The sequence below is a fragment of the Camellia sinensis genome, chromosome 13 (genome assembly GCF_055761805.1).
Source record: "Camellia sinensis isolate YWXY chromosome 13, ASM5576180v1, whole genome shotgun sequence".
In the NCBI taxonomy this organism is placed as follows: Eukaryota; Viridiplantae; Streptophyta; class Magnoliopsida; order Ericales; family Theaceae; genus Camellia; species Camellia sinensis.
In genome coordinates, this window is record NC_138973.1 from 137,181,822 (window position 1) to 137,253,910 (window position 72,089).

A 72,089-nucleotide genomic window follows, 5' to 3' on the forward strand; every position below is an offset into this window, starting at 1 on the left:
TTTCTATTTTTTGTTCAGTGTTTACACTTTTTTTTACTGCCTTTTATATTTTGATATGCAATATAACTTTAAATCTTAAATGTTTGTTTCTTAATTTGCATTAAGATTAGGGAGAGTTGTCATTTTATTTGAGTTTTGTAGAGCGTGTAATACAAGCAAAATTGTTGTAAGTTCTTTAAGAAGAAAAATATTTCAATATATTTTTTCAGTATCTTTATCAAAAAATGACATAAACTTTATAAATTTCAACATAATACGTATAAATTATAACTGCATTTTAATTTTAAAATTATTTACACCGTGCCTTTAGACACGGGCATACGCTAGTCTACAATATTTTAGAATATATTTTGTACAAAACATATGAAAATCCCCTAGGTCAATGGATCGTATTCTTGACGGTACCTAGAGAGGGTTCTTGACCTTTGGGAATAAGTATCATGAAATCAAGGAAAAAGTAAATTAAGGACCCTAAATCATGGAAATATGTCTTGTACCTATCCATCAATCTAGTTCCATTCCAACCAAATAAGGGTTAAACCATATTTAAACCTCATAATCAATATCCATTTCATTTCATTCCAACCAAATCCAAATTTATTCCACTCAATTCCAACCAAGGGCAATTACGAGCTTTCACCATGTTTTGCCTATAAATAGAACCATCCCTCAAGCTTTTGTTCACACTTCAAAAACACACCACCACACCCCAAGGTTTTGAGAGGGAAGGGGGAAGAGGGAGAGTAAGAGTGAGCAATTTAAGAGGATTTTTAAATGAAAAATCCTCGTAGTTTTGATCAATAAGTGGAGCAATTTTCAGCACTTGAACTTATTAAAGGAATTTCTAACTTGAGCTTGAAGGGCAATGAAACCTAGTTTTTGCAAAATTGAACTTCAAAAGCAATTCTCGAATCATAAATAAGCATAAGGAAAGTTAGGAACATAATTAATGATCATTCATTTTGAGTTGTGTCTCTTTTCTTTGGCATTTGGTTTAGTTGCTAGTTGGGTCGTTTCGTATCGTAGGGGTGGTGTCTTGTTGTGGGTGCATCGTTTTATTGTTTCATGTCGTGGGCACGTCTCCATCTTGTTGCTTTGTATCATGGGTGTATCATCTTGTTGTCTCGCATCATGGGCATGTTGTGGTTTACATTCTCTTTAATTGCCTACATCGAGTCTTTGTTGTGTCTCTCAAACTGCACTTAGTTTCAACCCTCAAAAGATGACCAACATGGCCAGAGAATCTTTCATCTGAAGATTACATAACTTGTCATTTGTTGTGATGCCAAACATTTGCAAAATTCCTACCGTTACTATATCCTTTTGGAAATTATTTGTCCAATACAATGTAAAACCCCAAAATGTGGGTATGTGTGCAAAAGAAAAGAGAGATAAAAGAAAAGAGAGGTGTGAGGCAAGTGAAAAGTGAGAAAATTGCATCAAACCAAAAAGAGAGTAGAAGTGAAGTCAAATAATGTAAAAGTACCACATTACAAGATCACCGGGGTGATCACCATTTTGAAGGCACGATGTCAGCAAGTGCAACTTGTCTGAAAGATGAAGTAGAACAGCACATGTAGATTTACAGTGGAGGTCATCTATTTTATAGAATGTTAGAGATTGCTTTATGCAGTTTGAGGTCTATTGAGTAATTTTTCTCTATAGGGCCATTTTTCTCAGTTAAGTCATTTTTCTCTGCAGTTTACCAAAAAATTGGATTGTCTGGTCTTGTGAATGAATGATGCCACTTCATGATTTTGTCTATTCAACAGTTTAGATTGTATTGAAGAAAAAAGGTAATGGTTTTGTCTCTCGTAAGCATCATGTTTGGTGATGTCCCTTCCTGTCGTTACCCTTTCTTCCCTTCTCCATGGCTAGCTCAACCTTGTTCCTTGCCATACACCTATCCCTCACCCATTTCACCACATATAAATAAATAAATAAATAAATAAATACATTTTTTGAATATGAAGAGAGAAAATAATTAAAGGTATGAATGGTTGCACGAGTGCATGGGTTACAAAGTAGTTGGTGATGGTTTAGTTAATACTTGATAAGATTAGCTAGAATATGGTGGTCATGACATGCATCAGAAGTTGCTGAAGGAAATTGCATCAATTGGTTGCCTCTGACAATGGTCGGAGTTTAGATCTCAAGTGAAGGTGAGATGTCTTGAAGGATTGCGATAGGTGGAGACGACACAATTGTAAGTGAGCGGAGAGAAAATTGTGCAAGAGATGAAGGTGATTTATCAAAGGTGAGGGGTTGTCATGAGGTTCAAAGGTGATGGTATCAACATCGTCATTTGATTCGAGAGTTGTTACGGCAAGTACCACATCGCCACCAACAAGCAGTATCTCCTCAGCGTGACTGGTTAAAGAGTTTCTCAAATGCTTCCCAAAAAATTGGATTCGAGATGGGTTTTATGTTTTTTCTGAAACCACGGTACAGTAACTACCTTTGCGAAAAACATTCATTTATTCAAAAAGTGAGTGAGAAATTAGACTTCCAAATTTAATCATTTACAAATGTATAATTTATTTTATAATCATATTGAAATTCAAAATTTGAATTTATTTACAGTTACCAAAAATTGAAAGTTTCTTTTTCTTCTATTTATTTATTATATTTATTATTATTTTAATTTCTATTTTTTTTTAAAGTTAGTTTGTTGGAATTTGAAACTAAATAGTGTTTGGTTAATATATTATTTTCAATTGAATATGTCTCTGTTTATATCTCTTATCAAATTGACCAAAAAAAATATGTTCACCATTTATATATAAATAATAATATAATCTAAAACGGTTTAAATTTAGACTCAAACCAGTGCACAGGTTTTAAATTACAATCATCATGCTTTTATTTATGCCCCCTCCCCCACAAAAAAAAAAAAAAAGGGCATGCAGAGTTTGATATATAAACAGACTCTACCTTCAAGACAAATTCTTTTCATTCTCTTTCTATGGTTCGATACAGTTACATAAAACATTATTATTATTTTTCTATTCAGATATGCATATTACTCACAATAATAAAAGGGAAAAATCAAATGATGGTCAAACATCATGATCAAAACTTAATTGTGCAAAAGTAAGTCCATTACATTAATTCTTTGATAAATTTTAACATATAATTATTTATAATTCGTACAAATTTTTTTTGATAATATAAATTGGCAATAAAGTTGAATACACTCATAATAATAGGCCTATAAACATTAAGAAATTACTTATGCAATTTTTATATGGATCGAAACATTAAGGTAAAATTTATTTTCTTATAAAATAAATTTCGTACATTTTCTACATGAACCATGAATGATTTTTATGAATAATGTTATCTTTCCCATTATGTAGGATGTTCACTATATTGGAAACCATTCCCAAAAACTCTTTATTCGGTTTTTTTTTTTTTGGTAATATTATGTATTTAAGAACTTTTTTATTGTATTTTTAAAGTTTATATATATTATATTTTGTTCGCGATTTTGTTAAATTGTCTATACAATAATATACTTACAAAGGAGTGCATTGTTTAGTATGCTAATTCTATTCTAAAGTTAATATTAAGGACAACTATAAATAATAAGAACTTTTAAAAACTAATTGTATTATTAGATGTAAACCATGTGCGTGCACCCCACTTGTTTAATTAAGAGTTTCTGATCATTGTTCCTACATTGATTGTCATCATCCATCAATTATAAAAGTGAAAAATTAAAAATTGTCAAATTACAACCCTGAAATAAACTTAAAACTTTGTCTTAGTACATCCATAATAAGAAAAATAATTGAAACTAAATAACTCGGAAAAAGTTCATGGGACTTGAGCACACTTTAGGTTAGCCAAGGCTAGTCATTGGCTTCATAGGTCTCGATGTTTCTTTCGATTTCTTTCGTACCTGACATAACACGCCAGGGCAATCCAAAGAAAGCCATGAGCTGTGCAGCCCAATAGGATATTACAACCCGAAACTACCCATCCCGATAATAATACTCATAGATAATGTATATAGTGTAACAACAAAATAGTAAGCAACATTTAGTAAGATAGATAGAATAAAAATACTAACAAGAAAATAAGTAAATAAAAACTAAGATATGCGGAAGCAATTAATCATTATAGAAAAATACCAAACTTTTCTTTTGAATTCTCATACGGTTAGTTGATCATGTATATCTAGGTCACTCCTTGCGAAGCACCATTACTACCCAACCACTAAGTAATGTCCATGGGCAATTTTGACTCTTTATTGGTTATAATTAAAAACGTTACCGTAGTAACTACCAATGATGCCCACGCACCAGGGTTATGTACCCGAGCAGTGGCGTAGCCAGAAATTCAATGAAGAAGGGGCACAAATTAATGATAACATTAAATTTTTTTTTTCATAATAAATAACAATGAGATATTACTAAACTTAAATAATAAGAGTTCATTTGGATAAATGTGAATTTTAAATTAAATAATTTGATATTAAATTTTATACAAATATTGGGGAGTAACTATTTTATAGGTGGATTGAAAAATTAAAAAAGAAGATAAGTTGAGATAGAATATATATTTTAGTAGAGAAATTCTATAAAATATACCACAAAAAAAGTGTCTATCATATGTCGCAATTATGATCTTCGTGGTCTTTAGTTATAACACATTATAGTGTTAGATATAATTTAGTTATAACTTCTTGTGGTTGTTATTTTGGTTATGACTATATATCAAGTAATAATTAGTCATGATTCATTATGATATTAGTTATGATCTATTGTAATTTTTATTTTTATTTTTTATAATTGAAGATGTGCTGCTTGATTATAATTTATATAGTCGTCATTTTAGTTATGAATGGAAAGAAACACATGGAGGATAAACTCCACATGAAGGATAGATTTCACATGTCAAATGTAACTAACAATTTAATAAATTCTATATCTTTATTGAAATTAATTATGTTTGTATGTCAATAATGATAGACATCACTATTATATTGAAATTTTCATAGATAATAATATGAGTTATCATAATCTCTTTATTTTTCAATCAAAATAACCATTATTGTTCTCATAATTTTAAAAATGTCATAGACATTTCACTTTAAATAATGTTTTTATAAATTTTTTTATTTAAAATAGTTTCTTTATGTTAAAAAAAAAAAAAAATCTCACAACCCAGGGAGGGCACATGACCCCCTGGCCCCTACATAGCTATGCCCCTGTACCCGAGTCGTGATATCACAATTTGCCTCATGGGAACGGTCTGCCAATACCTTGAAGTGTCACCTACACACCAAGCCTTATATCCCAATACCGATAAGAGCCAAAATATTTTCCCGTGCCATGTTAGGGGTTCGAAACACATTGTGCAAGACTCTAAACCGGGCTCACCCAACACAACTCATCACCTTTAACTTTTAATGCACTGCTTTTAAACATGTTATCAAAATTTCCATTCACAACCCAATTTCATGGCCGTCACATTAGTACATAAAACACCCGGGTTCAAATTCATGTCTACTTTACTTAGTCAAATTCATATTATGATCTATGAATGAGCTTTATTGAGAAATCACAATGACATATGTTTATATAGCATAAAATAACCATTTATGTCAGCCAAAATAAATACCACGAGTCATCACATTACTACTTAGATTTTTCACAATTAAGATCATCAGCGTTGAACCACTTGTATAAAAATTATGAAACCCACAGCAAACGAAGCTCAATGATCACAATATTTTAACCGGTGTTAGTTCATTACATTAGGAAAATATTCCGAGAGAACTCCATGGCTAAAAACAATTTTACGATTGAGAATTTAATTTTGGAATAGAACTGGTATTTCAAACATTGAATTTCAACAAGTTCCAGCACAGGTAGTCTTGGTTTGAAAAATGGAAAGAGGCATCAAACGATGTCAAAAAGAGGTGAGGTCAGAATATTTTGTTATATATTTAAGTTAAGAATACTGTTATAGAATAACTTGAAGGCTGAAAACCCCCGTAAGATGAACAAATAATTTTTCTAAGAAAATCAAACAGAATCTGTTGCGCTTTCGTAAAACAGTAATTTCTCCTCTAATACTTATCCTTTTTTAGTAATTTAGTGGAAAATGAAAAATAACTCATATAGCTAACTATCCCAAGTGGTCTTGTAGAAAAATACATTTTGTGGAGAAAATGGCACCTGTTTGAAATCACTGTTTCTGCTGTGTTATAAGCAGTACTTAGGAAAAATGTTTATTTTGCTAAGGAAATGGAGTCCAATGATTTTATAAAAATTTACACATATATAGAACACTTATATCTACTCCCAGTACAAACAGATTTATAACAGAAATTATTTTCAATTTATTAGAGCATTTTTTCAACCAATAAAAAACTGAAACGGTGCAGAAAATGAGTTTCAAGTAAAAATAATTACCCCATTTCACCCTCGTGCAAGATTTTTTCAAAACAATGGAGAATATTTAAACATATAAGAAAACAAAATCAGAAGCTAAACCATTTAAACTATGCATGCAACATTTATATAATGCTCATAAAGACATGCAAGCTAAAAAGGTAACATATATTTATATTCTAGTTCTAAGGAAATTTTTATCATGCGATAATGCACTATTCTTAATCAATCATACAATATCAAATTTATAATGAATATATCTAAGAGAGGTTATAGGTGAAGCATTCCTACCTCAAGAGCTTTTACTAACTATCCTCAATATTAGCTTTAAAATTGTGACCACTAAGCACTGTAACGCCCCGAAAAATAATGGCAACAGATACGTTCATAAGTCTCAACAGATATGCAGAAGCTTGTTAGCCTAAATCATTCAATATGGAAAGCATGCCCAGAAACCCATCATTCATATATTGATTTCCTTGAAATATTACAAAAGACGTCACATGCATTGATACATTCATTAATCCTAGATTATAAATCTATAGCATGTGACAGATATACAAAGAAACAAAAAGAAATAAAGATAAGTTTATGTCCTAATGGCTACAAGTTTCCAAGACATTGCTTGGTAACAAAAGTGGGTCAAACCCAATACAAGAAAAAGTCCTGGGCTTGTGCAAAACATATTTACAAAACAAAAGAAAACAATACAAGCTTTCAGCTCCATAATCCTCCCAAGCTATTCCCTTGGTGGAGGCATACTATAACAACCCTCACCTTACTCTTGCCATACTTGCATACATTCTTGCATGATCTTGCTAGTTATGTTAATTTAAAGGTTTTATCTTGCCTTGGTTCGCTTAAGTTGCTTGCATGACTTTTTTATCTTTGCTTGGTGTGTGTGCGTAGCCGAGATCGCCTTGAACATAGTCCGCCCTCGAACCTCTGTGCTTAGACTTGTTTTGAGATCTTGTCCAACCCCATCTTCACCACGGACATTCTTTGCCGAGGTGTTTTACACTTGAACCTTGTCCGCAGGCAGGTATGGCCTAGGCCGAGATGTGGCACACCCCGGCCAAGGTGTGGCACAGCTTAGTCAAGTGTCGTCCTCCCTAGCCGATGTTTTGTCATCCTGTTGCCCGATTCTTGTTTTGAGCCGATGTCATCTCTTTGCCGATGTGTCTTACCCGAGCTTGCTGCATAAGCTTTGTCAGAGACTTGTCTTGTCTATCAATCACCTTTTTGGAGCTGAACCAACCCGATGATGCCACGTGTCCGAGCTGTTTGTTAAGGCAGCCGACAGACCTTGAAACAAATCATTTCTTGTCTCAAATCTTTGTTTTAGAGAGAGAAGCTCTAGAAAGGAGGAAGAAGAGTTCTTGAGTGAGAGTAGTCTTCCAAGCTTGATCTTTGTGGTTTGAACCGTTGGATCCGAGTTTTGAGGTTAGAATCTTGATCTCCTTTGGTTGTTCTTGCTGATCATCTAGTTACATTGCATGATTGTTTTGCATGTCATGCATCGTTTTGAAGTTGGTTTGGAAAGAGAAAATGGTTTTTCATGTGTTCTTGAACAAAGTCTCATTTTGATCAAAGAGTTTGGAACGAAAACCATGTTTTTGTGTTTGTTCTTGCATGACTTTCTTGAATGGGTACTCAGGTCCATATTTTGAACTCTTGGCATGAAAACTCAGATTTTGTAACAAGTTGTGAACTTGCATCCATCTTTCAAATGATCATGTTCTTCATATTCTCCAAAGGAAAACCCAGGTTTTTCCTGACTTTGTTTAACGGGACCTCGGCTTAGTCCTGAGTGGTACCCAGTGTGTTTTCGAGAAACGGGAGCAGTGTTTAAGCTCCCAGCTTGTTTTGTTTTGTCTTTGACTTGGATCTGGCAAGAATGCCGAGATCATTTGCATGTATAAATAGAGCTTGTTTTGAGGATGTGGTTTGCCATGTGATTTGTAGGACCTTGATCTTTGCTTTGAGCCTACACCTGAAGAACTAGGTGAGTGGTATTTCTAATAAAGCTATGTTACACTTGCTTTTGATAAATCTTGTTTTGTTTGTTTTGACGTGGTATTTGCTAAGCATGAATAAATGGCCTTGTTTGATTGTTATCCTCGGAAAGTCCCTTGTGCTGGAGGACTCTAAACTTTCGCAGTACTATGTGTAAAGGATACGGTCCTTGTTAAATCGGGCTACGGGCCTAAGTAACACAAGTCCCTTGTGCTGGAGGACTCTAAACTTTCGCAGTACTATGTGTAAAGGATACGGTCCTTGTTAAATCGGGCTACGGGCCTAAGTAACACAAGTCCCTTGTATTGGAGGACTTTAAACTTTCGCAATACTTTTGACCAAACGATTACGGATCGTACAGCTTATGATACTTGAATGATGAATACGGTTCATCCCTCGCTTCGCCGATGTTATGATATTTGACTGATGAATACGGTTCATCCCTCGCTTCGCCGATGTTATGATACTTGAATGATGAATACGGTTCATCCCTCGCTTCGCCGATGTTATGATATTTGAATGATGAATACGGTTCATCCCTTGTTTTGCCTATGTCAGTAAACACTTTGGATACTTGTAACATTTGATTGATGAATACGGTTCATCCCTTGCTTTGCTAAGTTTTGGTGTGTTTCGTTTTGAAGGACCTCGGCTATATTCATGCAAAACCTTTATTTTTAGTATCATTCACTGAGTTTTGTACTCACCCCTCTATATATATGTAGGTGATGAGCAGGACGGCGGCGACGCCTAGATCGTTTGGATGTTTGTTTTGGATTTGTACTTATGTCGGCTTGCTTTTGCATTTACGTCGGCGATGCCCTGTTTTGCATGTCGGCAAATCTTGAAAATCATGCTTCTTGACTTGTAATTGCTGTATTTTGTATATGTCGGCTCGAGAAGCCTTTTGATCAAGATGTAACCTGTATTATTTTACCTTGTTGTATTTAAGTTGTAAAGTTAGTTGGAATGTTTGGCATTGCTTTGATCTACGCACAGCTCTTATGGACCACTTGTATTTGATTTATTGCTTCCGCATTTGTGAGCCCCCTATATTCATACTCTGATTGTGTTAAGTTTTGAAAAGTTGGCCTTCGGTAATTACGGATTACTGGCCATCACGGCACCAAACTACTAGGGGCGGTTTGGGGTCGTGACACATACCATGCACCTAAAAGTTGATTTCCACATAGGATGAGCTAATGCCCAATAAAGATATGTTTAATGATCTGTATGATGCTTAACAAAGCCATATGATGAATGCATATGAACTTCATTACCAAAACAATACGTTTTTTCTTTAAAAGCATGTAATGCCAAGTTTATATCACAATTACATAAATCGTTACTTTCAAATTAGAACATAGGGCCATAAATACACACACTAGAAATCTCTAAGTACGTGTCTGCCAGTAGGCTATATAAGCAGCACCAAAGCCATTTTAGCGGTACTAATCGGAAGAATCGGCACCTAACCACGTAGATTTATGGACTTCCACCAAGAACACACAGGCCAACATAATAATAATCACAACCACACCCCATAACCAAATTTAGCATGGTATTCACCCATTTTTCTTAAAATGATACATTTCAATGTATAAGTGTGAAACCAACGTTCAATGCAATGCATGAGTGAATGACTCATGCAATTTCTACAGCAATAAATGTTATTCTCCATCGATAGCTAAAACAGATATCTCTATTCAAAAGATAAATTTCAAGAGACAAATATAATTTCATAATTTCAAATTTTGAGTAACAATACATGTTCAAACTCCACTTTTGAGCTCAATAAGGGTCCAAACATTGCCCTATCAATCCTTATCCTTATTCAAAACCAATAATTTCTAAAGATTTCTAAGGTTTTCAAAACAATATCTATTCATTTCAAAAGCCTCGTTTAAGAGAAATTCCATAATTTTCAATGTCATTCCTTCATAAAATCATTTCAACAATAACCCGAAGAAAACCACTCCAAAACCCTTTTTTCATAACCTAAATCAAATTCAAATCAAACCCAAAACCCTCAAAATGCTATACTATTCCAAAAACACATAACGAAGCTAATTACTACAAAAAAAGTCACTTTTAGCGACTAAAATATTGGTCACCAATTGTCTGTTTTTGGTCGCCAATGACATTCTGCGACCAAAAAATTTGGTTGCTACATTTGTCGCCAAAACCCTGTCGGGGAAAGGTCATGGAGGGTTTTGCCAACCAAAAAACCTTTGGTCGGCAAAAAACAAGTCTTTAGCTACCAAAATTTTGGTTGCCAATAGTCAATTATATTTCTTTAAAATTATACATTTACCGACCAATGTTTTAGTCGCCAATAATCAAGGAATCGCTGATCAACACCTCTAGTCGCCAAAAGCAACCAATCGCCAACCAACACCTTTGGTCGCCAAAAGCTTCAAACGTGAAAAAAAAAAAAAAATCTTTGTACAACAATTTGATTCGCTCTTGTAGAGACTCGAATCGCTAACCTCTCACACCATAAACCTTATGCACCACACTCATCCCACTACGCCTCTATAGTACCACATGATTATATATGTGACATATATTATTTACGTAGTACATACATCCATATCAATATAAAAGTATATGTATAGACATAATTATTTTAATGAACATAATTTATGTAAAATAAACTATTTAGTAGCAAAATAAAAAAAAAAGATCACTTTTGGCGACTAAACATATATTTTAGTCGCCAATTCTATACTTTTGGCTACTAATTATTTTTTAGTTGCTAAAAAACTTAACTTTTGCCGACCAAAGTAGAATTTGGTCGCCGAAAATGCACTTTCAAATACCAAAATTTTGGTTGCTAAAAAATTTAATTCCCGCCTTAGGATTTTTGTTCTCCCTCACTAAAAATGACCACTTTTGGCGACTAAACTTATTTTTTTGTCGCAAATTGTAAACTTTTGGCTGCAAAAATTTTTTTAGTCAGTAAAACCCATATAATCAGCAACCAAACTTATTTTTAGTCGCCAATTGTAGACTTTTGGCTACGAAATTTTTTTAGTCACTAAAAAGCTTTTCTTTGGGCTACTAAAAATTTTTTGGTCACTAAAACCCATATAATCAGCGACCAAATTTAGTTTTAGTTGCCAATTGTAGACTTTTGGCTACTAAAATTATTTAGTCGTCAAAAAGCTTTACTTTTGGCTACTAATGCTATTTTGGTTGCTGAAAGCTATACTTTCAGCTACCAAATTTTTTTTAGTTGGGAAATTTAGTCGCCGAATGTGCTTTTTCTTGTAGTGTAAATACTATGCAAAAATATTAAAGAAATCCCTGTCTCGAAAGCAGAAGAAAAGAGGAACACCATCCCAAATTTGATGGTGAGTGAAACCCGAACTTTTTTGATTAAAAAACACTACCTCCTCACGCTCTACCTTTTATCCCAAAGCACCCAGGTCGCGAGATTCATGGATTGAAGTAGATCGAAACTTTTGTGCGAAAAATTTAGAGAGAGATCAGAGGATTTGGTTTAGAAAGTTTTTAGAGAGAGAAAGGAATCAGAAAGTAAAAGAAAAATCTTTTCCCGCAGCTTTATACAAATAGACTATTCGAGCGACCAAAACACCGCTCGAGCATTAGATACAAATCATCGCTCAAGCGACCAAAAATATGCTCGACCAGAGAATCTAAACTCCTAGAAGATTAACCCTGCAAAATAGATCACTCAAGCAACCCAGACACCACTCGGATGTAGAACAGAAACTCCCTGTAATTCCGACTGTAAACAGAGTGCTCGAGTAACCAAAACACCGCTCAAGCAATCAAAACACCGTTCCCAAAAGTTCAATCTGCAAACACATGTTCTAGGAGAAATGAAAGACTGCTCGAGTGACCAACTCACCACTCGAGCGATCCCAAGAACAATAGACAAAATCTCTCTAGAAATACTAAGTCCCAACCTGTTCAAAATAAAACTCAAAACCACATTCTCAACTCATAATTGATAATATAGGACTAAAACAGACTATAACAATACCAATATACACAACTCAAAATCAAACAGTATAAAAGAATCAGGTTTTAACCCGGGCTGCTATAAGCACCCCCTCCTCTCTTTCTCTTCTCCTTTTCTTTTCTTTCTTTTTCCTTTACTCAACCGTGTGTGTAGGAATAGAGGGCTTGAAATGTTCAATGTAAGGGCAAATAAGTTGAGAAGTTTATTTTAATTAAGAATTTTTTATTTAATTATTCTTTACATGTTATCTTATTGGTGAAGTGTGTTCTCTTTCCTTACATTAGGGGTTGGCATAGGGTTAATCGACTAGCACAAACTGCCCTACCCTACCCTACCCTATCCGCACATTTTTTGGTGGTTTTGAGGGTTACGTATGAGCGGGTGTGGGTGTAGTTTTGGCTTACTTTGCAGGTTGTAGGCGGGTTGCGGTTTATGCCGCACAAATCCGACCCATGTACACAACCGATTAAATTTTTTATTTTATTTTATTTTGTTCTTACCTTAGCACAAGCAAAGGGCCAAGAGTCACTTTTGTTTTGTTTTTTGTTTTTTGTTTTTTTTTTTGTTCTTACCCTAAAGCAAGCAACGCAGTAGCAAAAGCAATCTAAGAGTCACTTTTTCATTCTTCTCTCTCTTTCTCGGCAAAGTAGTAGCAGTTCAGCGCAGCAACAAAGCAGGCAGTATTTATATATATACATATTGATGTTGACTCTATTTTTCTTGAAAGCAAAGATTCAGCTCATCAAATAATATTATAACATTATATATATATATATATATATATGCATGTTTTGGCCTATTAAAATAGAATATATGATAGTAAACAAGTTAAAAAAAAAAGGCCCAAAAAGCATGAAAGAAAGTACAAGCCCAACCCGTTCAACCGATTCGCATTCACCCACATAACCGATTAGCTCACTCACACAAACCGCAACCCGCGATTTGGGTAGCTGCGGGTGCATTTTTCATGACCCGCACCAATGCAGGTCTGGTGAAAATCGACTCGCATCAGCGCAAAACCAGCCCATGAGTAGCCTTACTATTTTGAAATATTAGAATTTGAATAAAAGTTTGAACATACACATATTTTTAATAAAAATATATTAAAAATACATATAGGTATTTAAATTGTTTTTTTCATATGAAAAATATGCGAAATTAAAATTTGAATAAAAATTTAAAAATATATATTGGCATTTGAAGGGTACTATGGTATTTTACAATGTGATTGAAGGATAGCAAGTTGTAACGCCCTCAAAATAATAACATTAAACCCATCAAATAAGACATTCGTTGACATATGAAATAACCACATTCTTTTATTCATCAGAGTTTCATTACAAAAGTATTACATGTTAACAACAAAAGCAAAATGCCCTACAGGCTTACAGCTTTCCAAGTTAACACTTGATTACAACAAAAGAGTACTAACTCGTTTACACATTAAGCCCTTGGCTTGAATTTACATGTAATACATCAAAAATAAAACGACAAAAGTATGCCCGCCTCTAGCCTTCCAAGCTATGTCCTTGGAGGTGGCATGCTACCTGTACCTGAAAATAATATTCCCATATAGGGTGAGCCACAGCCCAGTAGAAATACACTAAACCAACCATGAACAATGACTAAAAGATTAGCAATTGATAGATGGCCAACACTGATACATTCACATAAATCACATATTTATGTCATACGACTTATGAGTCCAAGTTACTTTTCATTTTCCCTTTTTCAACAGATAAGCATGTTAGCTCTATCATTATTTCAACAGATATGTATAAAAACTATATCCCACATTCACAGATAAGCATATAAGCTATACACATACTTCACAAAGATAAGCACATGAGCTCTATCTTCACTTCTCTAGACAAGCATATGAGCTGTATCTACGGAGTTCATCCCCTATCTTCTCCCAACACTATCCGGTTTAGAGGTACATCCCCTATCTTCCTCTAAACCGCGGAGTACATCCCCCATCTCCTCCTCTACACATAACGTATACAAACACATTGGTTCTATATACAATCACTCAATACATACAGTTAATGTATTCTATCAACCGTCAAATTCCATGACACATTCCATTGATTAGTTTCCGTTTGCCTAATCATCATGCATTGTCTACAACAATCACGACTATCCTCCACCGATAGCCCAAAGTAGTTACCTCTAAACAGAAAATAAATGCACAATGGATATTCAATCAACATTTCATTCCGGTGAGTGACAAATAATTCAACTACACCCTTTAACCCCATACATTCCCACTCTCAACAATTCTATTTCATTACCTCGTTTCTCACAATTAATTATCCCAATTAATCAAACAATGTAATTAGGTCATTTTCCCTAATTAACATTTCAACCCTTAGGTCCCACTTTCATCAATGATTCAACATTTATTCCATTTCTCTATGCCAAACATGTATCTAGGTTTATTATGAGTAAAACCCCAAACTTTCACCAAATTACCAAACCGACCCCAACATCTCAAAATACTAAAATTTAAAGACAAAATCCATAGAGAGGAGTAGGATATCCCTACCTCGAAGTTTGAGCCAAAAAGGAGATGAAGACTCGAAGATCAACGTGCTCCAAATCCAAACTTTTTCAGATTAAGTCGAAGCTCTCAACGCCCTCTATCTTTTTAACAAAGGCCCTAGGCTAGATTCACACTCTAGGGAGATCAAATCTTAGAGAGAGTGTAGGTTTAGAGAGAGAGAGTCTCGGATCTAGGGTTTGAAAGAAAAAGAAAGTGAAAAACTGATGTTCAAAAACGCTACTGACCGCTGATATAAAACACGCTCGCTCGAGCGAAGCCTTTGTCGCTCGAGCGACCAGACACAGAAAACTCTCGCTCGAGCCAAGAAGTTCTCGCTCGAGCCGAAAAGCTAGAAGTGCGCTCGAGCGAAAGAATGCTCGCTCGAGCTAACAACTCAAACCCTCAGGTCTGCAACCAGAAGCACGCTCGAGTGACAGACTTCTCGCTCGAGCGAAGAACAAACCAGACCGCTCGAGCGAAGAAAACTCGCTCGAGCCAAGAAATGCAGCTCCCAGGTCCAGAACCAGACGCAATCGCTCGCTCGAGCGAAGCCACTCTGGCTCGATCCACCAGACACGAACTCAACTCTCGCTCGAGCGACCAACTCCTCGCTCGAGCGAAGGTCCAAAAATCTGGGCAACAGCACTAGGCTCCTAAACACAACCAACTTGTAACAAACCTGCCCAACACATCCTATAACTCAATATACAAAGTAAAAAGGATGCAAACAAGATAATAAACAACTACCAACATCCACGGACACATGTCCGGATCACTGTACAACAAGGGTAAACCCGGGATCGCTATACAAGTTAACATCGTTTGGGCACTTTTAACAAGAGGGGAATCTTTGATACTCCATTCGTCTTAAAATATTTGTCTTTTTTGAAGAATTTAATTTTTTTTTGATAATACAATTATTACACTTCAAAAATATTTATGTTAATGAATTTTAAAAAAAGAGCAAACTAGAAAATTTATGTTATTTTAATCCTTAATTTTTGAAAAATTCTAATATTTTTGAGATAATAAAAAATAGAATAAGAAATTAATATTTTGAAAAAAAAAGTATTATGTTGACAAGTAAAAGAAGTCAACGTAATTGTTGAAACTACAAAAATTATACTTCCTCTGTCTCAAAATATTAGTCTTTTATATTCTATTTTTCATTGTCCCGAAATATTGGTCTTTTTTCAAAAATCAAGTATAAAAATAATATAAATTTTCTATATTGCCATTCTTTTAAATTCATTAACAACATAAAAAGTATAATTATGACATTGATATTTCCTAAAAAATGTACTATCAAAAGAAAATTTTCAAAAATTAGTTTTTTTAAAATACAGTAATTGTACTACTAAAAAAAGTTAAATTCTCAAAAGGAACCATTATTTTGAGATGAAAGGAATATTTATAATTATGATAAATCTCAGGGAGCTAAGCGTAATTTATTCTTTCACATATGACTAGAGAAGCTAGTAAAAACGACAACGCTAGGTAGCTCAAATTTTTGTGCCTCAAATGGCTCCAATCTGTTAAAACGACGTCGTTTTGACAGATTTTAAGTGTAAAACGACATCGTTTTAATAGATTTAAACCATTTAACTCACAAAAATTTGAGTTACCAAACATTTTCCTAGTAAAAATTACCAAGTCATATATAAATACGGATATGGGCATTTTAAAATTGAGAGAGAGAGAGAGAGAGAGAGAGGGGAGGTGAGAGCGAGCGCATAGTAACAGTCGCCATGGCGATGACACTGGTGAAGCCCCACTCTTTCCAGCTGTTAGAATCGAAGAAACCCAGAAATCAAAACCACCCATTTTTCAATTCAAGCTTTGGCCAACGTCGATCTATCAATCCAATCTTCAAGTCTTCCTACAATCCCAGCTTTAGTTCTTCTTATTCGTCTCCATCATCATCATCACTTGAAACTCTGGACGAAGCTCGAAGATTGGTCTACCAATTCGACCCCAAAATTACCCTTGAAGAAGCCCTGACACCACCCAGTTCCTGGTACACCCAACCTTCTTTTCTCTCTCTTGAATTCGATCGTGTCTTCTTCCGAGGTTGGCAGGCCGTCGGTATATACAACCCCTCTCTCTCTCTCTCTACCCCTCTTTTATATATATATATTCATTATTATGCTCCTTTGCTTGCCTAAAAAGTGAATGAATTTCATTTTTACTCCAACTTAGGGGTATTAGAGCATCTCCAATGTGGTGCCAAATCATGGGTAGCTGATGATGTAATCAGATTCGGTGGTAGTATCAACTAGTGTTATGATATTATTATTGACCATATTTATTATGCAAGTTATAAATACCCAAAACTATATAAATGATGTCCCGTACTCTGGTATGTATATTAATTGGTATATATAACATTATTCAATCAGATTTGAATGTATTTAATGCTTCAACAAAAGCGTTGAAACCGAATTCGGCATTTGGCATCCTTTCCTCACCTTCAAATTTGACATAGGGTCATCAACCTTCACAGCTCATAATTTTTGGTTTGTTTATTAACTTTGTGTTTGGTTGAGTGTTTTGAGAAGGAATTGGAAAATTAGGTACCTAATTTTCTCTTTTTGTTTCTAAATCCCTTCTCAAATTCCTAACCAAATACAACGCAATAGAATCCACTTTTGAGAGAGTTTTGCTGGAGAGATAAAGAAAATTAATAATAATAAATTTGACATTTTAGTTGTAGTGCCTTTTTAAGATATGTCAAATTTGATGATGTCAAAATGTCACCTAAATCTTCAAATAAGAAAAGATAAATGTCACTTATGGTCAGTTTTATGTCACCACTTTGTTTCATTTCTTAGTTGTATTGATGCAATAAAACTCATATGCATATGTATAACTCACCAGATTTCATAAATGGTGAGAGTTTTGGAGAAAGGTTTCGAAAAGCGGTTGCGGTGACGCAGTTGTGGAGTATAAAGGCCGTAGTGTAATGGTTGCGGTAACCGGTACCGTGATTTTTTTTTTTATTTTTCGCACAATTTGAAGAAAATTTACCGATACGCATATTTTTATTATTTTTTCTTTCTAGAATCACATTTATTAGGGTTTAAAATAGATTTTGATCAATTTTTGTTAATTTTTAAGTATGATCCAATATATTTCATATTTTCAAATCACTATAAGAAGAACTTTTTACATTTTATTTCAATAGTTAATGACTTTAAGAATAATTAATTTTATTCATTCTTTAGTAAAAATGATTTTTGAGACATTTTTTTAGATAACATTTTAGAGGTAACTAAATAAAATTATTATAATTAAGTATTAAATAAAATGATTATAAAAATAAAAATTGTGCCATAAACAAAAAATATTTTTGAGTTTTTTAAAGACATTTTTTAAACACATTACAGTAACAAAATAAAAAATATTTATAATTAAATATTAAATAAAATGATTATAAAAATAAATACAACTATGGTTTATATATTTTTTATTTTACATGCTAATGTAATGAAATAAAAATTAAAAAAAATTATAAAGAAAATAAATTCATATAAGATTTTTTCTTTGAACTTGGATCACTTGAGACTCAAGTCTTAAGAATTTGTTCTGTTTTTTGTAAGCTTTTATTTATTTTTATTTTTTTGGGGAAAAGAAGTTATTCAGAATATTATAAAAGGTGTAACGGTGTCTAACGGACTGTTATGACCGTTACGGTATCATTACGGCCATTACGTAACACCAAAACGGCCATTACACATGTGAATTTCCATCACACCGCTATAGCGGTCGTAACGGATGGCGGTAACCAGCATAACCATTACGTAACGGCGTTACGTAACGGTTGTGACCGCTTTTTAAAACCTTCGGTGAACTATTTTGGTGATATATAATACCTCTTAAATAAAACAAGAAAACAAAAGATAACGAATGATTCAAAAGTTCCTTTTCTTTTCTTTCCTCAGAGCAACCAAAATGAGTATTATGAAGACCTTTAGGCTGTGTTTGGATCATGGAAGGGTAAGTAAAAGGAAATAGTGAGAGTAATGTAAATGAAATATAAGTTAGTTTTTATTCTCCATTTTTCTCACTTTCTTTTTTCGTTTTACAAATTTCTACTCAAATTCATGATCCAAATGCATTGTTAAGGTAATCAGTACTTTATGCCGCATTGCATGAAATTTGAATTACAATTTCATCCATGGGTATGGCATAGATTGTTGTTTTTTTGCTTGTTACTTGTTAATGAGACCCTTGATCATTAATAGCTTTTCTTGGTTGTTATTGTTAGGATGTACTGAACAGATTAAAGAATCTGGTAACTTTTTCACTGGCAGGTATTGTTATGAATGTGTTGTAATTCTCTATTTATTATATATGCATGTATCCTTGTATACATGTGATTGTATTTTGATTTAGAATGTATGGATAATCCGTTAAGTGTTCCAGGTTGGGAAATGTAGAGTATGTGGTATGCAGGGATGATAATGGGAATGTTCATGCATTTCACAATGTCTGCCGCCATCATGCGTCGCTTCTCGCCTCTGGAAGTGGGCTATTATCTTGCTTTGTGTGCCCCTATCATGTGAGTTCGTAAATACCACCTCATGTAGAGTATCTACTCTTAGTTTATTTTGAAATTTTCATTATTTACTTCGTGTGGATTATTTGTTCTAGTTAACAAATAGTATTCAGGTTGAGGATGGGAGCATTATCCACAAACATTGTTATTTAAGATCTTGAACCAAATTAAGATAATGCATATTAGTCCTTACTGGGGGAAAAAAATCATGCCCTACTTGGGATGAAGAAATGCCAACGAAGAGATTACCAAAGTGATGACTGAAGCACCATAGATGTCCTTCTGCCCTTGCAAAACAAAGCACCATGAGTGCCACCCAGTCAGTGACTCAGTGTCTGAGTGTGGGCACCCTGATACTAAGGGTTGGTTTGGCATAAACTAAATAATACAAAAAGTCAAAAAGTCACTATCCTATTTAAGTCACATCATCTTATTTAAATCACATCACTTCTCTAGCACATCACATCAAACCCAACCCAAACCCAACCCATATAAGCCAATAAGTCAAAAAGTGTACTTTTTTAGAACATCCCAAACCAACCCTAAGTCAGCATAATAGTAGAGAGAATATTGTTACTCTTGTGAGTATTGTAGTGCATATCATTGGAACCTCATAGATTGATGTGTATTTATAGTGTTAAGTGTCCTTGATTATATTTAACCCTTTTCTAGTCCAGATTGAGTTAGGGCGGTTGAGTTCTATCTTACCTCTATTCTTATAAGCCATAAACTTCTTTGCTGATATGGTATATTTATGTTAGGAGTTAGTCTCATTCTTTGGTATGGCTCATTGACTGTGGGTGTTGACTTGTCTTGCCATGCCATGTGGCATAGTTTGGACTCACTCATTCCACCTAGACACTGTAGGCCATTTGGTAATGAAGAGTAGCTGCATAAATAGTGGATATCTCTGGGATTCCACAAATTTGAACTTCAACCTTGAGCGCTGAAATACGGTGTGGATCTACTAATGGCATGTTGAAATTTGGATAGAAAGTCGTATGGTGCCAGAGTTGAGAGTGGTCTGAACTGTAGCAATACAAGCTTGCTGATGGTTTGAAATCTGGTATCCATTAGGGCAACTCGTGAGATAATTGGGAGTCCTTTTCTGCTATGAAATGTAAGAGCAAGATGTAGCCTTGTTGTTTCTAGTGCCGAGGAAGATCATCTGGAATTTGCAAAGTAATTAACTGCTCGGCCTCAGTAGCTGGGATGAGACATTGATCAAGATGGGAAGTTTGGACATAATCCTTGACAGTCAAGGGCTGCAGAGAAAAGTCGGCAAACTGTTTTAGTGACCGAAAAAAGATGAAGATTTTGAGAAGCTTTGGTAAGGGCTTAACAAGGGAAGGCTAGTGACAGGAATTTTGTTGTCCTCACTCAAGTATTCAAACTCATACAAATATTCGAGAGAGTTGGTAGAAGAAAGAGAGCGAGATGAGGAAGAAGAACTGAGAGACTTGTGACTGGAGAGTAGACTCATAAGAGGCAGAAAAGAGGTCTCTGAATGGTGGTGCTTGATGATTTTATCAAGTGTCCTTACCAAATAATGGAATGGTGGGAATCTTCTATTTTTTAGGGATTAGCGGAGATATTATCTTATAATATATCCCAGAAGATCATATCCCTATTTAGTAGGGGTTGGTTATTAACCATTATTCTTAATTGAGCTACCATTTTGGGATGTGGCCTAGTGGTTATGACACATGGCACTCACATGTTGCATTTGGAGCTACACCCATTGAAGATCCAATGGACAAGGATTGGTGGCAACATCAGATCACTTCAGCTGTTAACAGATTTGGAATGCAGGTGATAATTGGGTGTCCAGACATTTTAATGAGACACTTGGCACATTGTGTAGCTACCCACTAGCTGAAGGTAGTTGACAAAGTAGGGGAAGTTGCTCTAACGGTTGTTGACAAAAATAGAAATAAAGATGAAGATAGAGCAAAGCTTGATTGGTAAAAGATACTCAAGACTTATCATTTTCAGTATCTCGAGTCAATTATTCATAAAGATGGAGAGGTTGTGTAAAATATGATACATAGAATTATAGCAGGATGGATGAAGGGGAAAATTTGTGGGATTTCTATAAGACCCAATCACGAGTATGGAATGATGGATGATTTAGTAAAAAATATGTTCAAAAAATGTCTAAAATGAAAATGTTGAGGTGGATGAGTAGTGTAACAAGAAAAGATTAAAAAATAAGAACGAATCCATTAGGAAGAGCTTAATAGTGGCACTAATTGAGGATAAAATGATGGAAAATCATTTGAGATGATATAGCCATGTGCATTATAAATCAATTAATGTGATTGTAAGGACGAGTGATTAGATTCACGTGGAGGGTGGTAAAAGAAATAGAGAAAGGCCAATCAGAATATGGGTTGAGGGGATAAGAATGACATAATTATCTTAAACTTAACTGAATATATGATTTTCAATAGAATTAACTGGAGGTTATGGATCCATGTAGCCAACCCCAAGTGATTGGACAAGGGCTTTGTTTTGTTGAGTTGAGTTGAGGGAGTAAATGGATTAACAATTTCTCTCTCTCTCTCTCTCTCTCACAAGTAAAGGTATCACAACCAAATGGGATCTTCCTCACCGAAGCAATACTCCCTTTTTCCCAAGTTGTGAGGCTACCTAAATTATTTTTTTTTATCAACAACAAAGAATTTTATTAATGACCGAAAAGAAATGAGAATAAGGCATCCTCTACACAGAAGATAAAAAAAGAAAGAAAATACATAACCCAAGCAAGATTACATCAAAATCCTTCTACATGTAACACATCGACAACCAATCTCTTGCTACCAAAAAAAGCGGAATCCCTCTAAAAAGAGGATTCTCTAAAGCCCAAAAGGAGGTGAGTGACAAAATTTATCCCACAAAAATTCCACATCTCGAAATTTATCTTCGAAAATCCGTGTGTTTCTTTCCAACCAAATGACCCAAAAAGTTGCAAAGACGGCACAATACCAAAGCACTTTGGCCTTCTTCGATCCACCCAAAGCTCGAAAGTCGATTAGCATCATATGCGCACTACCTTTTGGAGCCATCCACATAACATTCTTCAAAAGAAACAATCTATGCTATAAACCCAAAGCAACTAGAGAATGCAAAAATAAATGATCCAAAGATTCACTATCCTTACAACACATGATGCACCATTGAGGATTTAGAAAACTATTCTCCTTTTTTGCAATGTATCATTTGTCAATATGCCTTCATGAACCAAGGACCACACGAACACCTTCACCTTAAGAGGAGTACAAGCCTTCCAAATTCTTTTATTAAAAGGAAACCGAGAAACTTGAGGATTGTCAATGATTTTGTCAAAAAAAGATTAGCAAGAAAAAATATCCGATGAATGAAGAGCCTCAAACCTTTTGTCATCCAAAAGAGGAATCAAAGAAAGATGATCAAGTCCTGACAACAAAGACATCAACTCTTCAGCTTCCCCATCATTAAGATTCCTGAAAACATTAAAATTCCAAGAAATTGGAGCCAAAAGGGAACAAGCTATGGAAGCAATAGAACAATTATGAGACAAAGCCACTCTATTAAATGTGGAAAATTTGAAGCAAAGGAAGAGAAGCCCACCCAAACATCTTTCCAGAATCTAACATGTTCCCCATTACCCACTCTCACAGAAAGATAGCGAGACCAAGGTGGATAGATATGAGAAATTGACGTCTAAAGAGCATGAATCCTTACCATTAACCTGAGTCCCATACTTGCTTCTAATAACATAATGCCATAGTGAATCACACTCATTTGGAAATCTCCAAAATCACTTGCCAAGTAGAGCCATGTTTCTAGCCATAATGTTACTAATGGCCAAACCCCCCTTCTCCTTTGGGAAGGATACTATCTCCTAGTTCACTAGATGATCCTTCTTACCCTCATCCTTAAGGCCCAAAGGAAATCCCTCATCAACTTTTCTAATGACCTTGCAACCTTAACTAGAATTTTAAACAAAGATAAAAATAAATGGGAATACCACTTAAAGCTGTCTTGACCAGAGTATATCTACCCCCACGTGTGAGTAAAGCCTTGCTCCACCCTTCCAACATCTTGCCGATCTTTTCCACTACTAGATCCCAAAAAGATTTATTCCTAGGATTACCCCCAGTGGAAATGTAAGAACCTGAATTTTTAGACAGCTAATTAATTTATTTACGATAATATTAAGTCATTTAATAGTGGTAATTAAATTATTAAATTCTAATGTTAGTAGCATCATGATTAATACTGATATTAAACTCTTTTAAATAAATTTATTTATCCTTTCTGTGTTAAATTTTTGTATCTAATACAGCTATGAAAACTAAATGGATTAAATAAATAATAAATAAGTTAGAGTTTAGTAGGAAGAAAACCATCTAGTTAATAGGTTATATATATACTAATATTATATTGCCATCAATTTCAATTCAATTCAATTCAATTCAATTCAAAAAAAAGAAAAAAGAAAAAAGAAAAAAAAAAAGTCAATACTTGCAAGAAAAGTGGCCGGCTGCCCCTTCTTTTCCCTAGGTTGCTCTGCTGCATGCAAGGCATGCTTGTTTTCCAATTGCACACTCAACTTCCCTAGAGAAGGAAGCATGGCATAGGATGTCATTTCCAAGCAAATAGAAATTTTTGCTAAAGAGAGAAAAGATTTAAATAAAATAAAAAGTTGCTCCCATATTCCCTACACAAGGGACTTCACCATCAGCCACAATGCATACACATGGCTGAGAAAGAAAAGAAAGAGCGGAGAGAAAGAGGGAGAGAAGGAAGAAGGAAAGAAAAAGAGGTCTCAACACTTGCATTTTTTTAGCTTCTTGAGGTAGGAATACTTCAGCCATACCCATCTTTAGATATATTATTTGGCACTGAAAATATATATTTGTTATCAGTTAAAAAGATGATTTAAATATAGAAGCATGCTAGGTTTGATTTAGGCTTGAAAGAGAATCACCATTTTGAAGTTGAGTTGTTATACTTTTCATAAATCATATTCTCTTCAAATAAATTCTTACTTCTTTGGTAGAGTATCATATTCATTATATTATATAGCATATTATTTCAGTGTTACTTATATGGCATTGCATGTAAAGAAAAATCGAATTGAATCTCATATCCTTGTTCAAAAAAATTAATTTCCAGCATTGTCAAGATTTTTATATCACTAGAAACCCTCGAATAAATTCTATAATACATGTTTTAAAAATCTGAAGCTACTGGACCTTCCCCAACATGTACTTTGCATGTACAAATTTTTATAAAATCATTGGAGACCATTTTATATTCAAAACAAATATTCTTTTCAACTGCTGTATACAACCCAGCAGAAACAGACACTTCAAGCAGATGTCATTTTCTCCACAAGATGATTTTTATGCAAGACCACTTGGGATAGTTAGATATACGAGTTAGCCTTCATTTTCCGTTGATTTCACTAAAAACCGATATGTATTGGAAGAGAAACTACTATTTTATCAAACTGCGACAGATTCTTTCCGAGTTTCTTAGGAAATTTATTACTCCATATTAAGAGGTTTTTAGCCTTCAGGATCTGCTGAAAAAGTATTTATAATTTGAATATCTAACAAAGGATACTGACCTCACTCATGTTTGACATCGTTTGATACCTCTTTTTCATTTTTCAAACTCAGACTACCTGTGCTAGAACTTGCTGAAATTCACTGCTTGAAATACCAGTTTTATTCAAAAATTAAATTCTCCGTCTTAAAACTATTTTTAGCCCTGGAGTTCTTTCGAATTATTTTCCTAACTTAATGAACTACCACCAGTTAAAATATTGTGAGCATTGGACTTCGTTTGGTATGGGTTTCAATTTTTTTTGAAATAGTGCACTGTTGAAAATCCTAATTGTGAGAAATCTAAGAAATTATGTGATGACTCCTAAGTCATCTTTAGTGATACTTATCTTGGTTACCATACGTGGTTATTTTATGCTATGTAAATGTATATCATTGTGATTTCTTCATTTGAACTCATTCATGTAAGCATGAAGTGAATTTGACTAAGTGAGATAATGTAACCCGAGTGTTTGTGTACTAACATGACAGCCTTGAAATTGGGTTGTAAATGGAAATTTTGATGGTATGTTTAAAAAGTAAGATGCATTAAAAGTTTAAAGTGATGGGTTGTGTGGGGTGAGCCCGGTTTAGAGTCTTGCGCAACATGTCTCAAACCCTAATGTGGCATGGGAAGGTATTTTGGCTCTTATCGGTATTGGGGATATAAGATTGGGTGTGTAAGCGAATCATCTAGGTGGATCTCCTTGGTAGACCGTTCTTGTGACTACCCCATTACGTAACATGCTTTTATATATTTAATTTTGAATGTTATTTATGTGTTTAATGTGTATTTGAATGCATATTTGTTCATTGTTGGAATATTTGTTGTGATTTCTACTTTAAATCTGAAATTGAAGGCCTTAATGGCTTCAGAAACCGGAATTGATAAAGTTGAATTAAGATAACATAATTTTTAGAACCTTTTGGGAAGTTTGATTAAAAATTGATTCAGTTCCAAAAAATTAAATCTTGATTAATTAATTAATCCTTGATTAGTGCTAATTTAATTAATTAGTGTATATATGATAAGTTAGAAGCTAATCACTCTTAGAGCTCAAAAATTCTGCTGAAAATACATTCCAGAGAGAGTGAAATCAATGTAGAGAGAGAGAGAGAGAGAGAGAGAGAGAGAGAGAGAGAGAGAGAGAGAGAGAGAGAGAGAGAGAAGGCTTGAACTTGGAAGATTTGGCTTGAAGGTTGGAGATTTGTGAAGTAGAGCTCAAGTTCTTGCTAATTTAAGCTTAATTGAAGACCTTAGGTAAGTATTTGAACTTTAACTTATGAATTAAAGTCATCAAGTATGTGAATTCAAGAAAATTATGGGCTTGTTTGGTTTGTATCTCAAGATATAATTTTTGAGAAAATTTTTCAAAACATTGTTTGGTTCAATTTTTTTAAAAAAAATTTCCAAAATCACTCTCTCTCCTACATATCAATCAATCACTTTTTCTCTCTCCTCTTTCCTTCTCAATCACTTTTTCCCTCACACATATCTACTTAACTACAACAAAATATCAAATCATCCCAAACTCCCAAAGTCGAAAACTATTTTCAAAATATACAACCAAACAAACCAAAAACATTTCTAAACTCTCTCCCCAATTTTTTTTTTGAAAATTTATCTCAAAACACAAACCAAATACACCTTATGAGTTTAAACACAAGAATTTAGCTAAGGATGGTGAATGTGAAGTTAATTCATACATGCATGCATGATCTTGTAAAGTTTTATCATCTTGAACATGATTCATGTCATCAAAGTAAAAATTTGAAGATATATCATACATGCACCCATGATTTTAAGTGTTTTGTAGCTCAATTCATGTTTTGAAAGTTATGGAAAAATATTTGAAGCTGATTTGTACATGCATGAGAATTTGAGTTCCAATTATGAAGAATTATGAAGTTTTGAGCATGAGGTTTGGAATTGGTTTTGTATTCATGTTTTTGAGGGTGTATTCATGGATTAGAACATGTCATGCAAGGGGTTTTGGCTTTGGACATAAGCTTTGAAACACAATTTTTTTGTTTTGAAAATCCAGAATTTAGCCAGACCACTCGAGTGAACAAGTTGTCGCTCGAGCGCACATCTCATGCATCCTTTAATTTTGCAGTGTTTTTCAGTCGGCTCGAGCGACCAAGTGACTGCTCGAGCGACCTCAGTTTGTTTTGCACCATGGCTTGAGCGACCGTCGAGCCTAGATTCGGACCATTCACTACTTTATGTGGTCCGCTCGGGCGACCAATAGTACGCTTGAGTGAAGTGCGCTATTTCAGTATATTTTGAAAAGTCATATTCTATCCATGTTTTCATTTTCACTCCTTTCTGAGCATTCTTAGGTATGAATTAAGCCTCATGAATGAAATAATAGTTAAGAACTTGACATAAGAGAATTGAATAAAGTAATAATCAAGAACAAATACCCTTTACCCCGTATTGATGACTTATTTGATCAGTTATAGGGTTCACAAGTGTTTTCGAAGATTGATTTGAGATCCGGGTATCATCAATTGAAAATTAAAGCTGAAGACATTGAGAAAACTACGTTCCGAACAAGGTATGGACACTATGAGTTTTTAGTTATGCCGCGTGGAGTAACAAATGCACCTGCAGCTTTTATGGACCTTATGAACCGAATTTTCAAATCCTATCTTGATGAATTGTTGTGGTATTCATTGATAATATTTTGATTTATTCGCAAAGTTGAGAAGAACATGAACAACATTTGAGAATTATTCTTCAAACACTTAGGGAGAAGAAACTGTATGCAAAACTGAAGAAATGTGAATTCTGATTGGATGAAGTTGTATTTTTAGGGCATGTGATTAACAAGGATGGAATTTCTGTGGATCCACAAAAGATTAAGACAATTGTGAATTGGCCTACACCAACAAATGTGACCGAAATCCGAAGCTTTATGGGATTAGTTGGGTATCACAGAAGATTTGTGAAAGACATCTCAAAGATAGCCGTACCACTTACCTAACTTACTCGAAAGTAGGAATGGCAGTGGGTACCCTACCCAATGGGTACCCATGGAGACTCGATCTGAAATATATGGGTTTACCCCATGTTCCTACCCGTCGGGTCGGGTAGGTGTTATAATTTAAATATCCATCGGGGATGGGTCGGGGATGGATACTTGCTCATTTCTAAATATGAAAGAGCTTGTCGTCCTCTTCATCGCCAAGGCCTATGGAGGGGCTTCATGATGTGGGTTTTCCTTCATTTCTGAGCAAGACGTTTGAAATGGTTGAAGACCCTTCTTTTGATTCGGTGATCTCCTGGAGTAGAGATCACAATAGCTTTGTCGTTCGGGACTCTCACAAGTTTTCTCATTGTGTTGTGTGCCTTAGCCCCACTATCTATCTCTAGACATGCTGCCATGGTTCTTCTCTCTCTTGCTCTTCTGTGTTTCTCTCTCTATATCTCTCTGTGTATGTTTTTTTTTTATTTAATTTATTAAATATTTTATCAACATTTTACATTTTATTCCCGAAAAAACATTTTAATTTTGTTACTTTAAAATAGGCTTCTTAATTAGTTAACTAATGTGTATTTGATTTTGCTGTTGAACTAAAAAAATAATAACAACAATAATTGAATATGCATTTGGTTTTGGCTGTAAACCTTGAAAAAAAATATAAAGGGGGTCAAGTTGGGTTAGGGAAAACCCAAACCCATTAGGGGATGGGGAGGGCAGTCCCCATGGGGAATGGGGGATGGAAAATGGAGAAAATTATAATAAGGGAATGGGGAATTAATATCTATCCCATTGGCCCCCATTGCCATCCCTATTCGAAAGGGGGAACCGTTCGAATGGACCGATGAAAGAGAATCCGCTTTCTTAGAACTGAAAACAAGGCTAATCACAACACCAGTTTTGACATTACCGTCAGGTACGGAGGGCTTTGTTATTTATAGTGATGCTTCATATAAAGGTTTGGGATGCGTTTTGATGCAGAATGGATTTTAGTGATAGCTTATGCGTCTCGGTAATTAAAGCCTCATGAAAAGAACTACACGACTCATGACTTGGAGTTGGCTGTCGTTGTGCTGAACATCAGAGACCGACAGAGCTACTTCAACCTCTCCCTATTCCGGAATGGAAATAGGAGCACATAACTATGAATTTTATTATTGAATTACCTCGGACACCTAGAGGTATGAACTCTATTTGGGTTATTGTGGATAGGTTAACCAAATCTGCACATTTTCTACCTGTGAAAACTTTCTATGATGCTTATAGACTTGCCACTATTTATGTCGATGAAATTGTTCGTTTGCATGGAGTTCTGGTATCTATTGTTTCAAATAGGGATCCTAATTTTGTGTCCAGATTTTGGAAAAGTCTTCAAAGGGCAATGGGAACCGAGTTGAGGTTTAGTACCTCTTTTCATCCGCAAACCGATGGACAATCAGAGAGGACTATACAGATCTTGGAGGATATGCTCTGAATGTGTGCTTTGGATTTTTAGGGAAGCTGGGAAACCAATTTTCGATTGGCGGAATTTGCATACAACAACAGTCTCCACTCTAGCATTGGAATGGCATCGTATGAAGCCTTGTATGGCAGGAAATGTAGATCTCCGGTGTGTTGGACAGAAGTTGGGGACAGAGTTTTGCTTGGTCCCGAGATTGTGCAAACAACCACCGAGAAGATTAAGATCATTCTGCAAAGGCTCAAAACCGCACAAAGCCGACAAAAAAGGTATGCGGATCAAAGAAAAAGGGCTTTTGAATATGGTGCCGGTGATCATGTGTTGATTACGGCAATTCCAATGAAGGGTCAATCAAGGTTTGGCAAGAAAGGCAAGTTATCACCTCGGTATATTGGACCGTTTCAGATTTTGAAAAGACTCGGTCCAATTGTGTATCGAATTGCTTTAGCACTGGGAATGGAACAAATGTTCAATGTATTTCATGTATCGATGTTAAGGGGTTATCTCCGAGATCCGTTCCATGTTATTGACTATCATCGGATAGCTCTTGACGACAATATGGAATATGAAGAGAGCATTGTATCAAATAAGCCGATATGGAATGTGATACATATTTGTGTAACATATAATAATTAAACACATAAGCAAACACTCCAAATTTCCCGTTGACTTCCTACTAAGAGCATTAGCTACGGTATTGGCTTTGCTTGGATGATATTGGATCTAAAAATCAATCCTTAATCAGTTCTAACCATCTCCTCTGTTGCATATTCAACTCTTTTTACGTAAAGAAGTATTTCAAACTTTTGTGATCAGTGTAAACTTCACATGTAGCTCCATAGAGGTAGTGGTGCCAAATTCTCGGTAATCAATGCACAAGCGAAGCGTTCTGTCTTTCTTTTTCACAAATAGAGTTGGGGCACCCCATGGCGAAGTACTTGCTCGGATATACCTCTTGTCAAGCAAATATTGCAATTGATCCTTCAATTCCTTTATTTCAACAATTGGCATTCTATATGGAGTGTTCGAAATGGGTTGAGTACCCGGCATAACTTCAATAGTAAATTCAATTTCTCGATCAACTAAATCCCCTGGCAATTCTTCTAGAAACACATCTGGAAATTCTTTGACTACTGGAATATCATCTAACATAGTATCCATAAATTGCAGAGTCAGAATACTACATAGATAACCTCAAAACCCCTTCTTAAGTAGTTTATATGCTTTCATTGCCGAGATTAAATAATGTGGAAGTACTACACCATTACCCTCAAACAAAATTTCATCATGTCCTGGGGGTCTAAATAAAATTCGTTTTGTTACACAGTCAATAGTAGCACAATATTTAAACGACTAGTTCATTTCCAAAATTACATCAAAATATCTCATATCAAGAGGCAGTAAATCTACATATAATATAGCATTCCCAAGCAGTATTTCACAAACACGGTATGCAGATGAACACAAAACAAATTCCCCAAATGGCGTAGATACACATAACACATAAGGCAATGATTCCATGGGTCTATTCAGTCTACGTGCAAATATAGTAGAAACAAAAGAATGTGTCTAACCCGAGTCAATTAGCACATAAGCATCTTGATTGCAAATAGAAAGAGTACTTGAGACAACGACCTCTGTATTTTTTGTATCACCTGGGATGAGCACAAAGACTCTTATCTGAGTGTATCTCTCGTAGCAGCAGGTCTAGCAGTATTTCCAAGCATTGGAACTGATCCAGTCGAACTAGTAGCTGGTCTTCCACTTCTTTGTTCAATTAGTGGACAATCTCTAACCATACGCCCCGTCTTGCCACATCTAAAGCATGCCCTAAAAGTATGGTAGCAAACCCCCCGTTGTTTCTTGCCACATTTATTACATGTTAGTGCAGAGTCTCTCATAGAATTGGAGGCACTAGATGTTCCCAAATTTTGCTTCTTTGAAGACGTTGATTTCTTATTCGAATAAGAGCCATGCCTCTTTCCTTTCCATTCAAACGGTCGGTTGTGTGAAGCCAAATTTGATTCAGACATTGGGGCTTTGTCTAGAGCATCCACATATTTAGACAAATTCAGAACATTAACTTTTTCTTGGATTGCACCTCGAAGTTCACCTTCCTTGCCTTCTTATAATTAGTGTTGACCATGTGTGGTGTGAACCTGGCTAACTCGGTAAACTGTGCCTCATATTTGGCTATTGTCTGGTTGCCTCGCTTCAATCTTTCAAATTCAGATACTTTCCGGTCTGGGATGCATTGAGGGAAGTATTTCTCGTAAAAGGTTTTAAGAAATCATGCCCAACTGATTCCCACATTTTCATCACTAACCAACATCCACCATCCTCGAGCTTTGCCTTCCAAGGTAAAGGCCGCTAACAGAACTTTCTGTGCGTCAGTGCACAGAAATACTTCAAATCGTTTTTCAACGCCAAGAACCCATGCCTCGCTTTTCAATGGATCAACTCTTCCCTAGAACAATGGTTGTTTCATTTTGTTGAACTCTTTAGTTAAAGCAATTGTGCAGCCATCCGTTTGGTGTTCTTGTACCGGAGGTGGTACGGGCATTGGTGGAGGTGGGGGCGGTTGTTGCTGTTGTTGCCTTAGTGATTCTGCCATATCCTGAATCATTCTTTCCATTTTGTCTAGGCGGGCAGTAGAAGACTCTTCTATCTCATCAGCCTTTGTTCTCACCATGATCTATGTGAAGTCGTATTATAATAAATACAAAAATTTGTACATATACACATAGGCACAACAGTTCATATATTCACATATTCGTATATTCTTAATGCACACAAGCATATACTTATTAGATGGATGCATCCTTAAGTCTTTTCTAGATACCTTATTTCTAATTTGGACAAATGTGAGTTATTAACTCGTGCTTTGATGGCACTCTATCACGACTCAAACCCGCCACTAGAGGTTTGGATCATAACCGGCCAGTAATCATGAGATTACCTATGGCCTCGGACAGAATTCAAATCATATTTAATTATATGGGCTTAGAAGCAGAAGCAGAATTATAAAATTTTGTCCAAAGAGCTGTGCATACATGGTATAAACAAAAATATTTAATGCATCATCATCATACAAAACTTGGGTAAACACTGGAGTTTTCTAGGGTTGGACATCCCGCTGCTCACCTACATACACACACACACACATATATATATATATATATATATATCGGAGTGAGCTAAAGCCCGATGAATAATATCAAAGTAAAGAGGTTATATGAATGAATTCTAAGACTTAACAAAATCATTCTCATATTATACAGCAGAATGACCTCGGGTCTAATACATGACAGAATGACCTCTAGTCCAACATAGGTAAAAATACAGAACATAACAGATCATACTTGGTGGAACGACTTTGGGTTCAATTCATAACAGCTGTATAATGACCATTTGGTCAACACATAACAGATGTTTAGACTTATTAGATATTCAAAACGACCTTAGTTCCATCTTGTCAAATATACAGAACAACCTTGTGTCCATTTCAAATATACAGAATGACCTTAGGTCCATCATATACATTCCTATCTCATCAATCAATCACATTTATAGATATCATAATGATCAGTAAAGATATTTTCTTATACGTTATTTTCTAAATGTTCCAATGTGGTAAGCTTTTCTGAATATATGGTTTTGTGAATATGAATGAGCCTTCTATCTGTCCGATCATTATGATATTTGTAAATGTGATTGATGAGATACGAATGTATATGATGGACCTTAGGTCGTTCTGTATGTTTGAAATGTTCCCAAGGTTGTTTTGTATATTTGAAAGACCCAATGTTGTTTTGTATATTTGACAAGATGGACCCAAGGTCATTCTGAATATCTGATAAGTCTGAACATCTGTTATGTGTTGACCAAATGGTCATTATATAGCTGTAATGAATTGGACCCAGGGTCGTTTCACCAAGTATGATCTATTCTGTTCTGTATTTTTGCCTATGTTGGACCAGAGATCATTCTTTTAGAATTGGATCCGAGGTCGTTCCGCTATATAATAGGAGAATGATTTTGTTAAGTCTTAGAACTCATTCATATAACCTCTTAACTCCGATGTTATTCACTAGGCTTTAAGTTCACTCTGTTATATATATATATATATATATGTATGTATGTATGTATGTAGGTGAGCAGCGGGATGCCCAGCCTTAGGGAGAAGTTCGGTGTTTACCCAAGTTTTGTGTAGTCAGCCAAGGAGCGCCTCATGAATGAGGCTTTTGTCTTTCGTTCCTTTGTTTTCTTTTGTTGGTCATGTTTGACCGTGTTTGTACTTAAGCTTTGGGTTTTGTATGATGATGACTTATGAATAATCTTGGATATGTAATATCTATTTGTGTATGTATGGATGTGAGTTATTAACGTATTAAATGGTTTTGTTTATACCATGTATGCATAGCTCATTGGACAAAATTTTATAATTCTATTTTCGCTTCTGACCCCATACAATTAAATATGGTTTGAATTTTGTTCAAGGCCGTAGGTAATCTCATGATTACTGGCCTGTTATAATCCAAACCTCTAGGGGCAGGTTCGGGTCGTGACAGTTCCCATGGGACAAATCGTGATGCCACAACTTGGGTACGTAACCCTGATGCGTAAGCATCATTGGTAGTTATTGCTGTAACGTTTTTAACTATAACCAAAGGGGAGTCAGAATTGCCAGTAGCCATTGTTTAGTAGTTGGATAGGAATGGTGCTCCGCGGGGAGTGACCTAGATAAACATGATCAACTAACCCAATGAGAATTCAAAAGAAAAGTTTGGCATTTCTCCTATGATGATTAACTGCTTCCGCAGGTTCCTTGTTCTTATTTATTTATTTATTATATTTTTATTGATTAACTGCTTTCGTATGTTCCTTGTTCTTATTATTTATTAATTTTTATACTTGTTATTATTTTTATTCTATCTGTTTCACTAAGTGTTGCTTACTATTATGTTGTTACACTATATACATATTGTTATCAAGGTGGATAATTTTAGGTCGTAGTATCCTATTGGGTTTTGCAGCTCATGGCTTTCTTTGTATTGTCCTGACATTTTATGCCAGGTACTGAGGAAGCCCAAGGAAATGCTGAGACGTACGAAGGCAACGATCAGCCTTGGTTAACGTGAAGCATGCTCAAGTCCTATGAACTTTTTTATTTATTTAGTTTCAACTATATTTCTTATTGTGAATATACCAAGACAAAGTTTTAAGTTTAATTTGGGGTTGTAATTTGACAATTTTAAATTTTCCACTTTTATAATTGATGGATGATGACAAACAAATTGGGAACAAAGATCATTAGCTCTTAATTAAGATTAATTCTCAAGTTTAAATCTTACTACGATGTCCTCAAATTTTGGGGCGTCATTTATGTTACACGGACTCGGGTACGAGTATCGGGTGCGGGTACGTATCTAAGGGTCGGACACTTCAAAATTAAAAATTAAGGATACGTGGATATGTATCCAAATTTGGATACGGGTACGGGGATACGTTAAATAACTTTTTAAAAAAAAAATATATTTATTATATGAAGATGAGTTATATTATATATATATATATTTTATAAATATTTTTATTTTAATATATATTAATTATTTTATTTATTTATTATATTTTTTAAATAATGTGTTCTAATTCATTTTTTTATTTTATTTTACATACATGTGTTTATTTTTTTTATTAATATATATATAAGTATATATTATCTTATAAATATATTAATGTTATATAATAATTACTATTTAATATATAATAATAATAGTTATTATTATAGTTATTATAATAATAGATAGATAATAATAATAATAGTTAATAAATATATTATCTAATAAATATATTATATGTTATATAATAATTATTATATAAATAATTATTAACTATTATTATTATATAATATATAATAATAACATTTATTATTATAGTTATTAGTTATTATTATTATAGTTATTATAATAATATTAGTTATTATTATTATAGTTATTATAATAATAGGTAGATTGTTATTATAATAATAGATAGATACGAATAGATAGCAGAGATCTGAATCAAGAAGAAGAAAAACGACAGAGAGAGAGAGGGAGAAAAAGCGAAGCATCGCAAGGGAGAGACGAAGCTGATCGAACCAGAGAGAAGAACGAGATGAAGAGATCGAGAGCGAGAGAAGAGACAGACGAAGAGAACGATCGAGAGAGAAAAGCAGACAGTTCGAAAGAAGAAGATCGCATCCCTAATCGCAGGATCGAAGCCCTAATTGCACTTTTCATAGCCCTAATCACAGGTATGCCATCTTTCTTCTTACTTCCATATGCCATATCCTCTTCTTCTATGCCGTATCCACTTTTTCCAAGCCGTATCCCGTCCGGATTCCGTACCCGTACCCGTGTCGTGTCGTGTTGACACGGGTACTTCGCCAAAACTGACGAGTCCGTGTAACGTAGGGCGTCATAGGAAGTCTCAGGTATTTCAATGATAGTGCCTCAATACCACATCCTAGAAGCGTAGCCATTTGCTAAGTCGATTATGTTGCATATTAATGCCCACCACACTACTTTTTTTTCCAAATTAACCTTAAGTGCTGAGATTACTCTAAAAATTCTCAATACTGAAAAAGATTATCTATTTGGCTGTTATCCCCCAAGGAAAAAAAGACAGTATCATCCACATATTGTAAGTGAGTCACACTAACCCTATCTCTACCAACTTCTAGTCTCTCAAAAAGACCTACCTCTCTAGCTCTATCAACCATCCTTTCTAACACAATCGGCCACCAAAATAAATAGAAAAGGGGAAAATGGATCCCCTTGTCGTAATCCTCGAGAAGCCTTAACACTCTCCATCTTTGGATTTATGAATTTGAAATGAATGGATTTGAAATCAATAATTTGAGGAGTATAACCTTTAAGTTAATATAATAATTTAGATTTAGATACTAAGAATGAATTTGAGAAGCTTTATAATGATGGATTTTAAATAACTTCGTAAAAATAGTTATTTGTAATCCTTCCATAAAAGATCTACTTGTACAAGAATCTTAAGAAAATAATGAAACAAGCATCTATTCAATTCTCCACTTTGGAGTTATCATCTACCTACAATAACTAATCTTATAATTTTATAAGATTTAATTTCAAATCCATTTGTTTGTAATGCATCCATCCAAACGGGCCCTTAGTCCTTTCCAAATTGGGATATTCCAAAATGGAAAATGTTTGAGACTAACAAAAAGCTCCCACAATTTGACCCACAATGATGTGGTTTGGTAGGTGTCAACTTTTAATTTGTTATATATCCAGTGATATAAGGTTCCACTCTTTTGCCACATCGTTTATGGGTCATGGTTTTGAGTTTGATTTGCTATCATTGTAATGGTTGATTTGAATACTGTTTCGTTGTGTTGATTTTAAAATTTTAGGGACGAAATTCTTTAAGGAGAGGGGGAGGTTATAACGATTCTGGTTTAGACCCCAACTCGTTTATTGTTTTGGATTTGGATTCCTTATCTTATATGGTTGTTCATACCCTTACACATCCTCTTTTTGATTGAGTTTGGTTATTTGGATGTCATTGTTGCGTTTGGAACAGGTTGGGAGTCTGTTTTTCAAAGGAGTCTTTGCCTAGATTTTGGTTAGTTTGCTCGAGCGGTCTTTGAAAACTTCCAGTATATTTGTAGTGTTTTTCGCTCGAGCGGTGTTTCTTGCTCTCGAGCGGTCTTTGGGAACTCTCAGTACTTTTGCAGGCCTACAAAAGTACTGGGAGGGTGGTGTTCTTTGCTCGAGTGATCACTTTGTTCGCTCGAGTGGTCTCACTTATCGTGTCTGGTCACTCAAGAGGTGTTTTGGTCGCTTGAACGGTCTGCGCGTATATCAGTTCGTAAAACTCACTTTTGAGTCACTTTTCATATATCTCTCTTTCTAAACATTTCAAAACCCTAAATCTAGACCTTCTCTCTCTAAAACTCATCTTCAACCTCCAAATGCTCTTAATCTATTAGTTTCTACACCATTATCCTTTGGGAAAAAGGGTGGAGCTTGCTTGGAGCTTCCATTTGATCGGAGCAAAGTTCACTTTCAAGTTCGCCAAGTTTTGTGCTTGCTCTCCCTTGTCTTCTAGCTTTGAGGTAGGGATTTCTCCATACTTTTTTATGGTTTTTAACTTAGTTATTTGATTTTCTAAACAATGTTGTGATTTGAGAACTTTTGAACAAAATCTAGCGTTTTGGTTTAAAAATCAAAAGAGGAGTTTTCAAAGAGTTTTTTTGAATATGATTGTGGATTTGTAAATGTAGTTGAGTTGTGATAAAATGGTGGATTTTTATCCTTGGAATTGATTTATAAAGGAAAAGGGGATTTTTGCCCTAAAATACGAATATTTGATTTTGTAAAGAGAAAATGGAAATGATGTTGGGTTCTATGGAATTGCAATGATGATGATGGTGATGGTGGAGTTGGATATGTATTATCACTCCTATCTTGAAATTTTGGAAAGTTTATCTTTATTGCAAATTATCTATCTGTTTTGGGCTATCGGTGGAGGATAGCCATGATTGTTGTAGAAATTGCATGAGAACTAGGAGAGTTGAAATTAATTTCTCATCCATTTGCATTGAGCATTGTTGCATACTTGACACATTGAAAATGTATATTGTTTTGAGAGAAAGGAGTGAATACCTTGATGAATCTGGGTAGGGGTTGTGGTTGTGGTATTATTGTTGGTCTGTGTGTCCTTGGTGAAAGTCCAAAGACCCGTGCGGTTAGGTGCCGAGTCTTCCGGTTAGTATCGGTAAAAATGACAATTGGTAGTGCTTGTATAAGCCTACTTGCAAACACGTACCTAGAGATTCCCAATGTTGTATCCATGCCCTATTTTCTATTGTAAAGGAAATGGTTTCATGAATTGTGATAAAATTTGGCATTGCATGGTTTTGGAAAGAGATATAAAACGTGTTTTGACACGAGTATTGCATATGCATTCACCTCATAACTTTGTTAAGATTCATACACTGTTAGAGTATCTATACTAGGCTTTGGCTCACCCTATATGGAAAACCATTTTTAGGTATTGATGATATGCCTCCGCTAAGGCTGTAGCTCGGGAGGACTTGGAGTCCAGAGCTTTTTGTTTTATTTTTGTTGTATTTATTTTATACAAGCCTAAGGTTTTATTTGTATTGAGTTTAAACTCACTTTTGGTGTAACCAAGTATCGTCTTGGAAAGTTGTAACCATTAGGACATTTATACATCTGTTTAACTTTTATTTCATACTAGTAACTTGTGGCACATGCTATAGATTTAGGATTAGGGCTTATAAATGTATAACGACATGTGTTACCTTTTGTACAATGGGATTATATGAATGGAAGGATATTATATGCAGAACTGTGTTGTCATTTAATTAATATCGTGGGATGAATTATAGTTATTATTTTCGGGGTGTTACAGATATTTTGCAAAAAGCATTTAGCTATGGTTTTGTAAGTTGTTTCCCATAGCCATTTTAAGCCATTATTTCATGATGTAGAACTTACAATGGTTATTCCATTTCTAGCGTTGCTAAAAGACAGATTGATTATAAAAATATTCAAAACTCAAATGAACGACACATAGCAAAAGAAACATCATAATTGTTGTTTGTTCACAAGTATGTGATGTCCTTAAATTTAGTTCATAATCCCAGGTATAAGAATTATATCCAGTGAGTAGTTTTTATCTTTATGTAGGGTTGGACTTACGGGTTGGATGGAGCACTTCTAAAGGCAACTAGAATAACAGGAATTCGGAACTTCAATGTAAATGTATGCAGCGATGTCATTAGCAATCTCAATATCTCATTCCTATTCTTGTACTGTAGGATAATATGGGTGATTTATATGTCCATGGAGGGTAGGAATTTGGACTTATTCCACTGAAAGTAGCTATTTGGGGACCATTTGTTCTGCTCAATTTGGAAGACATTCCGCCTCAACAAGCAGCTGATGTCAACAATATAGGAAAAGAGTGGCTTGGTAGCTCATCAGAGATACTGAGTACCAACGGAGTTGACTCTTCTCTGAGTTACATTTGCAGACGTGAATATACCATTGAATGTAACTGGAAGGTTTGGTCCTTAACATGTTCTAAAATCATGTTGAATTCCCTCCTATTTCTTTTCGTTAATGAATGACCCTTTCTGTTGCCAAGGTATTATTTCCCCATCATCGTTTTCTCTGAGCAAAAGAAATTAACATTGTATTTGACTACTTACCCACATAAAGAAATATATGTATACATGTCTTTGACTAAATTTCAGTGTCTCATTTATCGAATTAATTTCATCAGTTCTGTTCGCTATTTATATTTCCATGAATCACTGATAATTTTACAACTTGTTCATGCAGGTTTTCTGTGACAACTACTTGGATGGTGGTTATCATGTACCATATGCACATAAAGGTCTTTCATCTGGTCTTAACCTCGAGTCCTATTCTACCACAGTATGTTCACTAAGTTCATCTTCTTGTTATTCAACTCGTAGTTGCATATTGCAAATAATAGTACTATGGCTCTGACAATGCCTTAAGACCCTGACGTTCTTATTTTTCTAATTTGAGTTACATTTTCAGATAAATTATTTCTAGTGTTTTCTTTTAAACCATACTTCTAATGATTGTCTTTACAAATGACAGACATTTGAGAAAGTTAGCATCCAACAATGTGATGGTGGTTCAGCGGAAACTGAGAATGAGTATGAACGACTTGGATCTAAAGCTCTGTATGCTTTCATTTATCCAAATTTCATGATTAATAGGTAACCCCCTCCTGCTCATTAAGATATGTGCCTGTGGTTGGTTGTTAACTAATTGATAATCACCTCTCCGTACCCGCAGGTATGGGCCTTGGATGGACACCAATCTAGTACTCCCAATAGGATCCAGAAAATGTCAAGTGATATTTGACTACTTCCTTGATGCTTCCCTTAAGGTAACTTTTCTTTTCTTCCAATTAGCACATTTAATTAAGTAAATTCTATGGCCATAACAAAAATACAAAATAAAAAAAGAAGAAAAATAGAAATGCAAAGAAAAGAGGGAGTGAAAGGAAATGACAGGAATATCCTTGATGGAAATAACTGCAAGTTTGGAACTAGTATAGTGTATACGTGATGAATTAGGGCTGTGCAAAATACTGCCTAATTTGCCCGATCCATGCCAAACTGCTCTGAACCGAGTAAATTGAGAGAGCAAGGAGGTTTCAGCCATTAATTTGGCAGAGCAGTGCAAATTTAAGGTATCGTCACCCGCAGCTCAACCGACCAGCACCGTCTATCCCATACACGTGATATACCTACCTAGCTGTACCTAATCACTCCTCTCCAAACACTTAAGTCAGACTCTTTTGCATTTCGTCTCTTCACTTCTCTTTCTAGAGACTTCCTCTTCCTCTCTCTCTCTACACTTTGTGCCATCCCCCACACCACTACCACCAACCACCCACCATAAAGCACCAATCATGTGGATCCAGCACCTATTGAACAGATCACATCCTGGTGTTCCTCCTCATTGTGGTTCTCTCCATTGCTGTTGGGTCTACTTTAATGGGTTGAAGAAGGTTTGCAAGAGCATAATGATGGTTGAAGGTTTCCATGGCTGTTGGTGGTGTTACTGTATTCAGGTATATATGCATATATGTGTGTTCATATTTGGTTATTTAAAAAGAATGAATAATAAATACTAATAATATATATTACTATCTATTTATGTTTTGGGTTTACTATATTCATATTTTTCATGACTCATTTGTTGAAGTACAGTTTTTCCTCTGATTTTTGAGTTCTACTAGCCTTCTAAGCACTTCTAACTTACATATTCTAACCCGCCAATCTGCCCAACATGCTAATTGAAACCGCAAAAAAAGTTCAACCGACCTGCCGGTTTAATGGTTTGGCAGGTCGACTGTGGGTGAATAAATAGCCCCACCCGCCAAGGCCAGGTTGATTGCAAAAATCTTCTGAACCCGCATCACGCTGAACCGTGCACAGCCTTAGTGATGATGGACTTTCATTGGTTTCTGTTCATGGGGATTCATTGTTACATCTTTAAAGGGTAAATCATTGTTGTTATTATACTCCATTACCCTTAATCCTGGAACCTCATGCCAGTCCGAATTCAGTAATACCTTTTCACTTAAAATTGTATCCCGGGTTTTCATGGATTCAATTGGAATCTGTATCTTGTGTGTGTGTTGAGAAGGGCTAAAGCAACATCATTTATCATGTATGTCATCGGTTTTAGATGATTCACAGTACAATTACTTTTCAGTTGAAAGAATTAAAACTTAAAATAATACTAATCTGGTATCTATTGCTTCCTCAGGAAGACATAGCTTTCATAGAGAGCAGTCTAGAAGATAGTGAACGAGTGCAGGTATGAACAATCCATGTTAACATCCCGATGATCTTCCATTGAAATATTTGGATTTGGAGAGAGATTTGGAAAAGAAAAGGAAAAAGGAAAAATGAAATGTCCATTGTCAAATCTTTCTGAATTCATGATTCAAACAGAGCTTTAGAGTTTTTTTTTTTTTGTTTTTTTTTTTTTTCATGTGAATCTGCAGATGGAAGATATCATCTTGTGTGAAGGTGTTCAGAGAGGCCTTGAATCGCCTGCGTACTGTAGCGGTAGGTATGCTCCGTCCGTGGAGAAGGCCATGCACCATTTCCACTGCCTACTTTATCACAACCTTATTAATTAATTGATATCTAAATGGAAATTGCCAGTGGTTACCTTCAATCTTCATGCTTCTCACCTCTTTTCCCCATTACTGTGTGCGCTATATTATATATATACACTGGTGGTTATTCATTTGTTTATTACCATTGATTATTTTAGAGTAAATTATACTTTGCCCTTTTTATGTGGCAGTCAATGTGATATTTTTCAGTTAATTTTGAACAAATATTAGTTTTACAGGTAAATTGAGAAAAACTTGAAACGCGAATGGTCAAAGTAGGAAGAAAATAAACTTTAAGAGTCAAAGTCAGCATATAACCAAATATTAAGTGGGTAACGGATAATTTATCCTTTTTTTTAATTAATATATCAATATTAATTGTTTCCATCATTTTATTTATTTATATTATTGAAATTAAACTTTACATAATCAGCTATCACCATTGATTGCATTCATAATCACTTCATTTTTATTATCAATATTTTATTTGTCAAAATTCAACTTGATGACATTTCACCTTCATCATTGTTAATTCTTTTTTCATTTACCAAATTAGACTTGACACTTGATAATGTTATCTTTACACTTTTATAATCACTTGATCAATTTTATTCGGGATACTTTCATTTCAGTGGATTTGTAGATAAATAATTTTAAATTGATGATAAACTTATTCGCCTAAAAAATTAATGATAAACTTTGCAGATATTAAAAAAAAAAAAAAAAAAATACTTTTACATAAATAATTTTTGGAAAAATCTCTTGAGATGTAATTATCCATTTTTATTCTGATTGCCTGATCATCTATTTTCATTGCCTATTTTTTTTTACATTTTTTTATTATTATTAATGTTCAGTTCAGTAATGTTGATTATCACCATTTATAATTTAGTCATAAAGAAAGTAAAAACACCATTAAAAAAAGAAAATAAAAAAAAAAATTTGGGTAAATTACAAACACACCTTGAGGTTTACTTAAATTACAAAATATTTCATGTGGTTCTAGAAATTATATTATGCCCTATAAGGTTTCTAATTTCATAACAAATAAGTCATTTTGTTAATAAATCATTAAGTTAATTAACAGTTTTTAGTAATGTTAAAATTTTATTTCAATTTAGAATTCAGATAATTTTATTATTGTATAGGTGAACAGTTAGAAATTTTACTTTTTTAATTAATTCTGTTAAATAAAAAATTTTGAGAGGGAGGTATTTGTAATTTTCAAACTACAAAGAGTAATTCGTATTTTAAGTAAACTTCAGGAGATGTATTTGTAATTTATCCAAAAAAATTAATAAATATAATAATTTGGTGACAAACAAATTAGCTGATACCAATTCAGACCAATTTTGTACAAATGATTGAGCTCTAAACTCCACCAAAATAAAGAAATGGGGTCACTGCTGTGTTAAGGCACAGCAGTGAGCGTTATGTCTTAATTTGAGGTGTATTATTGATTTATTTTATGATCTGAATTATTATTTTGTAAGGTTTGTTGAGTACTTTATGCCTATCAAAAATTATATTAATCGGATATTAATAACTATATGATCGATAACCAAAAAAATAAACAATAAGTTTTTCTTTTGAGAAATAGCATAAAAATATGTTATTCAATCATATAGTTATTGATATCCAATTAATATGATTTTTGGTAGGCATAACGTACTCAACAAACCCTACAAAAGGCACGGTTCGAATCATAAAAATATATTCAGAATACACATCAAATTGAGGCACAACAATTACTACTGTGTTAAAGGTACAACAGTAACCCCTCTTCCCACCAAATAAACACTATTTTTCCTCATGTCAGAAAAAAAAAAAAAAAAATCTCAAAATAATATTTTAATAACAAAATAATAATGAAAAATTAGTATGAGCTTTTTCCCCAATTCTCTCTACCAGTCATGGATGAAGATAATAGCATACATATGCAACTCTTGGCTGCCTCACTCATGTTAACCGACTCAAATAAATTGACGACTCATCCACCGCCTCCAAGCTGGTTTCTTCTTCATTGTACAGGGCGGTTAGTTTCTTTAAACAAAATGTGATGGAGAAGCTCATTCCATCTTTACTACTGACTTTACCGAGGCTTTTCCAAAAATAGGCCGACTTACTAACTTATTTATCAAAAATTTTCAAAATAAGCTGAAGTGTGTTTACAAAACACGCTTTTAGCATGTTTCTGGCCCAGACGCACAAAATGAATAAAATCATAAACGCGTGGTTATAAAACACACTTTTAATTAAGAAAATGCTATTCCTATTAGCGTTTTCATCTTTAGTGAAAACGTGTTTTCAAATCGCGCTTTCAATAGAAAGTTTGGTTAGAAACTACGCTTTTAAAAGAAAGCATGGTTCGTAACCACGTTTTTAAAGGCCATATAAAATGGCTCACCCCCTCATTTGCAACCATGCTTTTTATAAACACTTTGGTTTTTTTTTTCCCCTGACCGAACCAGTTCTCCCTCTGCTCTCACTCTCTCTCTTCGTGGGTTCTCTACTCTCTCTCTCTCTGGGTCTCTCTCTCTCTCTCTCTCTCATTGGTATGTGGACTCTCTCTCTCTCTCTCTCTCTCTCTCTCTCTCACTCAGTTTGAATTTTTTTTGTGTTGATTTTGTTTGTAAAAATGTAAATGTGGGTACATAACAATGTGGGGTTTTGTGAATTCAAATTGGGGCTTTGTGAATTCAAATTGAGGAAGTTTAGAAGATATAATAGTTTGAATACAGTTTGGAAGATATAATAGTTTTGTGTATTCAAATTGTTTTGTGAATTCAAATTGATATCAATGTGGGTAGAATAGGGTTTGTGAATTGAAATTGTGGTTTTGAATTCATAGATTGAACCCTAGCTCAAGCCCTAGCCCTAACCCAATTCTAGGGTTTCAAATTGAACCCTAGCGCTTACCCAAAGTTTGTAATGCAAATTGAACCCTAGCCCTAACCTAATTCTAGGGTTTTCAATTGAATTTGAATTCACAAATTAGAGTTGGGTTTTTTTTATTTTTTATTTATTTTTATTTTTTATGATTGTCAGGCAAATGTTCACAAAAATAATAAAAAATAAAAAATTTAAACTCTCTTAAAGCAGATAATAAGAATCTTATAAAAATTGTAAATTTTGTATAAAAATGAGTGCAATAGAGAATGAATAATTCTTTTAAACTCTCTTAAAGACTTTTTATTATTATTATTTTTTATATTTACTAGTTTTCACACAAAGATTGTTTGAACATAATTACTAAAATTTGCTTATACGGATTAAGATATTGAGGAATCATTTCAAGAACTTAAAAAGATAAAAATAAATAAATAAATGATTTTGTTAATTCATAGTTTACCAAAATTCAGTACATAAATTTTTAAAATATAAAATTATATGAAAACAATAATTTAAATGCAACAAAATTTCACTTAAATGTTACTCTTCTTACATTTTTAATTGCACAGTTACTAATTAAACTTGCATAATCAAGCTTATCTATTATATCATTTTCAATGGATTATATAATAAACTGCAAAATTACTAATTAAACATTACTCTTTTTAATTTTTAAAATTCATCTCCATCTGCAACCCAATAGTGACCTATTGCTGAATATAGATCAACCACCGTATATCTCATGATGATATTGCTCGATATATCTATAAAAATTTTGTTGTAGTATGATGCGATATTTATTCACATATGCACAAATTCAAAATGGTGATGGACGCAAGTATTCATATCTTATAAACTCTAAACTCACATGCCGACAATAAAGTACTGATACTTCAGGAAGTTCACATGGTAGCTGTATGTTTAAAATTATTGTAAAAGAGTTGTCACGTCAACCTTTATGACCTCAACAACTATGCATCAACTTTATAGGAGTTGTCACTTCGACTTTTATTGACTACTCAGTGCATATCTGAAGGTTTTAAACAAAGTTCAAATCCACTTAGAAATTTAATTTCACTTTTCCGCTTACAAATATAATTCAATTTATTTTTCATTATACAATAGTTTAATTTCACTTTTTACCTTACATATTTAATTTAATTTAATTGGAGAAATTTAACCAATTTAATTTCAAGTTAACTATGTGTTGATTTAAGTCGATGTTGTTCTTGTCTGCATACTAGGCTAGCTTTTATCTGTAACACTTTCAAGTTCTATACATCGAAAAACCCATCTATAAGTACTCTACTACAAATTAATCTTCAATACATTCCAACTCTATAATATTTTCTCTTCAAGGTTTATAAATCTATTTGAAGCTGCATAGGGTGGCTTTTTTAAACACAAAGGATCTAATTGTTTTGTTGTTTTGTTCTGACACCCCCTCATCCCATTATGAATTGCTGAAGTTCACATGGGCACAGTAGCTATGGTATGACCTCTTGCTTTTTTCAAATAGTGAGTAGTCTCGTCAAAGTCGTCGCAGTGATACATCCAACATTTCTCAGTCATGTAATAAATTAAAAGACTCAATGAAATGGTCAAGTTCACATGGCCACAGTAAACAGCGTACAGATGATTAGTCTTTTTTGAAAAAGTGAATAGTCACCTTTGAGTGACGATTAAAATACTGATTGTGTGGAGCGTGTTTAGCATTGATTGTTTATTACTCATAAATATGTGGGCTTTTAATGGCATGTGACTTTGTGCAGCGCGACTTAGATGCTTTGTTTTTTCCTCACATTTCAGATTTGAATTATTAATTACATTAATACGACCACATAGCAATAGTGTTGACAAACAACTATATAAAGGGCTGAAAGAGTGATGGTAAACACACAACCTTTCTACTCAGTTCTCCCTAGGAAACTATCATTCATTTATGGAGAAAAAATCAAATGGAGTATACATTTACGGTAAGGGGTAGGAATCCCAAAGGTGAGAGTTCACGACGAGGAAGAGGAACGAGAAGGGGACTCGCAAGCGGTAGGAACTTTGAAACAGGTGAGAGTTTACATCGAGAAAGAGGAGCAGGAAGGGGAAGTGGCGATGCTGAAGTTGAAACACCGTTTGCTTTGTTAGATGCCTCTTGTGCTTATCATGATAGGTTTGGGAAGCGACATTTTGTCAAGCTCAAGTACTATCGAGATCCATGTGGTTTCGTGGAGGATCCATCTGTTAATCAAACAGGATATGGTTTAGCAGATGCTATACTTCTGAAGTGGCCCGCACTATTTATAGAGCGCGTGCAAATGGAAAGATTATGTCGGGAAAATCTATTGAAGGTTCCGAAAGCACGTTCAGTTGAGATCCAAAAGGAAGATCCAGATAATGTTGATCGACTATGTGAAAGATTTCGACGTGAGATTTCTCAAATGCGTCGTAGATTAGCTCGCGATATGTAACTATCTATACTTAAGTCGGATGCCAAGAAGAACGGAACAGCACCAAATGGTGAGGCTATCAAGGCTGTTAAGGAGGATCTTGCACTTCTCTCTGACCCTGAGTTCTCAGATTGTTTGGACTCTGAGATTCCCGATTTGAACAAGGATTAGGCGTCTATCTGTCTACTAAATTATATTAGGTTATCTATAATTATGTATTGTGTGTGTTAAAATAACTCTTTCGACAATGAGTTTGTGAAATGTTTGTTTAATATTTGTCTATGTAACTGTTAAGTATTGTACTCCTCGCTTTATTTTATGTACTGTGTTATGTTGAATGTTTCCACAAATTATTTTTGTGGGATACTTATGTTTGAACTAGCTACGTCGTTCTAAAGTGTTATAAGTGTTATAGTCATACCTTTATTTTGTTTTCCTGTTCGTAGTAGTAATTAGCAAATTAGATACTTTGTATTTGTTGTGTGAAGTTTTATTTAAATATTTCTTGGCAACAAATATTTAAGGGAACAACAAATATTTAGTTTCGAAAATTCTGTGAAAGTAGGCTTAGCTTGGGAAATAAATTAGTATAGGGGCTTAATTTTTTATTTGTTGTTTTTATTCATCATCAATCTTTTTTAAATTATATTTGAATTATAAATTTAAATGAAAATTTAAAAAACAAAATAATTAGGTAAATTAAGCAAATATTTAATTTATATTTTTCATATATATTTTTTTTACTTTTATATTTTTAAGGTCATAAGCGGTGATCATTGATTCAATGGTAAAATATTAGTCTAATAATCTTTGATATGATGTTTATGCTTGCTTGTTTGTGGTTTTCTTTTTATTTTTTTATGCCACATCATTATAGCTTAAATCAAAACTCTAGTTTTAGAGCTCTTAATCACTACCCTTTAGACAATTCATGCTGTTTATTTTTAAAAATATTTATGTATAAATTATTTATGTAAATATCAAATTGATCTGATAATTGTATATATAATTTTATCATTTAAAAAAAAAATAATGGTTGAGAAACTTAACTTCAAAATTACATAATTTATTTTTAAATATTAAAATAATAAAATTTGGTAGTTAAGATTGTTTATCAATACGATATTTTATATGAATAATTTATATATAGAGATTTAAAAGGTGACTGAGTGAATTATAGAATTTAGATTGAAGAGAAATCAATCAAAATAATAATAACAAAACAGTTTTTTACTACTTTCAAGGGCTTTTAAAAGCGTGGTTACGAACCACGCTTTCTTTTAAAAGCAAATTTTCTTTAAAAGCGTGATTTGGAAACACGCTTTTATTAAAGATGAAAACGCTAATAGGAACAACATTTTTTTAATTAAAAGCGTGTTTTGTAACCACGCTTTTATGATTTTATTCATTTTGTGCGCCTGGGCCAGAAACATGCTGAAAGCTTGTTTTGTAAACACGCTTCAATTTATTCTGAAAATTTTGGCCAAACTAGGCTTAATTTGGGAAATAAATTAGTAGGTTGGCCTATTTTGAGAAAAAGCCCCCAATTTACCATCGAGAAAAACATAATATTTTATAGAGTACTCAGGTTATAAATTCATTTGATAGATTTTTGAGGATATAGATTCAATTCAAGATCGTTTTTGTTTCGTCCATAAGGACTGGCACTAGGGGTGTAATTTTGGCCCGGGCCGGGCCCATCCAAGCTCGGGCCAGGCTGGGCCCATGTTGGGCCTTGTAGGTTCCTGTCAAAAAATCGGGCCGTCCCGGCCCACAGGCCAAAAAACTAGGCCCATGCCCAAGCCCAAGCCCAAGCCCAGGGGTATTCGGACTTTGGGCGGGCCTAAACAATTTTTAATTATTTTCAAATTTTTTCACCAAAATTTTATTATTTTCTATTAAAAATAACACCTGGCCTCGGGCTGGGCTTTTAGGCGGGCCGATGGATCGGGCTTCAAAACGATGGCCTAAACCCTGGCCCAAGGCCTCGAGCTGGGTTTGGGCCTAAACGAGCCGTGGACAGATTTTGGACCGCCCTCAGGCCACAGGCCAAAATTACACCCCTAACTGACGCATAATTTGCTCCCTCCACAAGGACAATGCATTATCTATGAAATTGTGCCCAACAATCTCTCTCTCTCTTCAAACCCTTGCCCAGAACCCCTATCTCTCTCACTTCAAATCGAATTTGCTCTCACGGTTCGCTAGAGACGAGTTCGATTTGCACTTAAAAGCCACAGTCGGAGTAATGTCCCAGACCCAGGTGATGGAGCTTGAAAAGTCCAGGTTTGGGACATCGCCGGCCAAAAGCGCTTCCGTGCCGTCACCTCTGCCTACTACAGAGGCGCTGTATGTGCTCTAGTTGTCTACGATCACTTGTTGTAGTAATTTCGACAGCATCAAGTGGTGGCTTCGATGAGCTCAAAAGTAATTAGATTTGATTTGAAATGATCTATTTGGTTGTTCTATTTTATGGGTTTGATTGGCTATTATTGAAGTTGTTGCAGACAGAGAATCACAAGAATGAGAATGAAAGTGATGAGTGAGAGAGTGGGGACGAGAAGAGAGAGGTCGAGGAGTTTCAGATTTTGGGTCATTCGATGTGTTTGAAGAGGAGGAAAGACTAGAAAATGGGTTCGTGGAGAGAGAGAGAGAAAGAAGGTGAAAGTCTTTACCCCCCTTTCTCTCTCTCAATAGATAAAATAGAAAGTTAAACAAATAGGTTAGATTTAAACAGATAATATGATTGCTTTGTTGAATTGCTGTTTGAACAAATAAAATAAAAATTTAAACAGATAGATTAAATAAGTTGGATGGGTAGGTTCACAAAAATTAAATAGATAAAATAAAAATTTGAACAAATAGATTCAATTTGGAAAAATTGAAGAGGTAAATAAAATTTGTATAGATAAATGCATATGGATTTATTAAGAATTTTTCCTATTTTATTACACAACTAAAAATTTTAATCGTTAAAACACCCATTTCACTAAAGGAGTAAATTACACTTTATTCCCTTAAATTATCACTCAATATCACTCTATCCCTCAACTTAAAAAAAAAAAAATGTTTGATTTTTAATTTAAAATACAAATTTTAAGTTTTTTTTTAAGAAAGTATTTTTGTTCATATTTTTTACTTTTAGTAATTTTTTTTATTTTAGTTAAAAAAATTAATTTTTTTGATGCACCTAAAATTTAGCTATTTGTAGAAAATTGGTTTAAAAATCACTAAAGCAGAAAGAGTAAAAAAAAAAAAAAATTGGTATATTTTTATATTCTTATTTTTAGTGAACATTTTTTAAAATATTTTTTGATAAATATTTTGTTGCTTTGTTTTCAATTTTTTTTTTTTAACAAACTAAAAATTAATTTAGAGATAAAATGAAAAAACCAAAAGGAGAGTCCCAATGGAAAGTGATATTAGGTGATAAGGGTGTTCATAGAGGTCAGTGTGGTTAGGTTTGACACTAAATTTAGAACCAACCCAATCATGATTGGTTCTAAAGTTTTCAACCCAGAACCAAACCAATTATTGGCTCACCTAATAATTTTTAGAACCAGTCCAACTCAAACTTCTAGTACTTTATTGGTTCACCTAGTAATTTTTGTATGTAGAAATTATTAGGTGCAATTAAGTCTATTTTGTAATAGTCTAATTAGGTGAAGACATGCCAATATAATAAAATTTTAAAATATATATAGGTTCAATTTTCGGGTTAGTTCAGTTTAGGCAAAGCCTAAACTAAGAACAAACCAAATCCTATTGATTTGATAATTTGATGAAGACTTAGAACCAAACCAATGCACTAAAAAATCAAACCAAACCAACCTAAAGAGGTATGTTTGGTTCCATTATTCGGTTCGCTGGGTAATTTGAACAACCCTATTAGGTGATGGTTCAAGGGGGAAAAGGACATGAGGTGATAGTTTAAGAGGGTAAAATGTAATTTATCCCCAAAAAATGGAGAAATTACAATTCAGTTCGCTTTTTAAAAAATAATTATAAATTCATAAAAAAATTATGATTTTAATTATTTGTATTTATAAAATTTATCACTGACTTGTAATTATTTATTTACTTATTTGTAAATCCTTTCGACTGTTAGTGAAGCCACTCTTATATCTATGGTAGTTGAAAAAAAAAAAAAAAAAAAGGTCATTTTTTAGAAAGCCTAATGTAACGCCCTCAATTTAAGACATAAATCATTCATTCACAAGTTTCATGAACATAAGGAAAAGAATACATTTTCATTCATCAAAGTCTTTTTTACAAAAATATCACATGTTATTAACAAGTAAATGCCCTACGGGCTTACAGCTTTCCAAGTTAACACTTGGTCATAACAAAAGAAGAGTTCTAACTCCATACATGAAAAGCCCTCGGCTTGGAATTACATTTGACACAAAATACAAATAGCAAAATGGAGTCTTCAACTCCTAAACCTCCCAAGCTAAGACCTTAGAGGCGGCATATCACCTGTACCTGAAAAACGATGTCCCAAGTAGGGTGAGCCAATGCCCAGTAGAGATATGCTAAACAACAAATGAGAATTAACTAAAACATTAGCATTCGATAAATGTTTAGCACTTATGAACCATCGTAAACCTTTTTCATAAACAATCAACATTGATACCCACATTTCAATTCACTTCCAGCTATTTCCCAAATCAATTTATTGACATAATTCATTATCATATAAACAATTCAAAATGAGACTACAACTCATCTATCAACACTTTAATCATAAACATCATTCATACACTTCCATTCGCTTGCCATTTTACGGAACTACGTCCGAGGGAACCGGCACCCAAATATACAAATGATTTCGGGACTTTCACCATGGATACTCCGGCCAACTTAATTATCAGTGGAGTCCATCCCCTATCTCCTCCTAAACACTAGAGTACATCCCCTATCTCCTCCCAAACATTGGAGTACATCCCCTTTCTCCTCCCAAATAAAGATGCATATACAATATATTTAAACACGTCATATACAATGACCAAATAAATCACATATTCAATGTGTTATTCCAACCGTCATATTCAATGACTTAGTCCAATTGATTAGTTTCCGTTTACCTAATCATCATGCATTTTCTACAACAATCATGGCTATTCTCCACCGATAGCCCAAAACAGATATATCTAAATAGATCAATAAATTCCTCAATAGATAATTTATTACATTTTCCATAGGTGAGTGATTCATTAATCCAACTACACCATTTAATCACAATTTTTCCCAACTTCATAATTTCCAATCCAATTTCATTAATTTCACAATGAATCCACTATTTATACAAACAGTTATTTAATCCAAAACTAGGACATTTTCTCCCAAATTCCACAATATTGACCCAAGGTCCAAATCTCACAATTTATGCATAAATATCTCCATTCTCAAGGTCTCACATATACATAGAACCCACAAATAGAAAACCCCTCTTTTACTATTTCAAATTCAAAACCCTAACTTCACCCAAACCAACCATTTATACAAAATGACTAACATTTATGTTAAAACCCATAAGAGTGAGTAGATTATCCCTACCTCAAGAAGAGAAGATGAGCCAAGCGAGAGATGAACTCCAAAGATGACGAAATCAACTTCTACTCAGATGAAAATTGAGATCTTAAAGAGCCCAATCTTTTTATCATAGGAAGGAGGGTGAGAAGATTACTAGATCTAGGTCAAAATGTAGAGAGAGAAAGAGTATTTTAGAGTGAGAAGCTCTCAACTTAGGGTTTTGGAAAGTTTTAGAGAGAGAAAGGACATAAAAAGTGATTTAAAATGTCACTTTCGCGATTTGATATACGTACAGTTCGCTCGAGCAGAGAGTTTGATGCTCGAGCATCAGACACAAAAATTATACCCACTCGAACGCAATAAAGGCCGCTCGAGCGCCAAGACACAACAGCAAGGCACTACCCGCTTGAGCACAATGAGACTCGCTTGAGCATAGAATACACTCATCTAGTATTTTACAGATTTCAGACAGTCGCTCGAGCGCCAGAGGGGCCGCTCGAGCGCCAGAGGGGCCGCTCGAGCTCAGACCCGCTAGAGCGTAAGAAACACCGCTCGAGCATGAAAAACACTCCTGCAGCATTTCTGCAGGCGCACAAGGTACTGAATGATTGCAAGCCCCACTCGAGCGCAAAAGGACCCGCTCGAGCGGAAGACCAAAATTCTGGGCAACAAGGTTCTAGACTAACAACCAACCAACCTGTTTTGAACACGCCGAAGACATCCCAAAACTCAAATTCAAAGAGTAAGAGGAAGAAGAGACATAACAACAACATTAAACCATAAGACCCGAGTCTGAAACACCATAAAGATCGATTTAGAAACTGGGGTCGTTATAACTAATTTCTAAAAGTTATATTTAATTTAATTAATTTAATTATTTTTAAAATATTCTACTAGGTTCTGTTTAAGGTAATATGACCAAATCATCTTTATAAACTTTTTAGGCGTGTTTCTATTTTGAAACCAGTACACAACAAAAAAATAATAATAGTCCATCATTTTATGGATAAAATCTCTCCATTTTAGGAAAAAAATCTCTCATTTATTTCATAGAGAAAATCTCTCATTTATTCCATAGAAAAAATGTCTCCCTTATTATAGGTAGAAAATCTCTCACATCCCCAAAACACTAAATTGTCTACCCTACTCCGACGTGAAAAAACAACGCTGTGAACATTATTACAACGCTGTGAAGGAGGAAGGTTACAATGAGGCCACTGCCGTTTATGGTTCGTCAAGTTGGAGAACATGCTATTTGAAGACAGATGGATGGCTGTAGTTCAAGCTGCTGATGTTCCAGAGGACTCTTAGCTCAAAAAGAACATCCCTTACCCTCGACAAGAGGCCTTGGAAAAGCCAAGTGAGGAGACTGCTGAAGGTGTTGGTGCTAAAAATCCACCTGTTGCAAATTGATGGACTCTGCTTGAGTTCTTTTTTTCTTTTTTCATTTTTTTTGGTTAAAGATTGGGCCTGAAGTCGTTTTGATATATGATTGGGCCCGAGGCCGTTTTGTCATACGTGGACCTGAGGTCGTTCATAAAATGTGATATGAATACAAATGTTTTTACATCGCTATATGACTCATGTTACGAAATATTATTTTATATGAATGAATGGATGTCCTATTTTGAAATGTGATTATGACCCTTTGTATAAGTGGATGTACGACGTACCACGTAAAATGTTTTGTAATGGTTTCAGATATGTATTCCATTTGAAAAAGCACGGATTTTGATACGATAACTATTTGTTTTAACATGGTTTAAGATACGTTTCAGACTTGTGAAATATGTTTTCCTCATGTTAAGGACATCATTCATTAACCTCTTTACTTTATTATTACTCATTGGGCATTAGCCCACCCTTATATTTTATGTATATATGTAGGTGAGCCATTAAAAAATCAACATTAGAGTTTGTACCGAAGTCCGCCTTTCTGTCAAGCCTTCCAAGAAGTGCCTCCGTGTTGAGGCATAGTGTTATTTCGTCAAGCCTAGCTTTGTTTGAAGTCTTTCATATAGTGTGTGAGATCTATATAAGCTCTGTTATTGTATATGTAAATATGGAAAGTGTAGTTAAATAGTTTAATTATTTTAGGTTATCATGTATGCATAGCTCAATGGACATTTATTATTTTTGTTTTGCTTCCGCTTTAGGCCTCGATATGATTTGAATATTTTGAAATTTTGTCTCTGAGGCCTGAGTACTTGCCGGTCACGACCTAAACTTTTAAGGGCGGGTTTGGGTCGTGACAGTTGGTATTTGAGCACGAGTTAAGATCTCACACACGTGTCCATTGAGCATTAGCGTGTCTAGCATACATTTAAGTTGCACGTATATAGTAACAAAGTTGAAAGATATATGGGAACGTGTGTAATAAGTTAAGTATTGAGATTGAAAATTAGAAGTCCTCAGGGAATTTTGATGATAAGTGGAGATCAAGATGTGTTTGTTTCTTTTAGCTTAAGTATTAAGAAAGTCATTTGACAATTTGGTAATTATAAGGAAATGGAAATGTGTTTGCTTAATAAATGTGGTATTGAGGCTAAGGTTAGGAATGATTATGGAATTTTGATGTTTTGATTAGAACAATGGTGAGTACAAGCATGTTGATTTGTGGAAACAAGATAGGATAAGAGATTTTGATCTTCGTTTGAAGCCATGAAATTATATGCGTTGCATGTTAAATTAGACTATGAGAATATCTATGAGAATATGTGGGAGATTGAGCCATTTGATGATCAATGAAGTATGTGGAACTATAGTGATTGAGATATTTGGTGATCGATAGTGTATGGAATTATAATGATTGAGAGTTAGAAATTGTTTAATATGAATAAGGTATGTTGATGTGGTGAAAGACATTATGTATGTTCCGTGGAATCTTGTATCTTTGTTGAATACAAGATCAAAAGAAGAAGTCAAGTGTGGACTCCACAAAAGAATCAAGGAATGTGTTGGGACGTTTTGTGGTAAGAATGATCAATAAACATATTGTTAATGAATGCAAGAAGTGTTAAGTTGGAGTTAGTGTTCCTATGTATGCTCGAACAATTATTGGAGAGTTAGAATTCTTTTGTGTGGATAATTGAAACTTGATCTGAAATGCTAAGATAATTAGAATAGGGACACTTCGATGTATTAAGACCGTTATGTCAAGTGTTTAAGCTAGTAGCGAGCAAATTGTGAACCAATATTTGATTTCGATATTAAGGTCATATTAGATACTTAGCCTATGTTGAAGACTCATGGATGTCAATAACAAAATATTTTGATTCATTGGAAACAAGGGAGTGTAATCATAAATATCATTTGAGATTGAGCTTTGATTATTTGGGGAACATGTGAATTATTTGGAGACATGTGTGGATGGTGAAACAAGAATATATGAATGTTGTGGACGATGTATTTTGTGTTTTGATGCTAGGAAATCGACGTTGAGACCTGTCATTACATTACACATTACAGAATAATTTTTGGTGACTAAACCAATTTGGTTAAATAACTTGTAATAAATGATAATGAGTTAAACCCCTGTGATGGGAAAATAGAATGGTAAGGAAGTTACTTGAGAATAGAAATGGGATGAGACAAAGTTGGTGAATTATTTGCAATACAAGTGGCTCAAGTTTGGCGGAAGAATGTAATAACCCCATCGTGTAATATTTTATATTTAATCAATGACAGAGATTTAAATTTAATTACATACTATTTTGATTTAATTTGGGCATTATGAAAATTATGGAAACTGAGTCGTATACGATTCTATTGAAGATTTATTTGGAATTAGAAATTGAAAGCCTGATTGACTCAAGAAAGGATAAGTAGTGAGTCGAATTATTTTAATTTCGAGTATCGGACCATATGGGAGTTTAATTAAATATTCGATTCAGATTTGTGAAATTGAAATTTGGTTAATTGGGTTTGAATTGGAGTTAATTACGTTATGAGGAGTGGGACTTAAGATCATTGCAAATTCAATTTATTTATGAGGTATTCAATTTGAGTATGTAATTTGTTGATGGAGACCTTGAGTTTGACTTGAAATTGAGGGTCGTACTGATGTGAGAAATCACAATTGATGATGGAAATAAGTTTAATTTGATCTTTGGAGCCTTTTGGGAGTTTGATTAAAAATTCTGATTTAGATTGATAATTTAAATATAATTAATTGGGCTTTAATGAAAGTCAAATTAGATTAATTAAATTATGTGGGACTTGTGATTAGTCATGATTAGTGTAATTATGTGGTTGTGGAATTGCATGTCCAAGGATGTGAATTATAAGGATTTGAAGTTGTATCTGTCGGTTATAAGAAAATCTGTTGAAATTGTGACCTTTGGACTGAAAATTGAAAACCTTAGAGGCACGATAAATTGAAACCAACCATATAGTTATGATCAACATGATTTTTAGAGTCTAGTGTGAAGTTTTGTAAGAATCTAATTCAGAATGAATTAAATTAATTTTATTAAATATTATATCTTACATTTATATATAGGTATATGGATCTTAATTGAGATAAACTCAACAAAAGAAAGGAAAGAAAAAAATCTGAGAGAGAGAGAGAGATTGAGAGAGTTCTGGAGACATCAAGAGAAGGAACCAAGGGGAGAAAAGAGAAAGTGCATCTAAAGCTTGGAGATTTGAAGAATTGTAAAGAAATTCAAGGATTTAATTCAAGGTATGTGTAAATCAACTAAAACTCTTGGAATACCTCTTCAATTGTGTAATATCAAGACTTAAATTAGAAATATCACACTCAAACGAGTTAGGGTTTGTAACTCATAAGCTTGAGCAAATTATACTCTTGAAATTAAACATGGATTCCTTGCATTTGTTAGATTTGAGAGTTAATTTCCTTATATTTGCTTATCTTGAAGTTGATTGTGAGAAGTTGAGCCTTAATCTTGAGGTTTTGTATGGTTTGAACTCATAAAATTACATATGAAATGAAGATCCATATGAATTTGGAAGAAAAGTTAGGTTTTGTAACAAAAATAGAGTTTATCAATTTTTGTTAAAGGTTCTTGATTCTTGAGTTAAAAAGTCTTGATGCTTTTGATTTGGAAAAAAATCTTATTCCCATGTTTATCAATGAATTTATGAAGTTTATGTTGAGTTTCAATGAGCCTTAGCCCAAGAACATGCAAGGAAACCATTTTAGAACGTACTGAAATTTTGGACTTGTTGCTGGAAGCCCAGAACTGCACGTGCGGTTTGGATTTCCGCATGTGCTGATTGCCCTATTTCAGTTAACTTTAAATAGGCATATCTCCTTTATCCGGACTCCCTTTTAAGTGATTTTTGAGCCTAAATTCAAGCCCCGAAAGTCTAGTTTCTAATGGTGGTGGTCTCACACCTAAATGCTTTGTACGTAAATAGATATGTTCAAATTAGTGAAGGTTGTTCACTTTCTTTCTAACCGTTTCATGCTATTTCTTCTCTTAACCCAGTTTTCTTTTGTTTCCTCCTATTTTTCTAGATTTGAATTATAACCCATTGAGGACTAACGAGTTTAGAACCAACATAAATAATAAGTTACGGAGCAAAGTAAGGGATCGGTTTATTTGATTAAGTAAAGATTAAGATAAGTAAATTTGATTATGAGAGTAATTATATATTTCGATATGTTGTGTTATGTAATTGTGTTTGTAGGTTAAGATGAGAACATCACCCAACTATTACCAGAAGCCTATCACTGTGAGTAATAGTATTGTAACGATATGTTTTTCATTATCTATTTTGATTTATGTACGATATGATTCTCTAAATATCCTATTTTGTCAAAATGCACAAGTTTCCAAGAAATGTGAAATGAGTTATGAACAAGAAATGTGAATTGTTTGTTATATGATATGGTGGGCCCAAGGCCATTCCGTTTATCCGTTCCGTTATGCTATGACATGATATTAATTGTTCGGTCTTTATGACTTATTGATTTCTGGTATGGAGCAAAGTGTTGTACAAAACTATGTGTTACAGTGGGAGTCATCTCTAGAATCCGTACGAGTCACCTCTTGGGTCCATACATACATAAATTGGGCCCAAGGCCATTTTGATACATGAATTGGGCTCGAGGCTGTTTTGATACATGAATTGGGCTCGAGGCCGTTTTGATACATGATTGGGCTCGAGGCCATTTTGATATATGATTGGGCCCGAGGCTGTTTTGTTATACGTGGACCCGAGGTCGTTCATAAAATGTGATATGAATACAAATGTTTTTACATCGCTATACGACTCATGTTACGAAATGTTATTTTATATGAATGAATGGATGTCCTATTTTGAAATGTGATTTTGACCCTCTATATAAGTGGATGTACCACGTACCATGTAAAATGTTTTGTAATGGTTTCAGATATGTATTCCATTTGAAAAAGCATGGATTTTGATATGATAACTGTTTGTTTTAACGTGGTTTAAGATACGTTTCAGACTGGTGAAATATGTTTTCCTCATGTTAAGGACATTATTCATTAACCTCTTTACTTTATTATTACTCACTGGGCGTTAGCTCACCCTTTTACTTTATGTATATATGTAGGTGAGCCATCGAAGGAACAACATTAGAGTTTGTACTGAAGTTTGCCTCTCTGTCAAGCCTCCTAGGAAGTGCCTCTGTGTTGAGGCGTGGTGTTATTTCGTCAAGCCTAGTTTTGTTTGAAGTCTTTCATATAGTGTGTGAGATCTTTATAAGCTCTGTTATTGTATATGTAAATATGGAAAGTGTAGTTAAATAATTTAATTCTTTTAGGTCATCATGTATGCATAGCTCAATGGACATTTATTATTTTTGTTTTACTTCCACTTTAGGTCTCGATATGATTTGAATATTTTGAAATTTTGTCTCTGAGGCCTAAGTACAGGCCCGTCATGACCTAAACTTTTAGGGGCGGGTTTGGGTTGTGACAGGATTAAAAGTCGATCTTTTGGTAGTGCATTTTTTGATTGTGTGTTTGAATGGAAATTTGGTTGTTTCTTTTGAATATTGTTATTAAAGTGACAACACGACTGCCAAAGTATACTAAAGAAACCTTTGTTTAGGGTTTATGTTTTAGGGAGGCCTCATATGCTTGTTTCTTGCTCCAAGCAAGAGGTTGGCAACATCCCTGTCATCCCTCGGATAGGTGTTTTAGAGAACCATCGTTGGTTTGTTCCTTGCTTCAAGCAAGACGTTGGCAACATCCTTGCAGATATACTATCCATCGGATAGGTTTTTTAGAAAACTGTCGTAGCTTTGTTCCTTGCTCCAAGCAAGAGGTTAGCAACATCCTTGCTGATGTACTATCCCTCGAATAGGTTTTTTTAGAAAACCCTTGCAGGTTCGTTCCTTGCTCCAAGTAAGAGGTCGATAGCATCTCTGCCGATGTACTATCCCTCGGATAGGTTTTTTAAAAAACTGTTGTAGGTTTGTTCGTTGCTCCAAGAAAGGGGTTAGCAGCATCCCTGCCGATTATAGCATTTGGTTTTAGGGTTTTGGGGGTTCTGGTTTTTGTCACAACCCTAACCCGGTACCTAGAGGTTAGATGTCGTGACTAGTTAATAATCATGGTCATCAAAGGTCAATTTAAAATTTACTAACATAGTGGAGTAAATTAAAAGGATACCTAAATAATTATTTTATTAAAAACATACATTGGAGCTTTTATTTATTTACATTGCCAAAGCTAGACTATGTTTACAAAAGTGCCCTGTGCCTACTTTACGCCCTGGCCCTACTACTTCTAACTTATGAGCAAGGGGTTAAAATCCTTTCCTAAGCCTCATTATCTGAAAGCGTTTAATAGTTATAAGCATATGGCAGAGTGAGAAATTTTATATAGAGAGCATAAGGGTATAAAAGTCACCATGGTAGTTTTTTAGACTAATTGGTGAATAGTTTGGTTCGAATAAATAAACAATTTAAAAAATAGACATATAATGCAGAAATCAAATAAGCAAAATAATCATAACCACGGTATAAAACAGAACAAAAAGTCAATGGATCCATGACAAATAAAGGGTACTAAAGTGACTAATTAGAAGGCAATGGTTCTTTAAGTCCACCAAGGCATGGGACCTCCGTGGTGGTACTCATGAAATAATTGCTCACGCTATCAATTATCAAGTTGTCAACAAAAAAATATTTAATAAACAGTTATATCTATGGGATTTCCTTTTTAAGCAAATAAGGTTCATTAAACAAATAATATAATTCATAAAGCTAATATAATTTACGAAACATAATTTACATAAAATAATTTATGGTAACTTAAAGTATAATAAAACTCACCTTAATATCGATTCCTAATTTCTGTCCCATTCGCTTGCTCCACTGCGCTCCCTTCTTCTTGTTGTTTGCTCAAACCAACCACTCCTATATATAGGAGTATTTAGCAGCAACTTGGCCTCAATCAATGACCACGTTGCTTATCCAAATCCATGGTCTCACCAAATCCAAAACGGGTTGCCATTAGCTTTACTTATCGAAATCCAAAATAGGTGCCTTATCTTAATGTTTCTTTGTTAACTAATTACACTTTGGCCCATGTAATATAATAATTACATTATCATCTTTTGGTAAAACACAATGACCCCTAATTTTAAATTAAATTACATTTTAGCACATATAACTATAAAATTAAATATTATTTTTTTAATCATAATTAGTTGATACTAACATGGTGTTAAAATTAATTAAACATTTGGGGTGTCACATTTCACATCTCCTAAATAGAAGTTTATTCCCAAACTTGTCGTACCTTGATTTTTGAAAAGATGTGGATATCGCGCTCGCATTTGATTCTCAGTTTTGCTACATAGCTTCTTTGACATGATAATTTTGCCATAACACTTTTACAAGAGGTATAGTCTTGTTTCGAAGAATCTAATTACGACGGTCGAGGATCTATACCAATTGCTCTTCATACGAGAGATCTCTTTAAATTTCTAGGTTCTCATTCTCAATGACATGTTTTGAATCTCAAAGATATCGTTGAAGCATTGAAACATGGAACACATTGTGAACATTAGACAATTCTGGTAGTAGTGCAAGACAATATGCCACAGGGTCCATTCTTTCTAGTATCTCAAATGGTTCGACATAACGTGGGTTTAATTTTTCTCGCTTCCCAAACCGAATGACTCATCTTGTTATTGAAACTTTCAAGAAAAAATGATCTCCTACCTTAAATTCCAAATCTCGTCTCCAAGAATCTGCATAGCTTTTCTAATGGCTTTGGGTAGTGTGGATTTGCTGTTAGATGAGTTGGATTTTGTTACTTGTTGTCACGACCCGAACCCGCCCCTATGGGTTAAGGCCATAACCGGCCAGTAATCATGAGATTACCTACGGCCTCAAACCACTAAAACAAAACTCATTAGAGTAAAGGGGCCAAACGGAAGCAATTTAAAACTTTGTCCATAGAGCTGCGCTTATATGCACACCATAACATTTCAAACATTTATATGTTAGTAACTCACATCAAAATATGTACTAACACAGAACACTGTACATACAGGATCATACAAGTTTAAGTCAGTCGAACCCAAGACTTATATACAAAAGTAGTCCAATGCTTTCGCCGACATAACAAAACTATGAACAAAGGACAAAGGCGATGACAGTCTCGTGCTTGAGACGTTTGGGCTGACTCCTCAAAACTTGGACTGTTTCTCATAATTTCACCGAGGCTGGTTCTGGACGTCCCTTGGCTCACCTACATGTACATGAATGAGTGTGAGCGAAAGCCCAGTGAATAATATCGAATAAGGAAGATACGTAAGCAATCTTTGAAATAGTTACAGCAGACGGCCTTTGGCCCAATCACTTGTATCAATCGGCCTTTGGCCCAATAATTCATGTCAATCGGCCTTCGGCCCAATCATTCATGTCAATCGGCCTTCGGCCCAATCATTTATATCAATTGGCCTTCGGCCCAATCGTTCATATCAATCGGCCTTCGGCCCAATTATCTATATCGATCGGCCTTCGGCCCAATCGTTCATATCAATCGGCCTTCAGCCCAATTATCTATATCAATCGGCCTTCGGCCCAATCATTCATATCAATCGGCCTTCGGCCCAATTATCTATATCAATCATTGTCCACCATACAAATTAATGAACTTACAAGACTTTCATAGAAGTAAACAATTGGACAATAACATATCTCAAATATCTTGTTAAGACATTACTCACAGTGATCGGTTGGTTGGTTTGCCTTGGAGCTCGACCCTACACATTCCATGAACACAAAAGGGTCACAAACAATTCGATCCGTTCTAAATTCACATATTCCTCTTTAGGCTTCATTCTTATCTCTTTAATCCAATTACAATGCTTAATGCATGCCTAAGAGTGCTTGCAAGTGAAAGAGAACGGAAAATGAAACACAGAACGATCACACAAAATTTTTAGAAACAGGGTCCCCACTCGAGCGTGGACTTCTCCGCTCGAGCGGGCCCAATAGGCCTGCAAAAGTACTGGTTGCATCAAATTCACGCTCGAGCGGAAAGTCTATCTACATAGCTCCCCGCTCGAGCGTCAACTTCCCCGCTCGAGCGGGAACCATGTCTGCAAAAATATGCTGGGAGCACGAATTTCACGCTTGAGCGGTGATTCCCTCGCTCAAGCGGACATCAATTTTTTGGGTTTTTCCAGCAGTGTTCTTGAGTTCAATTTCAACATCCCAATCAACATTTCATGCATATAATTCAAATATACTTGTGCTAACATGCTACAAACATCAAATTACAACATTTTGAAGCTCAATTTCATAAATCAAACACATGCATGGCTCATTTTCCACCAATGCCTTTATCAACATAACAATTTCATGCATTCAACACTTACACCCTTATGAATGTCACATGCATGTGACTTATTACTCTCATTCTCAACTTATATGATGGAGGGATGGTCAAGAACATGAGCTTCAATTAAAAACTTACATGGATCATGCATTTGGTGCTCAAATATGCAATTTCAAAGTAATTACATACATGCATGCACAAATTGACCTTTAATCCAACAAAACCAACTCAAATCCATTTCAATCCTCACTCTTGATTACCCAACTAGCTTGAATACATAATTTACAACATTAAACTCATGAATTACTCACCAAGGAGCCTTAATCTTCACAACTATGGTTAATTCTTGAGCTAGCCCTCAAGACTCCCAAGCTTCAAGAGCAAACTTAGATGATTTCCTCCTCTTCTTTCTCAATTTCGGGTCTCTCCCACTCTCTAGAGAGTTTAATCAGCCAAAATTATATAAAGAAAGGAATTGAACATAATAAGGCCTTTAATATAGCCCTACTCACATACATTGTTTTTTTATATAAAAATAATGAGCATTAAGTCATTAATTTAATCTGATTAATTTGACCCAAATCAATTTTCAATTAAATTTCACCGTAGGCTCTAAAAATTACGCTAATCACAAAGGCGCAATCGATTTCAGTTTCTGTGGCCGATAGGGCCTTCAATCTAATTTCCAAAGCAGATAGTCAAGCAGATATTCCTACGGTAAACAGATAGAAATTCAAAGCCACATATTTTCACATGATGGCACACAAAATCACATTAAACACATAATCATATTCATATTGAGGACCAATTAGCACAAAACGGAACAGGTTATCACACTTGTCATCTGCACAATTTAGGGGCCCAATAACTTTATGTCTCCAACCTTCGTTAACATACGAGCGATCGACATTTCCTCATATACAGTATTTTCATAGGGTGTCGTCCCGATTCTCACTTGGTAACTGTTATTATAGGCGAATTCCACTCACGACAGATGCTCATCCCAATTTCCTTTAAGGTCTAATACGCACACTCGCAACATGTCTTCTAACATCTGAATCATTCTTTCGAATTGTCCATCAGTTTGCAGGTAATAAGCGGTGCTAAACTTTAGTGTTGTTTCCAAAGCTGCCTGTAACTTGTTCTAGAATTGAGATACAAAATGAGGGTCTCGATCTGATACAGTTGTTACTGGGGTGCCGTGCAATCGAATGATCTCCTTGATATATAAAGTGGCAAATTTATAAAGAGGGTACGTGGCTCTAATGGGTAGAAAATATACCGACTTTGTTAATTGATCTACTATGACCCATATCTCATCGTTCTTTAAGGCTAACTGTGGTAATCTGATAATGAAATCCACGGTGATGTGTTCTCATTTCCATTTAGGAATAGAGAGTGAGCATAGCAGCCTTGTAGGTCTCTGATGTTCCGCCTTAACTTGTTGACATTGGAAGCATTAGGAAACATGGCTTGCTATGTCTCTTTTCATTCATGTCCACCAATATTGCTCTTTCTTTCAGATCGTGGTACATCTTCGTATTCCCAAGATGAGCTACGAATCTCGAGCTATGGGCCTCCACTAATATCTTCGTTTTGATCTATGGAATGTTGGATACGCAAATTTGATTTCAAAACTTCTGTATCCCATTGCATATAGTGAAATTAGAATTATGCATACTTCATTACTCATTGTGTTTTTTCCTCAAAAGTTTGTCCTCACATTAACGTGCCTTAATCTCATTAATTATTGTGGGTTCCATGACTATATTAGCAAGCAATCCATCATCTTTTGTGGAACCAACTCCAAATCTAGCTTTTCCAGTTCCCGCATAAGTGGTTCCTTGTCAGTGAAGATGCACGCCAAACTTCTGGTAACCTTTCAACTCAACGCGTCTGCTACCGCATTAGCCTTGCCTGGATGGTACTGAATCTTCACATCATAATCTTTCATAAATTCTAACCACCGTCGTTGCCTTATATTTATTTCCTTCTGTGTAAACATATACTTAAAACTCTTGTGGTTAGTGTAAATTTCACATGTTACCACGAAGAGGTAATGACGCCAAATTTTAAGGGCAAAAATCACTGCAGCCAATTTCCAGATCACGAGTTGGGTAGTTCTTCTCGTAAGTCTTTAGTTGACGTGAGGCATATGTAATAACCTTCCCATTTTGCATAAGAATGCAACTCAATCTATTATATGAGGCATCGCTATAAATCACAAACCATTTGTCCCAGTAGGGAGTGCTAATATAGGAGCTATCACAAGTCTACTTTTTAACTCCTGGAAGCAATGTTCTTATTTTTCGGTCCACTTGAACAGGGTGTTTTTCTAGGTCAATTGTGTCAATGGTGACACAAATTTTGAGAAATCCCAAACGAAACGTCAATAATATCCTGCTAATCCCAAGAAACTTTGAACTTCGGATCGATAGAGATGTCGTCCTTCTCAATGACGTGGCCAATGAAGTGTATATTAGACGAATTCATCGTAATAGGGTTTGAATACTCGATTCATGAGGTCCATAAAACTGTTGAAGTGTTCGTGATGCCAAATGGCATAACACGGAATTCGTAGTGTCTGTAACGTGTTCAGAAAGTAGTTTTCTTAATGCTTCCTGCTTTGACCTTCACTTGATGGTAGCCAGGCTACAAGTCGATCTTCGAAAATATTGGAGCGCCTTGAAATTGATCAAATAAGTCATCGATTCTCAATAAAGGGTATCGATTCCTAATGATTACTTTGTTCAATTCTCGTTAATTGATACACAATCTCATCGTACCATCATTTTTCTTCACGAACAATACCAGAGCTCCCTATGTTAAGGTACTTGGTCATATGAAACCTTTGTCGAGCAATTCCTGAAGTTGTGTTTTTAACTATTTCAGTTCCACAATCGACATGCGATAAGGAGTTTTTGATTTGTTATGTATCGGGTTAAGTTTCAATGGTGAATTCGATTTCTCATTCAACCAGGGTACTAGGTAAATCTTCAGAAAAAACATAAAGAAATTCTCGAACTACAACTATTGAATTGTGTTTTGGGTCCACTCATTAAGTATCGACCACATAACATATATACCTATAACAATCTTTTCTCAAAAGTTGTTGGGCTGACATAGAGGATATCAAACATGGAGGGGTAGAAACTCCAATCCCATCAAAGACAATTTCGCATTGGTTTGGTAAGCAGAGGAAGACCTTTTTGGTCGTACAGTCAATAGAGGCATGGTTAGCAGCTAGCCAATTCATTCCTAAGATTGCATCAAAACTACTGAAGCAAAGTGGAATCAAATCCACATATAAGATTTCACCTTTAAGGGATATAGCACATGATTTATATATATCAATACTAAGTACTGAACCTCCAGAACAAAAAGACACAATTAATGCATATCCCAAGGGTTCAGGTGTCGATGTCAATTTGGAAGCAAAGTCTGGAGCAATAAAAGAATGAGTTGATCCAGAATCAATGAGAATATAAGCTGAATGACCACATATAGAAAGGGTACCTGACACAATATTTTTTGTAACATCGGGGTTTTCAGGCACCAAAGCAAAAGCTCTACGCTTCTGCTCTTTCATCACTCCTACAGGCACTTTGGGTTTCTGAACTGATTCAGAGGTACTTGTCACAGGTTATTAAATTCTGGACAATCTTTCACCAAATGGCCTAATTGTCCACATCTATAGCATGCTCCCATTGCCCGATAGCATTATCCTCGATGAGCTTTATATAATTCACAAAAACACCATTTTTATTTGTACATTTTTGGTATTGGTACATCATTCACATCTACGAGTTAAAAGTTATATCAATTTAGTGTCTAATCCTTCTATAAAAAATTGGATTAGAACTAAGACATGATTAGTTCATTGTACACCAAAAAAAGTTTCTCGTAGTTGGGGTCTGATTTGAAAAGTTGAACAACTTAGGGAAATATAACGGTTTATGGCCTTCAAATTAGCAACTATTCTGTTCAATCCCATATCATACCCAAACCAACATCTGATGGGAGACCCACAAGACTAGTTAGTCCAATGTATCTATCTACTGTGTTGTCATTCCTTCACCACAGCCATTCTACTTCCACTGGGTCTGCCCATAAGTAGATTGGTTTACCCATAAGTTGCCTAAGGATTGGGTCGGAGTGTTTGATTATTTCCTCAAAATCTCCCTATCCTTCTAGTAGGTTTGGGACATTGTTGTTGCAATTTCCTAAGATTTCTTCAAAATTCGGCTCAGGTCCATACCAGGAGGAGTCCCCAAAGTTAAGCTTTGACACCTTTTACATAATAGGGTAACCAATCTTAGCTAAGGGACCAATGAAATACTACATGCATGCAAAAATAATTGCTAACATGACATATCTAAACATAACTTGCAACTAAGGTCTCCTAGGTGCACTGTGAGCCCCACCGTTAATTACTTTATTGATTCAACTTTTTGACAATTTGATTAGCAGTGACAAAGCATCCCCTCAGTTTTCTTTAATTTTGACAAAGTAGTAATTGAAGGGGACAAAAAACTTATTCCCTATCCTACTTCTTAATTGTGTGTGTGTCCTATGCTTTAATGATTTTTTTTTAAAAATAAACCATTGCTATGATACCACTTTTGTCACGACCCTAACCCAGTACCTAGAGGTTAAATGTCGTGACTAGTCAATAACTGAGGTCAACAAAGGTCAATTCAAAATTTAACAAAATAGCGGAGTAAAATAAAAGAATACCTAAATATTTATTTTATTAAACTATAAGTACATAGCAGAGTGATAAATATTATACAGAGAGCATAAGGGTATAAAAGTCACCATGGATAGTTATTTAGACTAAACAATGAATAGTTTGGCTTGAATAAATAAATCATTTTAAATAACAAACATATAATGCATAAATCAAATAAGCAAAATAATCATAATTATGGTACAGAACAGAATAGAGGGTCAATGGATCCATCACAAACAGAGGGTCACTAAAGTGACTAATCAGAGGACCAATGGTTATTTAAGTCCTCCATGGCATGGGACCTCCATGGTGGTACTTACAAAATAATTGCTCACATTATCAATTATCAAGTTGTCCCTAAAAACATATTTAATAAACAGTTATGTCTATGGGTTTCCCTTTTTAAGCAAATATGATTCATTAAACAAATAATATAATTTATAAAGCTAATATAATTTATTAAACATAATTTACATAAAACAATTTATGGTAACTCAAAGTATAATAAAACTCACCTTAATATCGATTCCTAATTTCTCTCCCATTCGTTTGCTCCACTGAGCTCCCTTCTTCTTCTTGTTTGCTCAAACCAACCACTCCTATATATAGGAGTATTTAGCAGCAACTTGACCTCAATTAATGACCACGTTGCTTATCCAAATCCATGGTCTCACCAAATCCAAAACAGGTTGCCAGTAGCTCTACTTATCGAAATCCAAAATAGGTGCCTTATCTCAATGTTTCTTTGTTAACTAATTACACTTTGGCCCATGTAATATAATAATTACATTATCATCTTTTGGTAAAACGCAATGACCCCTAATTTTAAATTAAATTACATTTTAGAACGTACAACTATAAAATTAAATATTCTTTTTATAATCATAATTAGTCAATACTAACGCGGTGTTAAAATTAATTAAACATTTAGGGTGTCACAGTTTTAATGTGCTTACATCACATGGGCACCTATCAGTCATTCGAAATGTCCATCAGTACTTTGTATTAAATGCAAGGGCACGTTATTCAAACAAAGTGACATATGCTTCAGAATAGTGCACCGTTTCCCCTTTCTTTGCACGAATAGAGGTGCAAATCATTTGATATTTGGGACATTTGCTTCAATAACATTTTCGACCAAAACATTTTCTGGCATTGACACACCTATTCTCATTTCATCGTTCAAAAAACCTTTCCTAGGTACCTTATTCTTGCCCACTGTAAGTGTTTTCATTCTTTACATTTTGTTTAGTTTTCATAGATTCGTGGAGGAATGGGAAAATATGCCTATTTGCTTAGTAGTCTAGAGGGTTTAGCCCATTTTCGAACTACCTACGATATCCCAACTAGTGTAAACGTAGAGGCTCCTAGCCCTAATGATAATTTCTTGTTCCCTAGTGACGATAGGATTCCCTGGTCAGTTTCGGCTGTAGTGCACGGCGGGGTTAAGTTTCCTCTTCATCCCCGTTTATGTGAGATTCTTTCTCATTAAAGAGTTCCTCCGTTTCTCTTTACTACAAACTTTTTCAAAATCATGAATGCGATGCTCACCTTAAACAACATGCTAAACCTTGATTTAGGCTTGAAAGAGTTGCAATATTGTTACAGTCTTTATCAATCCCATTTAGGGGCATTCTTTCTTGCATCCAAATACCGAGATTGGATCTATCTCTTGTCCGGGTGCTCCCTGGAGTCTATGCAGTAGAAACTAAAGATGTAGTTATGGTTTCGGGGGGTTGGGAATTTGGGTCTTTACTAATGATGCCGTTACTAGTACTAATGGTGCCGCTAATATGCCTCGAGTTCTGGGTGTTGGTGAGCATTGCCCTAAAGAGTTTTATAGTCTTTTTGTTTCCTCAGCTTTTGCTATGATGCTAACTATGATTTTCCATTGTGCTTGCAGATCATCACTTAATCAACACTGATCAACATAACGAGTTATGGAGAGTGAATTTGCAGGCCCTTCAAACTGTTTGAAGGTGCACGGCTGCTGCTTCTCGATCAACCGAAGTGCTAATAGATCATTTCTTCCTCGAGTAGCTATTATTTCACTTCCTCCTCCTCCTACCCTCTAATCTTGCTGCAAAGGCTCCCGAAGTGCCTGAGGAGAAAAGACCATTGCTATCCGTCCTACGAGAAGTAGTCGATCAGCAAGGGAAGGGTGAATATGAGCAGGAAGCGATCCTCGTACCTACAGTGTCATTAGAATCATTGGTGCCAGAGATGATAGAAAGACGACAACTGATGAGGCAAGCAGAGGTGGTACCGAGAACCAATCAAGAGGCGGGCATACGGGGTTTACATAGATCAATAGAGCGTCCTCTTGGTGCGGTCCCCTCTACGCGTGTCATGATCCGAACCAGACCCTAAAAGTTTGGGTCATAACCGGCCAGTAATCTATAGATTACCGAAGGCCTCAAACGATCAAACAGAATATTTATGCTAATGGGGCCATAAACAGAAGCATATAGTAAAGAGAAGTCCATTGAGCTATGCTAATCATGAGCAAAATCAAAGAGTTAACCACATAGCACAATAATACATATACATGCCCATCAAAAATATAAGTGCCACAAGAAATTTACACATATTATTTACAAACCCAAGACCATAATGACAAAAGCAAAATAAGGTCAAGGTGTGGTGTAAGTCAGACAAAACTCCATTTCAGAGGCATGACTCGATTGGGTAACAAAATAGCTCCTGAAGCTGACTCTAGGGATATGCTCCATGCTGCTGATCACCTACATGTGCATACATAATATTGGGTGAGCGAAGCTCAGTGAGTAATAATACTATAAAGCAGTGTAAATAGGTGATCATAAGATTCTCACAATGTCCATATTCATATATTCATATATTCAAAATGTCCTCGGGTCCAGTATTCATATAATCATAACAAGCAGCCTCAGGCCCAATCACATAACAAGCGGTCTCGGGCCTAATCATATAACAAGTGGTCACGGGCCCAATCATATAACAAGCGACCTCGGCCCAATTATTTAACAAGCGGCCTCGGGCCCAATCATATAGCAATCAGCCTCGGGCCAAATCATATAACAAGCAATTCATATTTCTTGTTCATAACTCATTTTACATTTCTTAGAAACTTGTGCATTTTGACAAAATACGATATTTAGAAGATCATGTCGTACATAATCAAAATAGATAATGAAAACATATCATTACTATACTATTACTCATAGTGGTTTCTAGAAATGGTTGATCGGTCCTGGAATTATGACCTGCAAACACAATGCGCATGGCACAACATATTGAAACATGGAATTACTCTCTTGATCAAATTTACTTCTCTTAATCTTTTCTTAACCAAATAAATCAATCCCTTACTTTTCTCCTTAACCAATTATTTTTGTTGGTTCTAAACTCATTAGTCCTTAATGGGT

The 72,089-nt window shown here is 34.7% G+C and overlaps 1 protein-coding gene and 1 long non-coding RNA gene across 3 annotated transcripts; both read left to right on the forward strand.

Annotated features, from left to right (window-relative positions):
• The first annotated feature begins 16,634 nt into the window (after positions 1-16,634).
• Positions 16,635-42,505, forward strand: LOC114257288 (choline monooxygenase, putative (CMO-like)). Of its 2 annotated transcripts, none has more exons than XR_014349620.1 (10): positions 16,635-17,041; positions 19,224-19,269; positions 19,382-19,517; positions 39,292-39,366; positions 39,459-39,668; positions 39,949-40,044; positions 40,237-40,358; positions 40,438-41,221; positions 41,923-41,973; positions 42,164-42,505. XR_014349620.1 is itself a non-coding variant. In XM_028197047.2 (10 exons), exons 1-10 carry the CDS (start codon positions 16,705-16,707, stop codon positions 42,299-42,301), a joined length of 1,305 nt encoding a protein of 434 aa, XP_028052848.2. In that variant the 5' UTR covers positions 16,635-16,704; the 3' UTR covers positions 42,302-42,505. The 2 variants fall into 2 exon arrangements, 1 of the variants encoding a protein (XP_028052848.2); XM_028197047.2 differs by having other exon boundaries at positions 40,438-40,531.
• Positions 42,506-57,698: 15,193 nt separating this feature from the next.
• Positions 57,699-59,962, forward strand: LOC114257313 (uncharacterized). The gene is made up of 3 exons (XR_003627533.2): positions 57,699-57,835; positions 58,810-58,854; positions 59,702-59,962. It is a non-coding gene; the product is annotated as an uncharacterized LOC114257313 (long non-coding RNA).
• The last annotated feature ends 12,127 nt before the right edge of the window (positions 59,963-72,089 follow it).

Coding starts and splice junctions, on each gene's coding strand:
- LOC114257288 (XM_028197047.2), top strand. CDS start 16,705: ATGGCGATGACACTGGTGAAGCCCCACTCTTTCCAGCTGTTAGAATCG. Junction 19,518..39,291: donor GCTTTGTGTGCCCCTATCAT/GTGAGTTCGTAA, acceptor ATCTTTATGTAG/GGTTGGACTTACGGGTTGGA. Junction 41,974..42,163: donor AAGATAGTGAACGAGTGCAG/GTATGAACAATC, acceptor GTGAATCTGCAG/ATGGAAGATATCATCTTGTG.